Below are 54,289 nucleotides of genomic sequence, written 5' to 3' on the forward strand. Positions count from 1 at the left end.
ACTCTTTGCACCCCCATGGACTATAGCCTGCCAGGCTCTTCTGTCCATGGGATCTCCCAGGCAAGAATACTGAAGCTGGTAGAATTAGCTGCTGCTGCTGCTGCTATTTCCTTTTCCAAGACTTTGTTTAATTAGTGCTTAATTAGTGAAGAATCTAAACAGATTTGGGGCTTGGCTTAGTGAATTAAAGAGGTAAACAGGTTTGTTCACACAGGCTTCTTGACCTGAATTCCTCATCTCTGGTGAAAAGTGTGTCCTTCTACCTCCAGAAATAGGGAGAGCACCTTTCACATAAGAGGTTTATTTCCTGCTTTCAGGGAGACAGAGAGGAGGGTCAAAGTGTCCCTTTTGTGTCAGCTGACTCTTAAATAACTGTAATTCAAAGTAATATGCCATTGTGGCATATCTGGGGGCAGCCTGCCCTGGGCCCCAACAGTTTATACTATCCCTGGAAACCTGACAAAACTTAATTCACATTGATTACCACCCTTCTTTTCCTCTATTTCTCCCCCTTTCCTCCTCCTTTCCCTTTTCAATGTGTATCATGTTATACCTCCTTATCCAATAATGTTTACTCTTTAGAATTTTTAGTCCATTCATGTTGAAAAACTTTGTCATCCCACATCAGTTTACCAAGTGTATTAGTTTTCTAGGGCTGCCTTAACAAATTTCCACAAATTTAGTGGCTTAAAACAAGGGAAGAGTATCCTCTTACAGTGTAGGGTGCCAGAGGTCTGAAGTGGAGGTGTCAGCAGGGACACGCTCCCTCCAAAGGCCCTGGGGGACAGTGCATTGCCTGGCTCTTCTATCCTTCGGTGGCTCCGAGCGCCCCTTGTCTTGTGGCCACATCTTCCCGGTCTCTGCCTCCATGGTCACACTGCTTCTTCCTCCTCTCTCTGTTGGTCTCTCCTCTGTGCAGCTTTCATAAGGATGCTTGTTGACTGAGCACATATGCACATGTGGTGTGATAAAGTTAACTCACAAAACGGAGGGTGACCCCATGGTCCAGCCTACGTCACCTATTGAAACCTCAGTCACTTACTGGAAATACCCACAAGGAATCCCAACATTCACCAACCACAACCCTCCAACTCAGCTTTAGCTAGCTTACCTTACCCTAATTTCTCAGACTGTTTAGCTGCTGTGATATTATAATTTATAAGAAATATATATATTTGGTCATTCAGATGACCATAGTATATTTATCATATATATTTGGTCTTCATCCACAGTTCTGACTGTCAACTCCCCAAGCCCTTGGAATTTCCTGAGCAGTAAGAACAATACTGTTTTGTGATAATATTTGATCTCAGTTCCCGAAAACCCTTCAGAGCTATAAAGGTGAAATAGGTGTCTTGTTATTCATAATGAGCCCCTTTTCACCACATCTGGGTTATGTTCATGAGGTGATTTTTGGAAAGCAGCTAAGGATGGGGGCTGGATGCCAGGGAAACCAAACCGAGGAATAGAGGGGTGGAACTTTCAGTCCCACCTCCATTTCTGGGTATAGGAGAGAAGCTAGAGGTTGAATCACTCACCAATGGTCAATGAGTTAATTGATCACACCTAATAATGAAGCTTCCATAAAAACCCAAATGGAGGGGATTTGGAGAGCTTCCTGGTTAGGAAAGCCAGAATTTTTTTTTATGTTCCCACATACCTGGCCCCAGACTCCATGAGGACAGAAACCCTTTTGTTTGGAAACTTGCCCTATGTATCTCCTCATCTGGTTGTTGATTCAAGTCCTTTAATATCCTTCCTAATAAGTGAGTAATGTAGGGAGTAAATTTCCTGAGGTCTGTGAACTGTTCTAGAAAATTAATCAAACACAAGGAGGTCAGGGAAACCTCTGATTTATAGCCAGTCAGAAGGACAGGTAACAACCGGGGCTTGCAGTTGGCATCTGAAGTAGAGGGTGGTCTTATGGGACTGAGTTCTTTACCTGTAGAATCTAATGCTATTCCCAGGTAGATAGTGCCAGAATTGAGTTGAATTATTGGACACCTAGGTGTCTGAGAGTTGCTTACTGGTGCAAGGAAACCCCCTCCCTCACCTCCCCCGCCCCCGCGCATGTGCATACGTATGCGTGCACACACACACACACACACACACACACACACTTTGGGATTGGTTTTGGTGCAGAAGCTTAGTTGCTCCATGGCATATGGGATCTTAGTTCCATAACCAGGGATTGAACCCATGTCCCCTGCATTGCAAGGTGGATTCTTAACCACTGGACCACCAAGGAAATCCCCCTTTGTTTATAGATAACAAGCATTGAGTATTTACACAGGCCAGGCTCTCTATAAATATTTTAAGTACAGAGCCTGACATGATCCTTCCAGGGGCCCTGTAGAGATAAACATGATCTTCCCTTTTACTTATAAGGGCAGCAAAATTCCAAGACAGCTACTTTCAAGAAACATACTGGTGGAGCCAGAGAGGAGTTCAGTCTGCTTGACTTGGAAGTTTTTGCATGTAAATAATTCACTCTATAAGACAGCTACTTTTAAGAAACATACTGGTGGAGCCAGAGAGGAATTCAGTCTGCTTGACTTGGAAGTTTTTGCATGTAAATAATTCACTCTATAATGGTATCTGTCCAAATTTAAATACATACAGTAATTTCTACGATTTTGATAAATAATGTCAGAGACCTGCTAACTTGAACTGAAACTTTTTTTCTAGCATGTAAATCTTTATGGAAAATGGAAGAGTCTTCCATATACCTGAATTAAATTATTTGTTTGATTTAGACACTGTAAAAGTTGCTTCTTCAACTTTTGGGATTAAGGGTTTCAAAGGAAAATTTATTATTATCATCATCTCACAATCCTTTTTCCATTCTCTTTCTTTAGCAAGAGTTATGTAAAGACCTGATTAAAGTTTAATCTTTCTTAAAGATTTTGAAGGTTGTGCCCTTAAAAGTTTAGAAGGCCATTTCTGTGGAGAATTAAAACTTAGAAATTGAAAACTTGGTATTTTATTAATTGTGAATTAGTTATTAAATAATTTCTGAAAGGAGAAGAGGTATAATTTTTATAAGGCCATTGGTGTATTTAGTGCCAATCCTCAGGGGGTTGGTAGGGAAATTTTCTGCTACTCTCATGGTTTTAACTAGTGATTTTTAAAATCCCACCCATTAGGATCACAGGCCTTTGGTGTTTTTACATTATTGGCTACCTGACAGTTACCATTATTGAAAGACTCCTATGAGGCAGACACTGACCAAATCCCTTGCTTACATTATCTCATTTAATCCTTCCCACACTCAGAAGGAACTGTCGTGACCATCAGACAGGTGGAGAAATGAGATTCATCATACAGATCACATTTATTGAATATTTGCTGTGTTTTACCTTTCCACCTTGCATCTGTGACCTCACTTAATACTCATAATAATTCTGTGATTTAAGTGTAATTTTACATCTTACAGATGAGGAAACTGAGGCTCAAAGAGTTTACGTTACTTGCCCACAATCACAAAGCTAGTGAATCATGAAGCCCATATTCTTCAGGCCTTTGCTCTTCACCTCCTGCTATACCGACTCCCAGAAAGGGAGGGAAGGAGGAAGACAGCCAACGCCTAATGCAAAATGTGAATCTTCCACTCAGAGATGATGGGGTGAGATAAGTCATGAGCGCTATCTTCAAAATGTTCAGGCGCTGTCACAAGGAAAACAAATTTGATCTCTTCAGGGTGGCATAAGAGGGTCAAGCTGGTGCCCCTGGGTCCCCTCCTCTCTCTCTGAAAGGAAGAATTCTAACAGGAGTAGTTTCAACAAGAAAATGATTCCTTTTCCCTGGCACACGGTTCTCCAATTTTAACCTGCTCTCTGATCACCCAGGGAGGTTGTTTTTACAAAGCAGACTCTCAGGACCCTCTCCCAGGGACTCTCAGTGAGTGTGAAGCAGGGTTCTGAGTGCTGCATGTGTAAGTAAACGCTCCTGGGTGACCCTGATGCAGGTGGCCTAGGGCCACACGTGTGTGTGTGGCTAGTTGCTTAGTCATGTCCAACTCTTTGTGACCCCTTGGACTGTAGCCTGCCAGGCTCCTCTGTCCATGGGATTCTCCAGGTAACAATTCTGAAGGGGGTTGCCATGCCCTCTTCCCAGGGATCTTCCCAACCTGGGGTTTGAACCCAGGTTTCCCACAATGCAGGTGGGTTCTTTACCATCTTGAGTCACCAGGGAAGCCCAGGGTCACACAGAGAAACACCAAATAGACAGCAGCTGGCAACTGTATGGTTAATAGGGGATTCCTTCATTTCAGGGAAGGCTGGATTGGATGGTCCCTATGTTACATCCAGAGTCTCTGAAATCAGAAATGTAAAATAAACTCTTGAGCTGCTAGAAACATGATAGGATTGACTGGAAACTTCTGTGAGCTGACTGCTCCACATGCAAAAAAGAGCTGTATTGCCATCTGGTGGACTGCCTAGAAGTCTTCACGTTCGGATAACCTAAAACTGTTGGAGGGTTTTCTCATTTAATTCTGATACTATCCACTTTTTGTTTGTTTCAATTCAATTTTATTGGAGTATAGTTGTTTTACAATGTTGTGTTAGTTTCTACTGAACAGCAAAATGAATCAGATATATGTATATATATGCCCCTGCTCTTTTAGATGTCCTTTCCATATCGGTCACCACCGAGCATTGAGTAGAACTCCCTGTGCTATGCAGTAGGTTCTCATTAGTTGTCTGTTTTGTGTGTGGTATCAGTAGTGTATATATGTCAATCCAGTCTCCCGATTCATCCTACCCCCTCTTTCCCCTTGGGGTCCATATATTCGATCTCTACATCTGTGTCTCTATTTCTCCTTGGCAAATAAGATCATCTATAACATTTTTCTAGATTCCACATATATGCATATATACGATATTTATTTTTCTCTTTCTGAATTACTTCACTCAGATACCCTCCAATATACAGACCAGGAATATGACTCAGGAAGGCTGGGCAGCACACATAGCTTCGGGCCCATACCCAGAAGTTTCCCAGTCCACTGCTTCTTACTGGATTCACATCAGCACCACGAATGCCTCCAGTGGTTAAGACTCTGCACAGTTTCTATCCCTGGTTGGGAAACTAAGAACTTACATGCTGCATGATCCAAAAAAAAAAAAAAAAATCCATAAAAAGAGCACACGTGGGCATGTGGAAATGGCAACCCACTCCAGTATCCTTGCCTGGGAAATCCCATGGGCAGAAGAACCTGGTGGGCTACAGGCCATGGCGTCACAAAGAGCTGGACATGACTGAATGACTGAACACACCACACAGCATGGGGCACGCACACCCATTGGCCACCTCTGTAGCTGAGGCTACAAAGTGCCAGCCTCAGATGGGTGAACACAGCCTGATAGCCAACCTCCCTCCCTTATTTAGCTCCCCAGTGGCTCAGCGGATAAAGAATCTGCCTGCAATGCAGGAGACACAGGTTCAATCCTGGGTCAGGAAGACCCCTGGGAGAAGGAAATGGCAACCCACTCGAGTATTCTTGCCTAGAAAATCTCACAGAGGAGCCTGGCGGGCTACAGTCCACGGGACCACAAAAAGTCGGACACAACTTAGCAACTAAACCATCACCACCAAATCATGTATGAATCTCTGGCTAAAGTTTAATTTGGAAAATGGGAGTTTTCCACATTCAGTATAGTTTTTCGCTTTCCAGCCTCTGCCACCCAGGAAGGCATATTGAAATATAGGTACTGAGCAAACCAATCAGAATCTTATCATATATGTCTATCCCCCCTTGACCATTTTCTCCTAAACCTTCCACTTTTACTTCTATCCTACATTGTATTCCTGGAAAGAATTGTCTGTTCCCACTGTCTCCACTTCCTAACCTCCCATCCTTCCTTCACTTACAAAGTACAGTTGCATCCTTCTCACAGTCAGTTCATATCACATGGCCTTTCAGTCTCCTTGCTTTTCCTCCCCCCTTCCCCTTCCACTCCTGTTAGCCATCCTCCCAGTACTGCACTAGCACCTCACTCCTCCCCGCCTGTACTCTGCCAGGGTGTTCCTGTCCCCCTGTGTAGCACATCTACCATACACAGATAATTCCCCCCAAACATAATCCCAGCCATAAAAGTTTTCCTAGGTTTCCAGTAGCATCCTGAAAGGGTCCACCTGCATATCACAAGCACCTCACACTCAACATACTCAACCCAATACTAAACTGATCCTCTTCCAAAATCTGTTCCTCTCCCTGAATTCTTTGTGTAAACTGCACAACTACTCACCCACTAGCTAGACTCCTGGAAGTCAATTTGATTGCCCTCTTTCCCTTTCTGTTCCAACATTCAACCTGTCCCTAAGGCCATAAATTCTGTGGAATCCTCTCAGTGAGTTTAACAGGTGCTGTTTAAAAAGAAAGACTTCAGACATGCTCATTCTAGCACTTTACTGGAAATTAATTGTGTACATCAATGAAATCAGATCAAAGTAAAAGCATCATTTTCACACAATAATATCCTGATAACCTGTGCTGTCTTCTTACATAATTTAACCAATCTCCAGATGCTCCTGGTTTTGGCCAAAAAGCTTGAGTAGTCCAAAAATCTCTCTATACATATAAATATAAGCCATAGCATTAAAAATAAACATTGTTGTTTGAGTTAGTTTCAAATTCCTGGGAACATCTCTTAAAATATAAGTCTATACCTTGGAATGGTTGTAGTGTTGGTGGGAGGGAATGAAGGGAGTATGTGTTATGCAGGAGCTGGGGCAGAGGGGCTCACAGGGGATGGGGGCTGAGATGCTGAAAGCTGGCCAGTGAACTCAGCCACTCTGCATTTGCCAACACTGCTTGAGTGTCAAAGCTTTGGGACTCTAATGCAAAATGAAGTCCATCACCCCAGATCCGTTGTCATTGACAAAAAATGGTCGAGCCCCCTCCAGATTGCACAGGGGCAGAGCTTCTGGTGTCCTGGAAAGATCTACCCATCTCCCTCCCCCTGCCAAACTTAATTCCCTCCCAAATTAGAAAACTCGAGGGAATGGCATCTCAAAGAAAATAACATTGAGCCACATGCTGTTGGTCCCTTGGAATGAGGACAGGGTTCTTTTGCTTCATTTCACCTGAGGGTCACTGGCAAGGCTGCTCTGCCCCAGTGTCTCCCTCACCACCTTGAAGGCTCTCATCAGTAATAACGGTCTATGGTTCTTCAAAGCTTATTAACATCCAACAGTTAACACCTGTGAATCTGCTCACTAACAAGCTTTAACTCCACCAGGTCATGGGTTCTCACAACCCCATGAGGTAGGACGGCAGGGAGCATGATCCCCGTTTGGAAGATAAGGAACCTGGAACTCGTGGAATTAGGTCCCTGGACCGAACTCACACCGCTGGCCAGTGGCAGAATCAAAGCCAGAACTCAGGTCTCCTCACATGTCAAGCTCCAAAGTCCATGCTGCACAGCTCCCCCTGCTGCTTTTCTGGGAACGGGGAAGATGCTGGGGGCCAGGACGCTGTCCTCACCCCTCACCCGCCCCTCCTGGGAGGTTCTCAGACGGCCCCATTCAGGACAGGATGGGATCGCATGCGATAGATGATGACTGCGGTGGCCGGGCACAGCAACAAGGAGGTCATGATGACAATGGTGGCCAGGATGATGAGGACAATGACCCAGATGTCCAGGATGTGCTTGGGGAGCACAGCTTCCATGGGGATCTGGCTGGTGGCTTCCATGCTGCTTCACTCTGCAACAAACAGGAAAGAGCAAATCACCCTTCTGTGCCTTCTCCCTGCCTCCCTAGCTGGATAGAAACCTGCTCTAGGAGTCAGAAGATAGGTCACCTACCAGCTGCTGTGTACTTATTGATGTTGCCTGATTAATAATAGTAACAGCCTCATTTACTGTGGGCTTCCTATATGCTAGGCCCGAGGCTAAGCACTTTATGTGTATTAACTCATTCAGCCCTTACTTCAACCATCAACCCTCTGAGGTAGGGACTATTATCGTCGTGCTTTTTTATTTCTTGGCCTTTATCTTCGGTTATTTCCACTTTAGAGATGAAGACACTAAAGCCTTAAACGGTGTAGATGTAGTTAATTTGCCCAAGGAAGCAAAGCCAGATGGGTAGGACTCCAGAACCTCCACGTTGAACTATTAAACTGTCATCCCACCAGTCTGTTCCCTCATCTGTAAGGTGGGAAATTCATTGTTTTTGGTCCTGCACCCCTCTCCTCTTCTGGTAACAGAACCTCCTCTTTTCTGGAGGACCTACCTTTTCTGTGTGGTTTAGTTAAGGCACGCTCCTGAGTACAGGGAAAGACTGTGACCTAAACTTGGCCATTACAAACCTCCAAAGCCTCTATTCAGGGATAGGCAAATAACTCGGGCTAGGTCAACCAAGGTCTTCCTGGGACTTTTATGCACAAACTATTGAGAAAGATGATTGTTTCTGTTGGGATTGCTAAAATGAAAGGATGTGAGTCTGGAAAGAATGGGCATGGGGCTATCTCACCCACATGTGAGAGCATGTCCTAGACATGGAAAGAGAAGTGGAATCTTGACAACCTCAGGTGAGCACCCCAACCCAGCCAATCTGACACCATCTGCAACCCTGGACATCCCAGGTATATACGCAAATAATATTCTGGTTTTGCTGAAGCCAGTGTCAGTTTTGTGTCTCTCACTTGCAGCTAAAAGACATAAATCAGTTGTCTCCAGACTTTTTGATTCACAGCATCCTTTGTGTCAGTAATTTTCTCACAGCACTCCAGGCCAAAAGAAATACCTAGCAGTTCCATTTATTATGTAGTTAGGTTCAATTTATAAGCACTTATGTCCTAACAAATGCATGGTTGTTTGAAAAAAATAATACAAATTGAAAGAAAAAAGTCTGTATTTCATTCTTAGCCAGTTACTTCCTAACGACATGTGTGCAGCTGTGAGGCACTGCACAACTTCTTGAGCTTTGGAGTCAGATGGGACGGGGCCATGCTCACTTCCTCTTCCACGCTCATTTGTGTGCAGTGCTTGCCATATCATAGCAACTGCCAAAGACTCAGCATCCCAAAATGTAGCAGCACCAAGAGGAATGCAGTATGATTAATGTCAAACTGTAAACTGTCTTGAGCTAGTAGTTGGCACAATGTCTGAGAGGTGTGAAATGTCAATGTTCCTGTCAAAAATTTTAAAGACCCCACAGCCCCCAGACACACACCTTTCCAGTGAGTTCCCTTTGGCTCCCGAGGTAAGTATGCAACCGGGAAGCCACAGGTGTGATACATTCCCTGCCCAGAAGTCACAGGCTAGAATAATCTCCTATGGTTCCTTCTAGATCTAAAAGATCTATAATTCTGTGATTCAAGGTCCTGGGCAAAATTCCCAATTTCAGTCCTATTCCCTGCTTCTACTTGCATCAGTAACCTTTCCTTTTTAATGCTTTTTGGCTCCATGCCCACTGTGGTTGCGTTAAGTAAGTTTACTGATTACCATACCCAAGGTACAGCCTCCAAGACATGCATGCCAGGAAGTTTGTTTCTGCACCGTTTGCTATAGAAACCAACACAACAGAAGAAGCCATATATAGTAGCGTATATCCATATAATGGACTACTGTGCAACAATTTTCATTCATTTATTTAACAAATATATAGCGCTTGCTACACACCATGCATTGTTCCAAGTCACTAAATGCCATAAACCAGGCTAAGTGAAAACCACCTTAGGACAGTTCAGAAAAATGTCAATTCAAGGTCCCATTACAGATTAATTGAATTAGAATCCAGAGGGGCCTTGTTCCCCATGTTTCCCAGGTGATTTGAATGTGCATCTGGGTTTGGGAACCCCTGGACGAGATGATCTCTATGGCTTCTACAACTCTTCCTAGCTCCATGTTGTGGGAACTGATTCCTCTGTACTCTGTAGTCAGCCTGGACAGATGTGGGCAAGTTCTAGGATGGAGGAGAAGCCTCTGGCAAGGCTCTCCAGGCCACCGAATTATCAGCCAGGGGGATTACCAGGCCTTGGAGCAAGAGGCACAGGCCGGCCCTGCCTCAGCCTCAGAAACAAGGTCACTTTCTCCAAGGTCTAAGGTGCTGAAGCGTGAGTCACAGGAGAAGCACACTGTTGAAGACAGAGGGGGTGGGGGAAATCACCCGTTGTGGTCTCCGTATTACATCAATAGCTAGCTTGCCTTGGGCCAAAAGAACCCCACAAAAGCCCTTTCCGGTAAACCTATTAACATCAAACAGTCTCTGGAACTCCAAATGCCAGGAACACATAATCTCCCTGGCTGATTTTCATAAGGAAAACCTGTCATTTACAGGAACTTGAGCTCCAAGGCTGATCCACAACCAAAACCCACTGAAGCTAGCATCAGCCCTATTTCCTAGGTGGCAAAACTGAGGTCTTGAGATTTTCCCTTGACTTCAAGCCCACCGCCTTCCAGAATAATCAAAGACCTAAATCTGATCCGATCACTGACCCTAACTGAAACAAATCAGAAAAAGTAGATGAATAAAAGAAACTCTGTCTGTAATCTGTATTCTAGACTATACCACTATTGCTTTCTCACACATGAAATTGTTTAAAACCCAATCACAAAAACAGATAAAATTGGAGCTGCTCTAGATTGCTGGGGAGGGCCCAAAGAGAATGGGGTGGGGGTCCTATCCCATCAGCATATCTGAATAAATATCCTTAGAGCAGACATTAAACATTAGACATTAGGGTGCCCACCCCCTTCATATATACAATTCAAACTAAAAGCAATACTAAACCGTAACACCAAAATGTACATGTTGTGATGAAATTGAAGTCATATATTTCTTGTAACTGAAAAAATCTGAGAACATAATCTTTCCCAGCTATTTTTCTGGTGTCCCCTCTTAGCCCAGCCTGCTCACTTGGTACAGCAGAACTGGATAGCTGCTTCTTGACGCCTTGGACTGCTCAAAAGACAGACTAAAAGCCACAGGCTGTAATGTTCTCTGAGGACCCTCCTGGAGCCACTATTTCAGGGCTCTAAGGCTGGACATACACATGGCCAAGTGTCAGAGGGCACGGGAGCTCCATCTCCCTGTTTCAATCCTCTTAGTCCTCCCACGTGTTCTCTGATGACCTGTTTCCTCCCACGTAACAGAGATTCCAGTCACGTCCACCTCTCCCCACTGTGAAAGAAAAAAAAATTTCCCCCAAAATAGGAACTACACAAACCATATGTTCAGCACTATTAATGGCATGCCAGAAAATTTTACTTGAGTAAAAGCAGGACTCAGCTAAGCTGCTACTAGCTGACTTCTGTTTGACCTCTGGCATCTGGGTGATTGGCACCTTGTGAGGATGTAAAACTGTTTCTTGATACATCTAATGAGTAACTATAGATCAACAAGCTCATTGTTTGCTTTGCAGATATATTGTGATTTCTGACTAATAGGTCATGTCAGAGGATATGGCACAAACCATTCATGTCATAAATTTAACCTTATCATTGATTAAAAATACAATGTTTTTATGACCATGGGAGGCAAAACAACAGTCAGGCCTAAATTCTTGTTAATTCAAACTGGCATACTTTATCTGCTATTTATCTCATTAATGAAAGATGAACTTTAACATATATTCAATGTTTGTCTAAAAGACTATGTTAAAGTCATCCTGAACGGACAAAGAAGCTACTGCATTGTCAGTCATCGGTGCCTTCCAGGCCCTACACCACCTGCCCTATGACCTGGAGACACCCTGGCTCCACTTTAGACCACAAACTTGAGCAGTTTAGACAATTCAGTGGAAAAGTTAAGAAATCCAAAAGGACTATTTTATATCTACTAATAAGACTAAGTGTAAGAGTAAAAAATAGTAGTTTCTTCAAAGAAGGAAAACATTGTACCCTCTCCAAAGGTAGAATATTCATCCCATCCATCAAATAGTCTATTTGATCCAAACTAGGAAGGAAAGTACAGGTACCCTGCTGCCTGATTCTGAAACATCAAGTTTTACTTCTGGGACTATTTTCCTTAAGCAACTGAAAGTTTGTTTACAAGACAATAATAATCCTTCTAGTCAATACTATCATCTGGCAAATCTTCAAATGCCAACTACACATACATATATATACATTTATACATCTCGCCGGCTCCGGCGCAACTGACCACACAAAGAAGCGCGGCCGAGAGGAGCTACCCCACGTCCAATAGGCGGAGCTACTCCACGTTCAAGGTCAGGAGGGGCGGCCATGAGGAGATACCCCTCGTCCAAGGTAAGGTGCAGCAGCTGCACTTTGCTGGACCAGCTGTGAAGAGATAGCCCACGACCAAGGTAAGAGAAACCCAAATAAGACGGTAGGTATTGTGAGGGGGCATCAGAGGGCAAACACACTGAAATCATAATCACAGGAAACTAGTCGATCTGATCACATGGACCACAGCCGAATGTGGTCTACTGGAGAAGGGAATGGCAAACCACTTCAGTATACTTGCCTTGAGAACCCCATGAACAGTATCAAAAGGCAAAATGATAGGATACTGAATGAGGAATTCCCCAGGTTGGTAGGTGCCCAGTATGCTACTGGAGATCAGTGGAGAAATAACTCTAGAAGGAATGAAGGGATGGAGCCAAAGCAAAACCAATACCCAGTTGTGGATGTGACTGGTGATAGAAGCAAGGTCCGATGCTGTAAAGAGCAATATTGCATAGGAACCTGGAATGTTAGGTCCATGAATCAAGGCAAATTGGAAGTGGTCAAACAGGAGATGGCAAGAGTGAACATAGACATTCTAGGAATCAGTGAACTAAAATGGACTGGAATGGGTGAATTTAACTCGGATGACCATTATATCTACTACTGTGGGCAGGAATCCCTTAGAAGAAATGGAGTAGCCATCACGGTCAACGAAAGAGTCCAAAATGCAGTACTTGGATGCAATCTTAAAAATGACAATGATTTCTGTTCATTTCCAAGGCAAACCATTCAATATTACAGTAATCCAGGCCTATGCCCCAACCAGGAACGCTGAAGAAGCCGAAGTTGAACGGTTCTATGAAGACCTACAAGACCTTTTAGAACTAACACCCAAAAAAGATGTCCTTTTCATTATAGGGGACTGGAATGCAAAAGTAGGAAGTCAAGAAACACCTGGAGTAACAGGCAAATTTGGCCTTGGAGCATGGAATGAAGCAGGGCAAAGGCTAATAGAGTTTTGCCAAGAAAACACTGGTCATAGCAAACACCCTCTTCCAACAACACAAGAGAAGACTCTACACATGGACATCACCAGATGGTCAACACTGAAATCAGATTGATTATATTCTTTGCAGCCAAAGATGGAGAAACTCTATACAGTTAGCAAAAACAAGACCAGGAGCTGACTGTGGCTCAGATCATGAACTCCTTATTGCCAAATTCAGACTTAAATTGAAGAAAGTAGGGAAAACCACTAGACCGAAATTCAGGTATGACCTAAATCAAATCCCTTATGATTATACAGTGGAAGTGAGAAATAGATTTAAGGGACTAGATCTGATAGATAGAGTGCCTGATGAACTCTGGACAGCGGTTTGTGACATTGTACAGGAGACAGGGACCAAGATCATCCCCATGGAAAAGAAATGCAAAAAAGCAAAATGACTGTCTGAGGAGGCCTTACAAATAGCTGTGAAAAGAAAAGTGAAAAGCAAAGGAGAAAAGGAAAGATATAAGCATCTGAATGCAGAGTTCCAAAGAATAGCAAGGAGAGATAAGAAAGCCTTCCTCAGCGATCAATGCAAAGAAATAGAGGAAAACAACAGATTAGGAAAAACAAGAGATCTCTTCAAGAAAATTAGAGATTCCAAGGGAACATTTCATGCAAAGATGGGTTCGATAAAGGACAGAAATGGTATGGACCTAACAGAAGCAGAAGATATTAAGAAGAGGTGGCAAGAATACACAGAAGAACTGTACAAAAAAGATCTTCACGACCAAGATAATCACGATGGTGTGATCACTGACCTAGAGCCAGACATCTTGGAATGTGAAGTCAAGTGGGCCTTAGAAAGCATCACTACGAACAAAGTTAGTGGAGGTGATGGAATTCCAGTTGAGCTATTTCAAGCCTTGAAAGATGATGCTGTGAAAGTGCTGCACTCAATATGTCAGCAAATTTGGAAAACTCAGCAGTGGCCACAGGACTGGAAAAGGTCAGTCTTCATTCCAATCCCAAAGAAAGGCAATGCCAAAGAATGCTCAAACTACCGCACAATTGCACTCATCTCACATGCTAGTAAAGTCATGCTCAAAATTCTCCAAGCCAGGCTTCAGCAATATGTGAACCGTGAAATTCCAGATGTTCAAGCAGGTTTTAGAAAAGGCAGAGGCACCAGAGATCAAATTGCCAACATCCGCTGGATCATGGAGAAAGCAAGAGAGTTGAAAAACATCTATTTCTGCTTCATTGACTATGTCAAAGCCTTTGACTGTGTGGATCACAATAAACTGTGGAACATTCTGAAAGAGATGGGAATACCTACCTCTTGAGAAACCTGTATGCAAGTCAGGAAGCAACAGTTAGAACTGGACATGGAACAACAGACTGGTTCCAAATAGGAAAAAGAGTACGTCAAGGTTCTATGTTTTCACCTTGCTTATTTAACTTATATGCAGAGTACATCATGAGGAATGCTGGGCTGGAAGAAGCACAAGCTGGAATCAAGATTGCCAGGAGAAATATCAATCACCTCAGATATGCAGATGACACCACCCTTATGGCAGAAAGTGAAGAGGAACTAAAAAGCCTCTTGATGAAAGTGAAAGAGGAGAGTGAAAAGGTTGGCTTGAAGCTCAACATTCAGAAAACAAAGAGCATGGCATCTGGTCCCATCACTTCATGGGAAATAGATGGGGAAACAGTGGAAACAGTGTCAGACTTTATTTTTATCCAAAATCGCTGTGGATGCTGATTGCAGCCATGAAATTAAAAGACGCTTACTCCTTGGAAGGAAAGTTATGACCAACCTAGACAGTATATTAAAAAGCAGAGACATTACTTTGCCAACCAAGGTCCGTCTAGTCAAGGCTATGGTTTTTCCAGTGGTCATGTATGGATGTGAGAGTTGGACTGTGAAGAAAGCTGATCGCTGAAGAATTGATACTTTTGAACTGTGGTGTTGGAGAAGACTCTTGAGAGTCCCTTGGACTGCAAGGAGATCCAACCAGTCCATTCTAAAGGAGATCAATCCTGGGTGTTCATTGGAAGGACTGATGCTGAAGCTGAAACTCCAATACTTTGGCCACCTCATGCAACGAGTTGACTCACTGGAAAAGACTCTGATGCTGGGAAGGATTGGGGGCGGGAGGAGAAGGGGACAACAGAGAATGAGATGGCTGGATGGCATCACCGACTCAATGGACATGAGTTTGAATGAACTCCGGGAGTTGGTGATGGACAGGGAGGCCTGGCGTGCTGTGATTCATGGGGTCGCAAAGAGTCGGACACGACTGAGCGACTGAACTGAACTGAACTGATATATATAGATTTCATAAATTAAAATTTTCTACAAGTCAGAAGTATTAGAATAACTGCATTCAAAGTGTCTCATCTGTGCTATCTACATTTCAACTGTTGAGACTCCCTTCCCCCACAAGTAACTTTCACCTCTCTGATAGAGCAATGTAGTTTTTGGTTGAGCACTATCAGGACTAGTAACTCTGACCAGGGCCCATGGGCCCACCAGGCTCTTCTGTCCATGGGATTCTCCAGGCAAGAATACTGGAGTGGGTTGCCATTTTCTTCTCCAGGGGATCTTCCCAACCCAGGGATCGAACACGGATCTCCTGCATTGCAAGCAGATTCTTTACTGTCTGAGCCACCAGGGAAGCCCGCAAATCACAGTAATCACACACACAAAAATAGTAGTGGCATAAAAACGAACACACAGATCACTAGAACAGAATAGAGAGCCTAGAAATAATCCCACACGTATATAGTCAACAAATTTACTACAAAGGGGGCAAGAATATACAATAAGGAAAGGATAGTCTCTTTTGCAAATGGCATTGGGAAAATTAGACAGCCACATGCAAAATAATCAAGACTAGTATCTTACACCATATATAAAAATTAGTTCAAAGTAGATTACAGACCTGAAACCATAAAACTAGAAGAACGCATAGACAGTAAACTCCTTGACACTGGTCTTGGCAAGGATTCAAATGCAAAAGCAACAAAAGTGAAAATAAATTGGTGGGACTACATTAAACTAAAAAGCTTCTGCACAGCAAAGGACACTATCAGCAAAATAAAAATAAAAAGGCAGCCTATTAAATGGGAGAAGATATTTGCAAAGCATATATTTGATCAGGGGTCAATAATCAAAATATATAAAGAACTCATATAACTCAACAAAAAAATTGATTAAAAAATAGGCGGCATGGTAACCATAGTCAAGAATATCATATTGCATATTTGAAAAGTGATGAGAGTAAATCTTAAAAGTTCTCATCACAAAAAATATTTTGTAACTTTGTATGGTTACAGACGGTAACTAGAGTTATTGTGGTGATTATTTTATGGCATACACACATTGTGAATCATTTATGTTGTACACCTGAAATTGATATATTATTATATGCCAATTATACCTCAATTTAAAAAAAGAAAAAGATACAGAATCTGTAAAGATCAGGATTTTCATTTCTGGTAATGTCAAGCTAGATAATTTTGACCTGTTTTCTTACTGAGGACAACTAGAAAAATTAGACCCCAAAAAAATCTGCTCAAAGGCACGAAGAAATAGCAAAATAATGAAGAATTACCAGGCTAAGATCTGGGAGAAGACAAATCCAGGGAGGTAAGCCTGGTATTTGAAGCAGCATCTCCCTTAGTGAAGGACGGAGACTAACGGTATTTCTGACAGACTCAGGAGTATAAGACTGCCAAGACAGTAAAATCCTTGCATTTGGGGTTTGGACTTCAAAGATCACTCTTAGTGCTAAGAGTGAACAAGAAGTATACTAAACCCCAAGACTGCAACCCAGCTTTGAATCATCAGAGTCCTTGAAATTGAATTAAGCTTGCTCTAGATTGCTAGTACCTTGAGGTGTCTGGCAGAAGCAAACTTATATACACTGTAGAGGAGATAACAGCACAATTCAAACTTTTATTCAAATTTCTTATTCAAATATAATGTCCAATCATAACTAAAAATAAGTAGCAGTGAAAAAAGGCAAAATGACTAGAATGGAAACACCAGAAACAACAGACAACAGAAAAAGACTTACAGGGGCTCCAGATATTGGAGTTGTCAGACACACATATTTTAAGTAACTTTGATTAATATGTTTGAGGAGAAAATAAAACAAAATTGAGAATTTTGACAGAGAACTGAACATTATAAGAAAGAACACAACAGATTTTTTAAAAGAACCAGATAGAAATTCTAGAACTGAAGAATGCAATAATTGAAAATAAAAATTCAGTGAATGGGCATAACAGTAGATGAAACATAGCTGAAAAAAGAATTAGTGAGCTGGAGGATCAGAGGGGGAAATATATAATTATGCAGGGAATAAAAGGATGAAAAATAAACTGGGTGAGGTGTATAGAGAAAGCAGTGACACAATACAATCCATGTAATTGGAGTCCTAGAAAGAGAGAAGACAGAATGGGGAAGAAAAAACATTACAGTAAGAAATAGCAGAATTTTTCAAAGCTGATGAAAGATATGAATTCACAAACTCAAGAAGCCCTATAAAGTTCTAGTTAGATCAACTGAAATCCATAGTTAGGTGTATCATAGTAAATCTGCTGAAAATCAAAGACAAAGAGAAAAAAAGATTATATTCAAGTGAAAACCAATTAGACTGATAGCTAACATCTCATCAGAAACAATGGAATCTAGAAAACAATGATTTCTTTAAAGTGAACAAAAATAACTGAGAATTAAGGTGAAATAAAATTTCAGATAAAATATAAAATTTAAATATTCAATAATAATAAATAAGGAGAAGAAACAGAATCAAAGTGTTCATATTTTCTGGGAAAGGGCAAAATAACCAATAACACTGAACTTTGTGAAATTAAGGATGTATATTGTAATCTCTAGGGTAGCTATTTAAAAGTAGTAAGTGGGTACATAATTTCCAGAGAAAACAAAAGAAAGAGGGGGAAAAATAGAACGTGTGAGACAAATAGAAAGCTCATAAAGAATAGCAGATTGAAACCAAAACTAACAAAAACTATCAGAGTATATAAAAATATAAATACCTTTTACAAGTGACACATGAGTGTTCAGAAATATTGAAAGTAATTGGAAACAAAAGAAATACCATCTATCATGAATTCTGTAAGCTGGTAGAGCTGTTTTACCATGGAACAAAGTAGACATTTAAGTAAAAAGTATAACTAGAGATACCAAAAGATTCAATGATTTTAATTTTTATACACCGACTCTTGAGAGTCCCTTATACTGCAAGGAGATCCAACCAGTCCATTCTAAAGGAGATCAATCCTGGATGTTCATTGGAAGGACTGATGCTGAAGCTGAAACTGCAATACTCTGGCCACCTCATGCAACGAGCTGACTCACTGGAAAAGACTCTGATGCTGGGAAAGGTTGGGGGCGGGAGGAGAAGGGGACGACGGAGAATGAGATGGCTGGATGGCATCACCGACTCTGTGGATGTGAGTTTGAGTGTACTCCGGGAGTTGGTGGTGGACAGGGAGGCCTGGCGTGCTGTGATTCATGGGGTCGTGGAGAGTCAGACACGACTGAGCGACTGAACTGAACTGAACTGAACTGAATCTCAGAATTATAAGAAGAAATAGACAAATTTACAATTATGGTGGGGGAGTTCAATACATCTCTCTCAAATATTGATGAAACAAAATAATTTTAAGAATCACCTAAGGACAAAGATGGCTCCTTAACATTAATATTTTTTTTATAATATATGATTTCAAATAGAAAAACTAACTTAAAATAAGTTAAATTATTTCCTCAATAGCTCAGATGATAAAGAATCTGTCTACAATGTAGGAGACCTGGGTTTGAATCCTGGGTCAGGAAGACCCCTGGAGAAAGGAATGGCAACCAACTCCAATATTCTTGCTGGAGAATCCCATAGACAGAGGAGCCTGGCAGGCTACAGCCCATGGGGTTGCAAAGAATTGGACGTGACTAAGCAACGAACACAACAACAATGCATAGCAATGTATTCATGAACAGTATTGGAGGAAAATAACTATAGGATAGGAGGATAATTATATAAGAATAAAGGGAAGCATAATATATTATGTTCCAAAAGCAAGTTCAAAGCAGGGTAGTCTTGGTGTAGGAACAAGTAAGTTTTAGAACTGATTTCATATGCTAAGTCATTTGACCTGACTCAGGAAAGAATATGCTCCAGTGACAACTGCAAACAGGCTATTTTTGTAAAACAATGACAGGAAGCAGAATTCTAAGATGGCTTCCACAATCTGTTCCCTGAAGTTACCCTGTGATTAGGTTAGGTCACATGACAAGGGTGAGGGATTTTGCAGATGTAATTAAGGCTCCAGAACTGTTGGCTTTAAAGTAATCAGAAAGATTACCTTGGGTGGGTCTGACTTAATAAGGTAGAAGTCTAAAAGAAGGCTGAAACCTTCCATAGGTGAACGATACTTTTCTGCTGGACTTGAGGTGCAAGAAACAAATCTACCAACAACCTGAAAGAGCTTGTGGGCAGATTCTTCCCTACTGGGTCCCCCAGATGACAGGGCAGCCTGGCTGACATCTTGACTGCATCTCTGTAAGGACCCAGCTAAACTGTATTTGGACTCCTGACTCAAGGAAACTAAGATTATGTATGTATGTTTTAAGCCACTAAAGTGTGGTAATTTGTATATATGTACCATATCTTTGTACCATATCCATTGTATATATGTACCATATCTTTGGGTTTCCCTTGTGGCTCAGCTGGTAAAGAATCTGCCTGCAATGAGGGAGACCTGGGTTCAATCCCTGGGTTGGGAAGATCCCCTGGAGAAGGGAAAGGCTACCCACTCCAGTATTCTGGCCTGGAGAATTCCACGGACTGTATAGTAGTCCATGGGGTCACAAAGAGTCAGACATGACTGAGCTTACTTTCACACTTCACTCACCACATCTTTATCCACTCATCTGTCAATGGACATTTAGGTTGTTTCCATGTCTTAGCTATTGTGAATAGTGCTGCTATGAACATGGGGTGCATGTGTCATTTTGGATTAAAGATTTGTCCAGATATATGCCTACGAGTGAGACTGCTAAATCATATAGTAATTCTATTTTTCGTTTTCTGAGAAACCTCCATACTGTTTTCCACAGGCTTCTTGACTGTACCTTTTTACTGTGTAAACACCTAGGGGAAACTTTAGGCTCAGAGTCCTAAGCAACTTCCTCAAAGGTGAGACAATGAGACGGTTTTCCAGGAACACACAGACACACCCCCAAAAAGCAAAGCAGGGTCCTGTCAGAATCATTCACAGATATAATTCCACCCTTTGTATTTCATCTCTTTGACTTAAGGTCCAAATGCAAATCAACCCAGTGAAGAAGGTAAGGCTAAAGCTTGTAACTTATTTACTCCTCACCATGGGTAAGAACATTAGAGAAGAGAGGGAGACACCAGAATCCTACTTGTAATGAGAGATTTCACCAAACTGGAGGTGAAAGCCAACATGCATAGAAGTTGACAGCAGGTAGAGGAATGCACTTTGCCTGGATTCCAGTTTTTCCCCAGCACTGACTTTACCCAGCACAGTTCTCCTCACAGAATGCCTTCCCTCTCTACTCAGTGGTATAGGTACTGAATAAACATTTCTTAAATCAACAAATTCTCAAACTACTGTAATCTGGTAAGGTGATGGAAGCTCTTAGAAGTATAGAGAATACCTGGAAACAGCAGGAAAATATTTCTGAAACACTCAGACTGCAGAGTCGTGTTAAAAGGCCAGACTAGGAGGCCAGTTGGCTTGGATTTAAATGTGGCTGTTTTAAATCCAAGAGATTTACCACTTTCTAGCTGACCTGCCTTGAATAAGTTACTTAAACTTCCTAATGATTCCATTTACTCAGCTGAAAACAAAAATGGGAAAATAATAGTCTGCCTTATAGGGTTAAGGAGAATTCCATGAGAAAATTGCATATAGTACTTATTAGTGTTCTGACAAACAGTAAGCACTCTACAAATGTTTATCCTTTGATTAATAATCCCTGACCATAGGGACTCTCTGGCCTAAGCAAATATTCACCCGCTTTGGCGAGAGTTTGGTAACATCCCTAACTTGGACTGTACTTCACTTTATCAACAAAGATGATAGATGCTTGAAAGTAAAAGTGTTAGTTGCTCAGTCATGTCTGACTCTTTGCAGTCCCATGGACTGTAGCTTGCCAGGTTCCTCTGTTCATTGAATTTTCCAGGCAAGAATACTGGAGTGGGTTGCCATTCCCTTCTCCAGGGGATCTTCTTGATCCAGGAATCGAACCCGAATCTCCTGCCTTGCAGGCAGATTATTTACCATATGAGATGCTACAGAAGTTGATAGATGCTTAATCCATATTAATGATGTTTTTTTAACCAACCAGCAGCAGCATTGGTTAATCTGACCTATTTTTCCAGTCCAAGTATGAAACTAGTAGAATAGAAATTCAGTCTAATTCAATAAACATTCATGGCACTGTGATTAACACTGGGGAGTGGGTGTGGAGATAAATATGGTGTTTTTCCTTAAGAAGTTCACACTCTTCTGGAGGAAAAGACATTAATTACAATCACAAATTGCGATAAAAGACAGAGAAGTGGACTGAAGGTACAAACCATATGCCATCTCCAAACAGGAAAAAAAAACAGAAAGAGTACTTGATTTGAATCCTGTTTTTCACCCATAAAAGTGTGACTATGGGCTAGTTATTTAAAATCTCTAAACCTTGATCTTCTCATCTTCCAAATAAAGGCATTAGAAGCATTGCACTGCAACATCCTATTGTGAGGATATTAGGAGATAATATGTATAGAGCCCTGGAAAATAATAGATGCTCCAAAAAATATTAATTCTCATGCCTTTGTTTTTGTCTATGTAAAATAGGAGACTTCACCCAAAAGGGGGGTTTTTGATATGGACTTTGAAGATACGTAGGAGTTCAAAAGAAAGAAAAGAGGAGAAAGGCAGGATTAGTAGACAACCATCATCAGCAAAGCCCAGAGCTGATGAATTACTTGGTATATTGGGAGCATATGTAGTGCTAGTGGCTTTGGCAGGAAGCCACTTTAAAAGCTCCAGTCTCGTTTGTAAAAATGGGAATAATATTAACTAATAACAGTAACTTTTCATGGGGATGCCATGGAATTTGAAGAGCTAGTGCATACAAAGCACTTACTTGGACAGTGCCTGGTACACAGTAGTGTGTGTGCTTAGTCGCTCAGTCGTGTCTGACTCTGTGCAACCCCATGTACTGTAGCCCGCCAGGCTCCTCTGTCCATGGGGTTCTCTAGGCAAGAATACTGGAGTGGGTTGCCATGTCCTCTTCCAGGGGATCTTCCTGACCCAGGGATTGAACCCAGGTCTCCCCCATTGTAGGCAGATTCTTTACTGTCTGAGCCACCAGTAAGGGCTTCATAAATGTTAAACTGAGCTAGCGACCACAGCTCCTAAAGTCACACAAAGTTCAGTGGCCCCTACCACTTAGTTTAGGCACCATGACTGATCAAGAAACTGCAGTGGTAGTTTCATAAACAAACAGCCTTTGATGTCTTCCCATCTTTAACCTCCCACCGGAAATGCACACTCTCCACATCTGAACTGCAGCTAACAGTTAACTTTTGAGAGACTGCCAATGGCTCTCCAACCGGTTTTACCACCAAGGAGTTTTCCAAGGAAGAATGCAATAAAAGAAGTGACTTCCTGCTGCTTCAAGCTTAATCATGCCACAGTGGGAGAAAAGGCAGATAGAGGCAGGTGACTTCCTGAAGGCGTGGGCTTAGTCCATAGCTCTGACTGAGCACCAAGTGCTGCTGTTTCCTTTCCACTAGACACGGAGGCCACAGAGGAGGCAGCGAGAACCAGCTGAGTCACTGATGCTGGAGGAATCTCTTGGAGAATCTTGTAGAATGTAAACAACAAGGTAATGGTTCACAGGGCAGTAGACAAGGGGGTTTACCTGCATGGCCTAGTTCACAGCACCTCTTCCTGAGGCTCTACCCTCAGAAAGAGCTGGTGAGATTGTCAGAAAAGAATGAAGCATTTAGGCCAGACAGAGAGGGCAGCTCAAGTACCAAGAAGGGATCCCACTGGCCACCTAGTAGCTGGGCTACCTACTGACTTATATCCTGAGGGCTGACTTATATCCCATTTCAAGACCTTTTTGTTTGCTGTTCGCTCTTCCTAGAATGCAATAGACCATCTTAGATCTTCCCTTCAACGTGCAGTGTCTCAGTGACCACAACCTCAACTTTTAAACATTACGTCTTTGAAAAAGCCTTTCCAGACCCTCTCTATGAAATTACCACCTTCATCCACCAGCCATTCTCTGTCTCATACCTTGTTTTATTTTCTTCACATACTTTTCACAGCCTCAGATTAGCCAGTTTGCTTGTTTGTTTTTCTTGGCCATCTTTGCTGACTCAAATGCAAATACAAAGACAGAAGAAGCAAATACAAAGAAGAGAGAAGTCTCTTGTTCACTGCTCTTCCCTCAGCATCCATCACAGGCCCTATCTCACAGTAAGTGTCTGATGAATATAAGACTGACAGAGAAATGAATACGGACAGGCTGGGGAACATCAGATTTGACTTAACTCCTGGAACTTAGTGGGGGAGGTCCAGAAAGGAGGCTTATCCCTGTTCAAAGACCTTAAAGTCAGAATGTTATCTTTTAAATAAAATGACACCCTCTGATTTGCTCTCTGTACATTCCCAAAGGGTTATTGGGCCCCTTTCTTTTCCAGTTCACCCCGTATGTGCTAGACGAACAAGCACTGGACTTTCTAAATAATATCCCCGGGACTGCCCTCTTCCTGACTTGCTTGGAAGTTCAAATTCAAGTTTCAACTCCTTGTGCTCAGGGGCTGGGCCTTGATGTAGGTATAGGGGTTGGGGACTTGCTGCCCAGAATATGGAGTTTTCTCTCACTGTTCTCGAAAGAGGACAGGGAGGCTGATAAAAGGGGAGGGGATTCCTCGTGCCAAGTCCAGTGTGAAATGGCCATCCCAGCCTCATATTTACTCTTGGAAACAGTGTTATAGTTAGCCTCAAGCATTAACCAACTCAGCAAGGAGTCCATTTTACCAGGGACCTTTGTTCCAAAGAAAGGGGCCAGAGGAAGGAACGGGCAGGACACACAAGTATCAAAAATGTGAAACAAATCAAACCAGAGGACTTTCTCCAATGACCCCAGGTCTCTGGGGAGAACTCTGTTCTCATTTTACTCCAACTGGCTTCTATCGCCTTCAAAATTCTTAACAGTATAAAGACTTATTCCCTGCCTGAGTTTCTATCTGCTCTTCTGTGGCTGGAAAATGGAAAAACACCAAGATATTTCAAAGACATCAGAAATCAAGCCAGAGCTATTCAAGACTGCACGTACCATCTGACCCAGCCAATCACAGAGTCTTAGAAATCAGCAGGGAGCCAGCAGAGGAGAAACCCAGGCCCAAATCCACAGTATCCTGTTTAAGCCTCCACCCTCCATCATTGCTATTTGCCACTGACTAAGTGCCGGCTGCTGCTGGGCTGACAAAGGAGACTCTCCATGAGGTGGACTGTTGGGGGGCTAGGGGGAAGAGGGGTGTCACTGATAGAGCTGTGAGTGCACCACAGTGGTGGAAATCTCCTGCCAAGATGTGTGATCCAGAACAAGTCACCCTCCTAAAGTGGGCCTCGCTGCATATGGTAGGCAGAAAGACGACCCCACAGAGATGTCCACGTCCTGGTCCTTAAAACCTTGAATATGAACAAGGAAGCATAACTCAGAGGGAGGAGCCAAGAGAATAGGCAAAGGGACTTTACAGATATGATTAAAGTTAAGGACTTTGAGATGGGGAGATTAGCTTGATTATCTAGGTGAACCCAATCCACTCACATGCATCCTTAAAAGTGAAAAGGAAGGCAGAAGAGTGGGAGAAATATGATAGTAAAAGGATCTGACTCACTGTTGCTTATTTTGAAGATGGAGAAAGGGGGCTATGAGCCAAGGAATGCAGTGGCCTGAGAAGCAGGGAATGCCCCTCAGCTTGCAGCCAGCAAGAAAACAGTGACCATGGTCTTACAACCACAGAACTGAATTCTACCAACAACTCAAATAAGCAGGGGACCAAGTGCCCTCAAAGCTCCAGAGAGAAATGCAAGCTGATGATGCCTTGATTTACTCTAAGGAGACCCATACTAGACCTTTGATTGCTAGAACTGTATTACAATATATTTGAAGCCATTAAATTTGTGGTGATTTGTTACAGCATTAGAAAATGAATGCAGGGTGCAATCCTGAGTATTTTCCTCTTTCAAACTGAGCTTCAGTTTTCTGTAGGTCAATAGGAGAGGATGGACAAGGTGACCTCTAAAGGGCCAGCTCTCAAAGACTGACTCTGCTGCCCCTAGAGCCCTGCCCCAGTCAGGATGGCGTTGGGTTGAAAACCATTCAAGAAAATCTAGAAAAGAGTGAGGGAAAAAGATTAATCTTTAAACAGCCCCAAGATGTTCCCTAAGATGCCACCAGGGCACTCAAAGAGAAAAGTCTCCTGTTTTGCCCCCTTGTTACTTCTCTGACCAAGAAGAAGGAAGCGGGAAGTCTGGAAGGGCTAGAAAGATGCTTCACAGTCCCTCAGTAGAGGCCAGTTAACCAAGTTAAGAAGGATCTTCCCTCCCTATAGAGGTTTGTTGAAAAGTCCTGAGTGTCAGTGTCAGCCTGAGGCAGGGACTTAGGAGGAGAGATGTGTGTGCCAGACATGTCATCTTAATTGTAATTGTAATTGATCTGGGAGCCCAGTTGTCTTCTGTCTTTTTGTCTCCCTCCTCCATGTCTTTTTCCCTATCCTATCCTATGCAGTGGGTCATCAGCAATTCACATGCCCAATTAGCCCACCAAGATCCAAATCACCAAAATAACGAAGCTGTATGTGTACACAACTAAGCAGTTTGAAGTACACAATTTAGTCACTGGATCTGTGTTTCTGCTTTCTGATATGCCAACAAGTTATAATTCTGACCTGTTACCCTTCCTGGTTCGCTAACACTAGATGTACATCACTCTCACTTGAGGTTCACTGTCTATGAGCTGAACTGATACTAGCGGTCAAGAGGCTGCCAAATTCTCAATTAACGCCCCCAGGTCACCCTGTAAATAATTGACAGAGGCAAGATCTGAACCTAGATCCCCTCAATTGCAATGAGGTTCAGAGCATAGGCTCCAAAGTCAAACTGCCTGGGTTCAAACTGTAGTTCTGCCACTTACTTCCTGTGTGATATGTGTAAGTTACTCTCTCTGGGCCCCAGTTTCCTCATCTATAAAATGGATGCAATGATGATCCCTACCTCATAGGATTATGGTAAAGACTAAATGAGTTCATACATGTAAAATGCTTAGAATAATACCTGGCTAATAGCAAGCACTCAGTAAATGTCAGGTGGCTCAGTGGTAAAGAATCCACTGCCAATGCAGGAGATGCATGTTTGATCCCTGGATCAGGCAGATTCTCTGAGAAGGAAATGGTAACCCACTCCAGTATTCTTGCCTGGGAAATCCAGTGACAGAGGAGCCTGGCAGGCTACAGGCCATGGGGTCACAAAAGAGTTGAATACAACTTAGCAACTAAACAACAACAAATATGATTATTGCTACATTATTCAGCTTACCTGGCCAACCAGGCAGGGGTCAGCAGGGTGTGGTAATACTAGTGTTTACTCTTATAAACTGTGAGTGGGAGGACACGTGCCTGTCTTTGATAGCACTGCTAATAGCGACAGTATAAGACAGTCAAGATAAAGATCCTTTGTCCTTGGAAATATTTTCTGGGTTTCTATTAAAACACAGAAGAAGAAACAGAAGAAGTGCTTTCATGGAGAAGAAGTAGAAGCACTCTTCTTAAAAGAAGGGTCAGAATATGGCTGGGAAAGCATCTGAGGTTGTACCTACCTCTTATTGTCCCCTTAGTCTGACACCCCAGAGCCCAAGATGTGACCCAGCCATACTCAGCCCCCAGAACGTCCGAATGGTTTTCTGTCTCAAACACCTCACCACAGCCCAGTGATTCTCAGGCTAGGCCAGAAACGGGAAATCCCCAGACCTTTCTTTGCGGCAGAGCCCACAGTGCTGACGTTCTGAGTGGTCAAGTGTTTGGAAGATTTGATGGGGCATGACTTATAACCCCCGGGGCATGACTTATAACCCCCGTGGCATGATTCATAACCCCTAGACCTCTGGAAACTCGGGATCTCGGCTAGAGCAGAGAAGCATTTCTCCTTGGCTTTTCTTGGGTGTTACTACAGAAGTACATGATGTCCTGAAGCCCAGCTGGGCTGTCTTGGATGTGCTCAGAGGATTGCTGAGTGGCCTGAATAACCCCAAAACACATCCCATTTAACCACAGACATCCAAATTTTCCACCTCCACTTCCTTATTTTATGGGGATGGCGAAGTCAAGGTACAGATATGGAAACCCCTCAAGGTACTCAGTGTTTCCTGACTCCCAGGGAAACAGTTCTTCCCACCCCAACCCCTCACCCCCACCCCTACTCAGGCCTTCACAGTCCTGCGGGATTATGGGATTATTTACCCACCACAATGGGATCACAGATCCTAGCAGATGACCAGGGAATCTTTCATAATCGAATGACTGAGGGGCTCTCACCGCTGCAGCCTACAGCTTTGAGGGAATCTGTAGATAAATGGGTGACACAGGAGCCCCCCAGGTGCCTACAAGACTAGAACAAGTGAGTCAGGAAGAAACAAGTGGAACTGCATGAGTAAGAGCCCAGACTGGCCACTCAATCCAAAAAGTAACCTTAACAGTTGTACGAGGTTTTTAAGATTTATCTGTCTTTCACTCAGTAGGCAGTATTGGGCGTCCTGTGGCAGGTGCTGAGGATGAGACAGAGCCTACCCTCAAGGAATTTGTGGAGAGGGGTCAGCGGTGCGGGAGAACTGGCAGTCGGAACAACCCCGAAGTAAAGAGGCAGGAGGGAGCTTGGGAGGAAGACTTCTTTGTCTCCAAGATACTTTGAACTTTCCCTTTCTCATTGGATCGGAATGCAAAGGGTATTTTCTCCACTTCACAGACAGAGAACTGCTAGTAACAAACCACGGCTGGAACCCACCAGCCCTGACTCCCAACTCCGGGCGCCTTCCACGCAGGGCTCTGAGAAAAGTAAGACAGAAAGCCTGCTGCTCTGAGAGGGTGCAAAGATCCAGACTGCCAGCGCAGCGCCCACAGCGGGTGCGCTCAGGCCGGGGAGCCGAGCTCCGCCGCCGCGCCTGGAGAGCAAAGAAATAGCAGAACCCGCTCAAGGAAGGGGCGCGCTTCCCCCATCCCCCCGCGACCACCGGCAGGGGCGGGGAAACGCGGGCCAGACCGGCTTCCCGGAGGGCTGGAGCCCACCCATACGAGCTCCGGACTCCCGGGAGGCCCAAGATCGAGCGCCGAAGGTCGCTGGAACTTAAGGGCGGACAAAAGGAGAAAAGAAAAAGCAGAAGTGGTGAAGAGGGAGAAATGAGGGGGAAAAGGGAGATAAAAAGAAGGCAGTTGGGAGGGCACTTGGGTAGAGGCAGCACGAGAGCCGGAGCCCACGAACGGCACCCGATGACCCCACTCACCCGAGATCTGCGCAGCTGCTTTGAAAACCCGCGGCCACCGCCGCTGCTGGATCGTGCCAGGTCTGCGAAAAGTTCCTGGGGCAGAGGCAGCTGGAACGCTTCTCTAGATGTCCCGGGGACGGCGGGCTCCAGCAGCGGGATGCGACCCCCGGCCCTCGGCCTTCGGCCGTCAACGCGCGGGGTAGCTCGGAGCCGCGGGCAGGCGGGAGCGCGCAGGAGGGGCCGGCACGCGCAGCTCGGCGCGCGGCTCGCCGCGCTCGGGTGGTTGTGGAGTGCAAGGCCGCCAGGGACCGCCCTGGAACGCCAGGGCCCCGGCAGCTGCGGCCCCGCCCCCGCCTCCCCAGGAGGCTGCACAGGAAAGAAGAAACTGAGTCTTGGTTCCCGAGAGTGCAGCTTGTCACGCTCACGCCTTGTGACCTTAGCAATCACTTCTGTTGAGGATCTCCATTCCCTTGTATTGTAAAGCGAGAGAGAGTTGACCTAAAATGTGTCCTCCGTGATCCTTTTCAGCTGTAGTCTTGTACGTGGGAAACGTGGATTTTGGTTTGGAAGGAGGTTTGAATCAAGGAGCAGAACTCAAAGCTCTTCCTTTGCAATGTACCGAGCATAGGATCCTTAACAAGATGCTTCATCTTCCTGACAGCTAGCTGCTTTCTTGTAAAATGGGGGCAGTAACACTTGCCTCCTAGTCCTGTTGTAGGGACAGAGTTGGAAGGCCAGTATGAAGCTGGTTGGTTGTCTGCTGTAAGATGCCTCTGTGTCTCCTGTTTGTTTTGTGCTAACAGTGAAAGGGCCCAATCTAAGGTCCATTAGATCCCAGTGTCTGGGAGTCCTCCCAGGCCCTACCACTTCTCCGCCCCAGCTTCCACGGGACAATGCCAACTCTGCAATCTCCTACACGCCTCTGTGATCCACCCAGTGAGGGAGACTCCCAGTCCCATCTTGGCACCTACAATGTTTAAATTCAGTAGCCCAGCGTTCTTGGCTTCCCTGGTGGTACTAGGGGTGAAGAACCCACCTGCCAATGCAGGAGACATAAGAGATGTGAGTTCCATCCCTGGGTGGGGAAGATCCCTTGGAGAAGAGCATGGCAACCCACTCCAGTATTCTTGCCTGGAGGATCCCATGGACAGAGGAGCCTGGCAGGCACAGTCCATAGGGTTGCAAAGAGCAGAACACAACTGAAGTGACTTTAGCATGCACACCCACAGCACACAGTGTTATTCAGTCTTACTATTCTAAAAAACAGAGGTCAGATCTTGACCATAAGTGCAACCTTGAGGAGTCTTAGAGCCCAGATGTGTTTCAGCTTCTTCCTTTGGCCAATATATATGTACAGTAGGAACCATACTTGCCCAGGACTAAATTTTGTGTGGTGTAGGCACCGGACTTGACCCCTACTGTTTTCTCTGAGTCAGTGATAGGGTCAGCAGAAATGACTTTTAAATCATCCCTACCAGATGCCAGTTTTCTAGAGGGAGAACAATGAGGATGAAGGGGACTGACATGAAAAATGACTTGAAGAAAATTCTATCAATTGTTACCCAACAGCATGTTCTAATGAAAAGGGATCCTAAAGTACCCAGAGAATTCTGAATGGTTGAATACAAAACTTGTGACAGGGAAAAATTAAAAAGTTAAGGGAGGACAATCTCAACACAAAATGTTCTTTGGCTAGTGGAGGGAGACAGGGGGTTCCTTTGGGTGGACCGCTGGTAACTCCAAGTGCCCTATGTGAACACTGGCTTCCTTCTTAGGGACTGCAGAGGCCCCAGACAGCCAGTTACAGCCAGGCTTAGTCTGCCTTCCCATTTGGCGGTGTCTCAGTCTCTTTTTGGAAAAGGAAATGGCAACCCACTCCAGTATTCTTGCCTGGAGAATCCCAGGGACGGAGGAGCCTGGTGGGCTGACGTCTATGGGGTCACACAGAGTCGGACACGGCTGAAGCAACTTAGCAGCAGCAGCAGCAGCAGCAGCAGTCCCTCGTTAGTCACCATGTGCCCTGACACCCAAAAAACAAGCCAGAAGAGGAAGCTTGAGTATCCTATGGGAGATGTCCTACATTAGTTCTGGTGTCTCAGGTGGGCTGATTTTGCTAAAATGGTTTTGGAAGGGAAGAATAATGGATGCTGTCTTTGGGTAGTAGGAGGGGGAGAACAGCTAATTTCAGCAACAAGTTTTTGTTACAGCAAAAATCAGGAAACCACTCACATTTCACTTTCTCGATCCTCCATTATAAGTACTCCAAAGGGAAAACCATCAGGAGCTCAACTTATTGGGAGATCTTCCCCTCCCCCATAATAGAGGGAATTTGAATAAAAGAAACTGTAGTCTAATATCATTAACTTCTATCAAAACACTGTCTAAAGGCTCCTCCACTAGGATGCAAATCATTTCAGATACCTTCTCTGTAAATTACATCTGTGCAAGAATTTTCTTCTTCAATGTATTTCCTTTGGTATATTTTTCACTTGCACATGCACAAGTTTTGAGAAATAATGTGGTATATTGGATTAGGAATCAGGAAACCAAAATTCTAAGTGTGTCACTTAGTAGCTAAATAGCCATTATTGGCTCAGTTGCCTCGCTTGTAAAATAGTAAAATAAGACCTATTCATCTGGTCTTATACAATTATTGAGTCAAGTGGGCCTTAGGAAGTATTGCTAGAAACAAAGCTGATGGAATTCCAGCTGAGCTATTTCAAATCCTAAAAGATGGTGTTGTGAAAGTACTGCACTCAATATGCCAGCAAATTTGGAAAACTCAGCAGTGGCCACAGGACTGGAAAAGGTCAGTTTTCATTCCAATCCCAAAGAAAGGATTTAGAAAAGGCAGAGGAACCAGAGATCAAATTGCCAACATTGATTGGATCACAGAAAAAGCAAGAGAATTCCAGAAAAACATCTACTTCTACTTCATTGCCTACACTAAAGCCTTTGACTGTGTGGATCACAACAAACTGTGGGAAATTATTCAAGAGATGGGAATATCAGACCACCTTACCTGCCTCCTGAGAAATCTGTATGCAGGTCAAGAAGCAACAGTTAAAACCAGACATGGAACAACCGACTGGTTCCAAATGGGGAAAAGGAGTACATCAAGACTATATATTGTCACCCTGCTTATTTACTTCCATTCAGAGTACATCATACAAAATGCCGGGCTGGATGAAGCACAAGCTGGAATCAAGATTGCCGGGGGAGAACTATCAATAACCTCAGATATGCAGATGACACCACCCTTATGACAGAAAGTGAAGAGGAACTAAAGAGCCTCTTGATGAGAGCGAAAGAGGAGAGTGAAAAAGCTGGCTTACAACTCAGCATTCAGAAAACTAAGATCATGGTATCTGGTTTCATCACTTCATGGCAAATAGATGGGAAAACAATGGAAACAGTGTCAGATTTTATTTTCTTGGGCTCCAAAATCACTGCAGATGGTGACTGCAGCTGTGAAATTAAAAGACACTTGCTCCTTGGAAGAAAAGCTATGTATGACAAACCTAGACAGCATATTAAAAAGCAGGGACATTACTTTACTGACAAGGGTCCAAATAGTCAAAGCTATGGTTTTTCCAGTAGTCATGTATGGATGTGAGAGTTGGACTATAAAGAAAGCTGAGTGCCGAAGAATTGGTGCTTTAGAGTGGTGTTGGAGAAGACTCTTGAGGGTCCCTTGGACAGAAAGAGATCAAACCAATCAATCCTAAAGGAAATCAGTCCTGAATATTCACTGGAAGGACTGATGCTGAAGCTGAAACTCCAATACTTTGGCCACCTGATGCAAAGAATTGACTCACTGGAAAAGAGCCTGATGCTGGGAAAGACTGATGCAGGAGGACAAGGGGATGACAAGAGGATGAGATGGTTGGATGGCATCTCCAACTCGATAGACATGAGTTTGAGCAGGCTCCAGGAGTTGGTGATGGACAGAGAAGCCTGGCGTGCTGCAGTTCATGGGGTCACAAAGAGTTGGACGTGAATGAGTGACTGAACAACAGCAGTAAGTATATATCTTTAGTTTGCCACCTTAAGAAATGTAAAAGGGATGTGGGTGGCCAGAGGAGGTTTTGTAATGTTTGTTTTGCTAGTAGCTAAATGTTTGTGTATTTCAAACTGTATTCAGTTACTTGCCCACAGTTATCTCCATGAGGAAATAGAAGGCAGTTACATTGGTTAAACGTTGTAACTTATATGCTAAGAGAGTAGAACCTAATGTTCTCAGCACACAAAGGGAATGGTAACTATGTGAAGAGATGGAGGTGGTAGCTAATACTATGGTAGTAATAATTTTACAGTTGATAAATGTATCAAATCAACATGTTATACATCTTAAACTTATACAATGTTAAGTGCCAGTTTCTCAGTAGAGCTGGAAAAAAAGAGAAATGGGTGTGATCTTTTTTTAAAAAAATTGCAGCATAGTTGATTTACAATGTGTTAATTTCAGGTGTACAGCACAATGATTTATATATTATATATAAATATATAATCTTTTTCAGATTCTTTTCCATTTTAGGTTATTACAAGATACTGAATATAAATTCCCTGTGCTATACAACAGGACCTTGCTGTTCACCTGTTTTGTATATAGTACTCTGTTAACCCCAAACTCCTAGTTTACCCCTCCTCCCCCTTCCCCTTTGGTAACTGTTGGTTTGTTTTCTGTGTCTGTGAGTTTATTTCTGTTTTGTAATTAAGTTCATTTGTATCATTTTTTTAGATTCCACATATACGTGCTATCATGTGACATTCGTCTTTCTCTGAGTTATTTCACTTAGTGTGATAATCTCTAGGCCCATCCATGTTGCTTCAGATGGAATTATTTCATTCTTTCTTATGACTGAATAATATTCCGTTGTAGGGGGGCACATCTTTCTTTCTCCATTCATCTGTCAGTGGCCATTTAGGTTGCTTCCATGTCTTTGCTATTGTAAATACTGTGGCTATGAACATTGGGATACATGTATGTTTTCAAATTAGAGTTTTCATCTTTTCTGGACACATGCCTAGCAGTGAGGTTGCTGGATCAAATGTTAGCTCTATTTTTAGTTTTTAAAGGAACCTATGTATTGACTTCACCAATTTATATACCCTCCAACAGACCAGCATTTATTACTTACAGACTTTCTAATGATGGCCATTCTGACCAATGAGAGGTGATACCTTGTGGTAATTTTGATTTGTATTTCCCTAACAATTAGCAATGTTGAGCATCTTTTCATATGCCTTTTGGCCATCTATGTGTCTTCTTTGGAGAAATGTTTATTTAGGTCTTCTGCAATTTTTCATTGGGTTTTTTTTTTTTTTTTGATACTGAGTTGTATGAGCTATTTGTATATTTTGGAAATTAAGCCTTTCTCAATCACATCATTTGCAAATATCTTCTCCCATTCTGTAGGTTGTCTTTTCATTTTGTTTACAGTTTTGTTTGATGTACAAAAGCCTTTAAGTTGGATTAGGTCTCATCTGCTTATTTTTGCTTTTATTTCTTTTGTATTGGGAGACATTGTACATTGTATTGTACAATGTATTTTGTATTGGGAGACATTGGTACAATTTATGTCAGAGAGTATTTTGTCTTTATTTTCTTCTAGGAGTTTTATGGTATTGTGTCTTACATTTAAGTCTTTAAACCATTTTGAGTTTATTTTTGTGTATAATGTGAGGGAATGCTCTAACTTCATTGCTTTACACGTGGCTGTCCAGCTTTTCTAAAACCACTTGCTGAAGAGACTATCTTTTCTCCATTGTATTTTGATGCCTCTTTTGTTGAAGATTAATTGATCATAGGCGTGTGGCTTTATTTCTGGGCTATCTATTCTGTTAGGATCCCATTTTATTTAATATGATGAAAACAAGAAAAATCTTTTTGAGATACACAAAATAAGATACAAGCAAACATATGAACCTATCACTTTTCTAGAATAAAAGAATCTAGTTCTGATAATTTCAGTTCTCTTCAAATAAATGTATAAATTTTTTAAAGTTTTAATATATATGGGCCATTGAGACTATCTTAAGAATTGAAGTAGCAAAGAAATATGAATGTGTATGTAAGATTATGAGCATGGTTTTATTCATCAACATAAAAGAGCAATTTGTCTTGAAGTAAAATAAATGACTGACTGTGTCAGAATGTGAAAGATTAGTAAGAGACAAAATTTGAATGAGTACACTGTAGAAGTTTGAGGGAAAGAAAACTCTGTTTTCTATGGTTTATAATACCTACAAATAGTAAGTCTCAAAAGAAGCAATGAAATACGTTAAAACTTTTGACAAAATTGGTTCTGCTTTAATGGGCTTGTTACTCATAAGACTTGTTAAAAAGCTCTTTGATGCCAACTGTTACATTAATACAGGAGTAGAATTTTATTATTTTCTCTATGTTAAAATGACAAACTTGTCTTGGACTATTCAGTTTGTGGGCTTCCCTTCTGGCTCAGCTGGTAAAGAATCCACCTGCAATGTGGGAGACCTGGGTTCGATCCCTGGGTTGGGAAGATCCCTGGAGAAGGAAATGGCAACCCACTCCAGTATTCTTGCCTGGAGAATCCCCATGGACAGAGGAGCCTGGCAGGCTATAGTCCATGGGGTCGCAAGAGTTGGACACAACTTAGCGACTAAACCACCACCACCACCACCACCATTCAGTTTGTTCTCAACAAGAGATAGTAAAAGTTAATTTTAATTTCTGTGTAATCTGCCCAGATATCAAATATTACATATCTAACTAGAAGAAACTGTCTGTACTTTCTGCTGACTTTGTCGTGGCCTCGATTATTTTAAAACGAAACAATAGCAGAAGTTCCTCATTTTTTAAACAGTTGAAGTTCCTTATAATTATACCTACAGTTATGTTTATTTAGTACCAGTGTTCTCTGCTAGCTCAGCTGATTAAGAATCCACCTGCAATGCAGGAAACCCGGGTTCGATACCTAGATCAGGAAGATCCCCTGGAGGACAGCATAGCAATCAACTACAGTATTCTTGCCTGGAGAATCCCACGGAGCTTGGCAAGCTATAGTCTATGGGGTTGCAAGAGTCGGACATGACTGAGTATAACTAAGCAAGCAAGCATTGTCACTCTGGTTAATAGGTAGCCAAGCTACAACCATTCATTGTCCCCAGGGATCTATGCTTCTCTTTTAAGCTATTGATGGTCCTTTGAAAATTCTTTTCAATATTACTTTCCCAAGATCTGTTTTATAGCTTATAAAAATGTAAGTATTAATGTGTTTTTACATGTCAAACCATCTTTGTTGTTTTCTATTTTAGATGACTAAAATACCAAAGGCTTGGCCTCTTACCTTATAATCCATGGTTTGTCATTCACAGTCAGGAAGGATAAGAAAGTTACGGATAAGTTTGATATGCTCTGTTTTCTTAACTGGCTTAATACTGTTGTAGGATACACATTATATATTAAGCCCACAAAATGGGACAAGCTGTCCAATCAAAAAAGGAAGTTCTGTCTTCCCTATGTCCATTTTCTGAAGTAGATTTATCAGTATCCCCATGTCCACAGTATATTCTTACCTTTAAGGAAACGCTGACAAAGTCTGCAATTCAGTAGGACTTTAGAATAAAATCAGTATTGGTTGTTTTTTTCAAATAAATTAACAGAGCCATCAGTCTGATCAAGATCAAGAGTTTTTGGCTTTCCTTGCATGCTTACCTCAAGTCCTCTACTGCATGCTTAAGTCTTCAACCAAGGACAGTCCCAATGTCTTGGTGGGAAAGATTGCACCAGGCACCACTTCTCCATACTAGCTGGCATTGCAGCCACAAGTAGATACCTGTAGACTGAACTGCAGCACTGAGGCAGGATTGCTAGGACTCTTGCTAGTCCGCAAGTGAAAACTTCATGGAAGTACGCTTCTGGTCCAAGATTTGTGAGTCAATAATAAGTCATATAAGCCTAATAAGTTAATGCTGCTGCTGCTACTACGTCACATCAGTCGTGTCCGACTCTGTGCGACCCCAGAGATGGCAGCCCACTAGGCTCCCATGTCCTTGGGATTCTCCAGGCAAGAACACTGGAGTGGGTTGCCATTTCCTTCTCCCATGCATGAAAGTTAAAGTGAAGTCGCTCAGTCGTGTCCGACTCCTAGCGATCCCATGGGGGGAGCATAATTGTGGATTGTGGTCATTGGTTGTAGAATATTGTCTTTGGACTATTTTTAATGTTTTATATTTGCTGTGCCTGTGAGAATAGCCTTTTTTCTCTTTTGCTTTCTTCCTGATCTCTCTAACCCTCAATATGGCAAGCTATGCTTATACAAACTAAAAGGAAATATTTTAAAATGATATTTCATTCTCACTGACCCCTTGGAATTCAAACGTGAATACTTTTAGTGAGCACCTAGTAATTATTTGCAAAGAATAATGGCCAAGAATCAAAGAATCTGCCCTTAATCTCTATCAGGATGAAACCAAGCCTATTATACATAGTGAAGTAAGCCAGAAAGAAAAACACCAATACAGTATACTAACGCATATATATGGAATTTAGAAAGATGGAAATGATAACCCTGTATACAAGACAGCAAAAGAGACACAGATGTATAGAACAGTCTTTGGGACTCTGTGGGAGAGGGTGAGGGTGGGATGATTTGGGAGAATGGCATTGAAATATGTATATTATCATATGTGAAACGAATCGCCAGTTCAGGGTCAATGCATGATACAGGATGCTCGGTGCTGGTGTGCGGGGATGACCCAGAGGGAGGATAAGGAGAGGAGGGAGGTGGGAGGGGGGTTCAGAAAGGGGAACTCATATACACTCAGGGCGGATTCATGTCAATGTATGGCAAAACCAACCAATATAATATTGTAAAATAATTCAGTTCAGTTCAGTTCAGTCGCTCAGTTGTGTCCGACTCTCCGCGACCCCATGAATCACAGCACGCCAGGCCTCCCTGTCCATCACCAACTCCCGGAGTTCACTCAAACTCATGTCCACAGAGTCGGTGATGCCATCCAGCCATCTCATTCTCCGTCGTCCCTTTCTCCTCCCGCCCCCAACCTTTCCCAGCATCAGAGTCTTTTCCAGTGAGTCAACTTGTCGCATGAGGTGGCCAAAGTATTGCAGTTTCAGCTTTAGCATCAGTCCCTCCAATGAACACCCAGGATTGATCTCCTTTATAATGGACTGGTTGGATCTCCTTGCAGTATAAGGGACTCTCAAGAGTCTTCTCAGCCTCCAATAAAAAAAAAAGAAACCGAACAAATCTATTACACAAACAAAGCCATTCAAATAGTTTTACTTTTGAGAAAATATGATCATGTAACCATTAAGGACCAGGAATTGTACTTCCTTGTGGAAGCAAGACCATGACTCCTCCCAGGAGACTGGTCTGACAAACCTATTTTATGGCTTGCAGAGCCCAGCATTATGCTAGTAAGATAGTAAGAATTTCACTTGCTGGCAGGTCAGGAAGCTTAGCAAATGTTGGGGGCCTTGAGAAAAGATGAAGTCACTTACTTTTAGGGGCTGCAAGTTAAGTCTGATTGAGTTTAATTTCTTAGCTTTGGGTTTCTCAGACTGGAATAGATGAGCAAAGAAGAGCAATTTTTAAACATCATTAAATTATAGAAAATACTGCTTGATACAAAAGAAAACAGTAAAGGAGGAATAAAAGAACAAAAATGCATATGAGATATTTAAAAAATGAAATGGCAGGTGTACATCCAACTATACAAAAAGATCCACTTTTATAATGAGTTAATCCATCAGAAAATTATAAACATATATGCACCTAGCAACAAGACCACAGATACACAAAAACATGACCAAATGGGACTTATCCCAGAAATACAAGGTTGTTTCAAATCCAAAAATCGATGTACTATGCCACATCAAGAGAGTAAAGGACAAAAATAACATGATCATCTCAATCAATACACATCTGATTCAGTTTCTATCAAAAGCCCAAGTGTATTTTTCACAGAAACGGACAAGCTTGTAAATTGAATTCATATGAAAATGCAAGGGACCTTAAGTACCCAAAACAATCTTTAAAAATAAGAACAAAGTTGGAGTATTCCCATTTTTCAATTTCAAAACTTACAAGGCTACAGTAATCAAAACAGTCCAGTATTAGAATAATGATAGGCATAAAGATCAATGAAATAAAAGTGAAGAGTCAGAAATAAACCTTTACATTTACAGTCAACTGATTATAACGGTGCCAAAACAATTAAGTGGGGAAAGAACAGTCTCTTCAACAAAAGTGCTGAGACAACAGGATATCCTCAAGCCAAAGAGTAAAACTGGATTCCCACCTCACACCACATACAAAAATTTACTCAAAATGATCAAAGACATAAATGAAAGAGTTAAAACTGTGAAACTTGAAAAGGAAAACAATAATTTTTCATGACCTTACAATGGAATATTACTCAGCAATTAAAAAAAATGAAGTACTAGTGCAGACTTCAAGACGAACCTTGAAAATATCATGCTAAATGGAAGATGCCATCCACAAGGGACCACATATTATGTGATTCCATTCACATAAAACATCAAAAACAAGTAAGTCAATAGAGGTGGAAATATTAATGGTTTCCTAGGGCTCAGAGTAGTGAGGGGGTTGGGGAGCAACATCTACAGAAGGTGAGATTTCTTTCTGGGATAATGAAAATCTTCTAGAATTGATTGTTATGATAGTTGCATAACTTTGTGAACATATTAAAAGCCAACGAACTGCACACTTTAAGTGAATGAAGTGTGTGATATGTGAATTATATCTCAGTCAAGTAAAAAAATGTGTTTCGAATGATAGTGGGTAATGAACATTCAATCCTAGCTTCTTGTGAAATCTCAAGCAAAAGTCAGTCCTCCAGCTGTGGTAGTTGTTCAGCACCACGTGTTCTAGATTTGCTGACCACCATATAGCACGGAGTCTTCTATGTAAATGAGTCAGGTCAAATATCCCCAACGTATAATGAAACCAGCTAGTTTTGTGATCATAAACAATTTTTAAAGTTTGTAGTCATAGAGGTGAACTGAAGAAGTTACCCAGAACTCAGGAATAAATCAAAAGGATGACCAGATGTCTTGTCGACACCATACAAGAGCATGGCCTAACAAGCTGCCTAAAGATCATCTGACTCTCTAGAAATACATGTTTGTTTGATTTACTATTTACTGTTAATTAGGGTCCAGAGATTTTATAATTGTATAAAGTTAGATGCTAACTTGTAGAATGTTTGATAAGGTATAGTTTGCTTGTTTAGTTAGTTGGTTGGTTGGTTTGTCCAGTAGAGATGCAAATTACTCCTGTCTGATAGAAGGTGAGAGTGAAGTCGCTCAGTCGTGTCCGACTCTTTGTGACCTCATGGACTATAGCCTACCAGGCTCCTAAGTCCATGGGATTTTCCAGGCAAGAATACTGGAGTGGGTTGCCATTTCCTTCTCTAAAATAACCCCAAAAGTTGTGTTTTTATTGCCATATGGGGCATTAAACAATTTTGCATCTAACAGCAATATTTTGTCAGCATTCTTTGTCATCTTATATTTCCTTAGTTTAAACATCTAAACAAAACTTTGATACATGCTCACTATATATATGAATACTTTTAGCATTTTCAAAATTATACTTGGACAAACTATTTGGAGAGGAATAGGACTAGGAATAGATCCTAGTTCTAGCACTTACTATGTGACTTGGGCAGAGCATTTACTGTCTATGAGTCTCAATTTTCTCTTCCACACTGTGAATGCCGATGCTTACCTCCAAGTGTTTTAATGATGAAATAGAATAAACTCATGAATGTGAAAGAGCTTATGACTGGTAACACTGCTTATTGGGATACATCTGTTGTTCAGTCATGTCCAATTCGTTGCAAACTCCTGGACTGCAGAACATCAGGCTTGCCTGTCCTTCACTATCTCACAGAATTAGTGTGAGATACTAACTCTCACACTAACTCTGTGCTCTCATGCTGCTGCCCTCTTCTTCTTTTGCCTTCAATCCTTTCCAGTATCAGGGTCTTTTCCAATGAGTTGGCTTTTCACATTAGGTGGCCAAAGTATTGGTATTTAAGCTTCAGCATCAGTCTTTCCAATGAGTATTCAGGGTTGACTGCCTTTAGGATTGACTGGTTTGATCTCCTTGCAGCCCAAGGGATTCTCAAGAGTCTTCTCCAACACCAGTTAGAAAGCATCAATTCTTTGGTGCTCAGCCTTCCTCATAGTCCAACTCTCACATCTGTACATAACTACTAGAAAAACCATAGCTTTGACTATTTGGACCTTTGTCATCAGCCAAGTGGTGTCTTTGCTTTTTAATATGCTGTCTAGGTTTGTCATAGCTTTTCTTCTAAGGAGCAAGTGTCTTTTAAGTTCATGGCTGCAGTCACTGTCCGCAATGATTTTGGAACTGAAGAAAATAAAATCTGTCACTGCTTTCACTTTTTCTCCTTCTATTTTCCACGAAGTGATGGGATTGGATGCCATGATCTTAGCTGTTTTTTAGTTTTAAGCCAGCTTTTTCACTCCCCTCTTTGACCATCATCGATGAGCTCTTTAGTTCCTCTTCACTTTCATATCTGAGGTTATTGATATTTCTGTCGGCAATCTTGAGTTCAGCTGTGATTCATGCAGTTCAGCCTTTTGCATGATGTACTCTGCATATAGGTTAAATAAACAGGGTGACAATATACAGCTTTGTCACACTCCTTTCACTATGTATACATAGTGAATATAAATTATATATTCATCTATAGGTTTTTTCCTGAGCCCAAAAGTAGATGTTTTATTGGCCTTTAGAACACTAACCCATTTTGCATCTAATTTTATCAGTCTTATTTTAGCATTCTTTGTCATCCTATTGGTTGCCTGATACTATTTACAGTCCTTCCCTTCCTGAATTTTCAATAAACTAGGAGACTGAATATATAAAATTAAAGGGAAAATTAACAATCATCTAATCCAATTCCTTCCTGTTACAGATGGTGAAACTAAACTGAGGCTCAGGGAGGGTAAGTGACTTCCCAAGGACACCAGCTGTCAATTGTCAAAGCTGGACATGAACCCAGGACTATCCTGATTGCACTGTGTCATTCTGGTACTCTGCACTATGATTTTGGTCAGAGTATGAGTTTAAGGCAAGGTAAGTGAAGTCGCTTAGTCGTGTCCGACACTTTGCGACCCCATGGACTATAGCCTACCAGGCTCCTTCATCCATGGGATTTTCCAGGCAAGAGTACTGGAGTAGATTGCCATTTCCTTCTCCAGGGGATCTTGCCAATCCAGGGATCAAACCTGGGTCTCCCGCACTGCAGGCAGACACTTTACGTTCTGAGACATGAGTTTATCAAGGCCCTAAGTTCAGAACTGTCTTTGCAATATTTTTCTTTCTATCACTAGCACTTGGTTCAGAATAATGTTCTCTCTGTTGAGTGAATGAATGAAGGATGCTGACAGGTCTGAAGTTCTGCCTAAAGGCAAAGTCCTATGCTTGAAAACATATATTAGTCAGGGTTATCCAAAGAAACAGAACCAACTGTGTGTGATAAGGAGAGATGGGAGGAAACAGGTTGATTTATTTTAAGGAATTGGCTCATGTGATTGTGGAGGCTGAAAACTTCAAAATCTTTAGGGTAGAATAGCAGGCTGGAGCGGAGAAGGCAATGGCAAGCCACTCCAGTACTCTTGCCTGGAAAATCCCATGGATGGAGGAGCCCGGTAGGCTGCAGTCCGTGGGGTCGCTAAGGGTCGGGCACGACTGAGCGACTTCACTTTCACTTTTCACTTTCACACATTGGAGAAGGAAATGGCAACCCACTCCAGTGTTCTTGCCTGGAGAATCCCAGGGATGGGGGAGCCTGGTGGGCTTCCATCTATGGGGTCACACAGAGTCGGACACGACTGAAGTGACTTAGCAGCAGCAGCAGCAGCAGGCTGGAGGCCCAGAGGAAGTGTTGTTGGCAGAATTCCCACCTCTTCAGAGGTGGACAGTCTTTTTCTTAAGGCCTTCAACTGATAGTAGGAGGCCCACTCACATTATGGAGGATAATCTGCTTTACTAAAGTCTACTTATTAAACTAGCAATCTCATCTGAAAAATACCTTCATAGCAACACCAAGAAGTGTTTGACCAAGTATCCAGGTACTATTGCCCAGCTGATGCACAAAATTAGGCATCACATTTATATTTCCTTCTAGCCTTCCACAGTCTGAAGGAAACCTTAACTAGGTAATTATGTATGTACTTTACCAACAAAGATCTATCTAGTCAAAGCTATGGTTTTTCCAGTAGTCATGTATGGATGTGACAGTTGGACTATAAAGAAAGCTGAGTGCCAAAGAATTGATGCTTTTGAACTGTGGTGTTGGAGAAGACTCCTGAGAGTCCCTTGGACTGCAAGGAGATCAAACCAGTCCATCCTAAAGTAAATCAGTCCTGAATACTCATTGGAAGGACTGATGCTGAAGCTGAAACTCCAATACTGTGGCCACCTGATGTGAAGAACCGACTCATTGGAAAAGACCCTGATGCTGGGAAAGACTGAAGGTGGGAGAAGAAGGAGATGACAGAGGAGGAGATGGTTGGATGGCACCACTGATTCGATGGATAGGAGTTTGAGTAAACTCCAGGAGTTGGTGATGAACAGGGAAGCCTGGTGTGCTGCAGTCCATGGGGTGGTGAAGAGTTGGACATGACTGAGTGACTGAACTGAACTGAACTGAGAATATAAAATTCCTCTTGGCTTCTAAAGCAGTCCAAAAATTACAGGATTGCAAGAAACCAGGATGCAGAGATGGGGGTTCTTGGAGGTCATGTGGACTCTGAGCAAAGCTCTAAGGTACACTGGGACAGAGAGAGCCATCTTGAAGGCCAGCCTAGACCCAGAATGTCAGCCAAGGAAAGGCAGTTCTTAGTTCACTCTAAAGAAGAATTCTTTTTGAGCTGTCTGAAAATGGAACAGAATGAGCTTTCTGGGGTGTCATGAGCTCCCTACATTGGAGGTACACAAATAGAGGATTCCGCTGGAATGGTGGAAGGTCGGGGAGTCAGAGGGAAGTGAGTGCCCCATGGACACAAAGTAATGGGCATAAAACTGCCACTAAATCACACTATATTCTGGTTTCTTCTGCTGGCTCTAACTAGCTTGCAAAGTGATCTTCAGTGAGTCCCTACCCATCTCCAGGTCTTTTGACCCCAAAATGGGGGGAAAAAAAGAGATAAATTAGGTATTCTTTTAAGACACTTACACTTCCAAAATCCCTTTAAAGCTAAGACTCACAGATCATAAGATGACCACAGTTTTGAGTTAAAAGCATATGCATGTGGGGTGATCCATCTCATTCCACATATGTTTGTGGCCTGGCTTAGACATAAACTCTCTCTTTACAGGCCCCCAGACAGCTCAGTTCTTTCCAGAGAGTTCAGGCACTGGGCACCAGGATTCCTCTGATCACTGTGCTCCTCCGTTTCCCTTCCCCCTGGAAAAATTCTCAAGGTCTTTGTGCTTAACAGATCCTTGGGCAAAATGCTTTCTTACTCTAGGGAAGCCCCACTTGCTTGCTAACTCTGAAAAGAAATATGCTTTTAGTCTGAAAACTAGATACAGGCATTTTTTAATTGACAACTTTTTTTTTTAACTGCAACTGAAAGAACTTTCTGAACTAATGATTAGGCAAGAAGGTAAAATGAAATCACTCTCTCCAAATATGTGGAATTTGAGATAAAACAGGCTTCTGAGAGTACAGGAATAAAGAAAAGGAAATGAAAGTTTCTGTTTTATAGATTTCAAGTGGAGCGGCGGTCATGTGGTCTCATTAATGTGGTTATTATTTGAATCAATTCTCATGGCTTAATTCCAGAATGTCCAATTATCACATAGTCATGTAGCTGAGAGAGAAGAGAATGCCTATTACTGGAAGATATCTCAGTCCAGTTGAACTAATTTTTGAAGTAAACTATGAGCTCAAGAAAATGCTTATTTACTTAAAAAATATTTCTTTAAAAGCACATACCATGTAGCTAGGATTTTACATGCATCATACCACTTATTCCTTGCAACAATTCTGCTGTGAAAATGTCAGTACCCTCAATGTTATTAACTTAACCTCCCAAAGAGGGTAAGTTCACTTATCTAAGAGAACCCAGCCACTAAGTGGCAGAACTGATTCGAAATGCCCTGCACCTGGCTGACTTTTACTGAGTTGAGTCCTCTCTGTGCCTCTGTTTTCTGCCCCATGTACTGGAGTAATTCCTGCCATGGTTAATGCACAGACCACTAGATGCATGACAGTGACAAAGGAAGTAATTGTGAGACTCAAAAGGAAAAGTAATTTTGAAAGCAAACAGTGCTACTAAATGTTACAGAATATTGGTAAATATTGTTGTTGTTCAATCACTCAGTCGTGTCTGACTCTTTGAGACCCATGGATTGCAGCATGTCAGGCTTCCCTGTCCTTCACCATCTCCCAGAGTTTGCTCAAACTCATGTCCATGGAGTCAGTGATGCCATCCAACCATCTCATCCTCTGTCGTCTCCTTCTCCTCCTGCCTTCAATCTTTCCCAGAAACAGGGTCTTTTCCAATGAGTCAGTTCTTTGCAGCAGGTGGCCAAAGCATTGGAGTTGCAGCTTCAGCATCAGTCCTTCCAGGGACTATTCAGGGTTGATTTCCTTTAGGATTGACTGGTTTGATCTCCTTCCTCTCCAAGGGACTCTCAAGAGTCTTCTCCAATACCACAGTTTGAAAGCAGCAATTCTTCAGTGCTCAGTCATTTTTACAGTCTGGCTCTCACATCTGTACATGACTATTGGAAAGACCATAGCTTTGACTACATGGATTTTTGTCAGCAAAGTGATTACCTAGTTACTTTAGATAAGCATGTAAGTTTTTTATTTGTCCCTCCAGATTCGCCCTTCACACACTTCTCCACTCTGTGCTGTACATGGGGAGGTGCGTCTCTACTGCATCCAGCCCATATCACTGGGCCCTGTAGCAGACCCTGTTGATGCCCTGCCCAAAACCTTCAGACTTCACCCTCTTCCGTTCTCTGCAGACTTCCAGCTGCTACTGTATCTGCATCTTTGTGTCTAAGGGCTTTTCCCAGAACCACACAAGGCCAATCTGCTGGCCTGGCATTCCATACATACCGAGGAATTAACAGTCATCCCCAGGAACAGCTCTCAACCAAAGACTTTGGAGGTATAAACACCCCCACTCCCTCACCCTTTGGTGGAGTTCTGTAACAGCAGAAATGATGAAACCCTTATGAGGGGTGCATTTATGTTGTTTCCCTGAGTTGTTCTGTGGGACTCAGTTCCAGGCACCCACTCTGATAGTTGGTTTAGTATAACACAGTCTTCCTGGCTACTTTCTCTTCCCTGCGTCACTTCCTCCCTTCTCTACTAGTTTTCCCTGAACCTCTCAAATTAATGATTTTACTTATGCCTTTATTGCATAGTCTTCTAAGGGAAGCCAAACTGACATAAGTTTCCTTGATGTCTTCCTGCTAGATTTAGCTGAGAGAGAAGCACCAGCAGGAACTGAGGAGTTTTGCATTCTACCCTCCCAGCTGGCATGTCAATGCCTCGCTGGGTCCTGGACCGACAGGTCCAACTCCTGTCAGGGGGCCTTCTTCACAGAGTTCTCTCTGTCTCGAGGTGCCAACTAGTGCTCCCTTACCTTATTCCATCAGGCATCAGGCCGAAAACAGCTGCCTACCTCCACTAGCCCTGGGGTACTACAGTATTCCTTATCTTCTGCCCTACTCACACTTTTGCAAGTAGTTGCTTTATTCAACTTTTCTCAAATTCCAAGTTAAGTCCACAGTCTGTTCCAACTGGTACCATGTGTAGTCTAGCAGGTTTGATGACGTCTGAGTTTGACCTCAGGAGTGTTCATGATGAGGATACATGTGAAGACACAAGGTGATGAGACAAGAAGGGTGGAGGGGACAGAGATGGAACGACAAGGGGCAGTGCAAGAAAGACTAACTGTTGTAGTGGGAAAGGAAGCTGGTTATGTTATCTATTCCTGTGTAACAAAGTATCTGAAAATTCAGCAGCTTATCAGAAGAAAAAGAAGGCACTAACTTGGAAACAGATCTGTACCCCTGTGTTCATTGCAGCATGATTTGCTGCTGCTGCTGCTGCTGCTAAGTCACTTCAGTCGTGTCCGACTCTGTGTGACCCCATAGACGGAAGCCCACCAGGCTCCCCCATCCCTGGGATTCTCCAGGCAAGAACACTGGAGTGGGTTGCCATTTCCTTCTTCAATGTGTGAAAGTGAAAAGTGAAAGTGAAGTCGCTCAGTCGTGTCCGACCCTTAACGACCCCATGGACTGCAGCCTACCAGGCTCCTCCATCCATGGGATTTTCCAGGCAAGAGTACTGGAGTGGCTTGCCATTGCCTTCTCCGGCAGCATGATTTACCATAGCCCAAACAAGTATCCACCCATGAAGGGAAGGATGAAAACAGTGTGATAGACATGTATGTATGTCCTTCATGGCAACGTGAAGAGTTGTCACAAGTCCGTTGGCACATTCAGTTGTAAAGAAAACAATTTCTGGACTCTTAAATTCCTACCCTAGACAGCATATAAAAAGCAGAAACATTACTTTACCAACAAAGGTCCAAATAATCAAAGCTATGGTTTTTCCATTAGTCATGTATGGATGTGAGAGTTGGACCATAAAGAAAGCTGACTACCAAAGAATTGATGCTTTCGAACTGTGGTGTTGAAGAAGACTCTTGAGAGTCCCTTGGACTGCAAGAAGATCAAACCAGTCAATCCTAAAGGAAATCAGTCATGAATATTCATTGGAAAGACTGATGCTAAAGCTGAAGCTCCAATACTTTGGCCACATGATGCAAAGAACTGACTCACTGGAAAAGACCCTGATGCTAGGAAAGATTAAAGGCAGGAGGAGAGGGGATGACAGAGAATGAGATGGTTGGATGGCATCACTGACTCCATGGACATGAGTTAGAGCAAGCTCTGGGAGTCGGTGATGGACAGGGAAGCCTGCCATGCTGCAGTCCATGGGATCGCAAAGAGTCAGACATGACTGAGTGACTGAATTGAACTAACCGACTTCTTTAAATGATGTACCTGAGTTTCTGACAGGTAGGTTATCCTTCCCCATCTCCTCTTTCTCAACAGCCCTTCTCTCATTTTATAGAAGAAACACAATCCTCTTTCCCCTTTTCCCCCCATGTGGCTGACCTAGGTGCATTGCCCCAGGGGGCAGAAGCCTCTGAGCACTAAACCACAGGGCCAGCCAAAACAAGGGTGTTGATATGGAAAAATGAATGACTCTAATCTCTGCCTTACAAGACCTTTTGCAACACAAGTGGTTGCTAATTCTTTGCTTTCAACAAAATTGCTGAAGTGACTAATGGAATTGTCAGTTAATGAATCATGAAAAATTAATTTTTGGGGACCATGATGGAATTTTTGGTACATAACTCAAAGAATTGTGTGACAGTGCTGTGAGAAAAACTTTTCATTTCTTCCTACCTATTCATGTGAACAAAACTTCTTAGCATTTACATTTTTTAAAAGTGAAAAGTCAAAATAAAATTGATACTGAACCCCATCCCACCCCCCCAAAATTTAGCAGCTTAAAACAACCATTTGTTATCTCACCGTTTCTGAGTGTCAGAAGTCCAGGAGCTGCTGAGATAGGTGGTTCTAACTCAGAGTCTCTCAAGAGATTGCAGTCAGGCTATCAGCTGGATTTGCAATCATCTCAATACTTGACTATAACAGGAGAATCCACTTCCAAGCTCACACACTAGCTGTTGGCAGGCCTTGGTCCTCACTGGCTCTTGGCAGAGGCTTCAGTTCCTTACCACACAAGCCTCTCCATAAGGCTGCTCACAAAACAGCAGCTTGCTTATCCCAAACAAGTAATCTAAGAGAGCACTGTACACAGCAAGAGGGCACCCTGGATAGAAACCACAGACTTTCATAATGTAATCTCACAAGTGTCACTGCCACTTCTGTTGTATGCTATTGGTCGCACAGACCAAACCCAGTACAATGAGGAAGGGGAATACACAAGGGGATAATACCACTGAAGGACAAGCTGCAGGCTGGCTTCTACAGGTAGTCAAAAGTAACAAAATATCCCATTGAACGTCCCTTGGAGGGCAGAAAGATTCTCTGACGCGAAGCAACAGCTCAAAATCTAAAAGAGTTTCCCAGAAATGAGCTGTAAGAGTCACTCAAGAGGCACAGATGAGAGGGTGGGAAAGCCTGGAGATCTCAATCATCCAAACTTAATAAAGGAAAGCAGCTCAGTGTTCATTGAATAAGCTGGAGATCCATGTAACTTCAGACAAACTCTTCCTCCCTCTGGAACTATTTTCTCACTTGCAAATGAAGAGACTGGGCTAAACTCTGTGGCCTCAGAACAAATACTTAGGTAGCAATTTATCATGTTCTGTCATGTTCGCTTTAACTTTCAACACAATTTACCTGCACGATGAAGGTCAAAACTTGTTTGGAAGAGCTCTTGGCACCATTGCAAATGGGTTGGGTGCTCCCACACCAGCTTCCCATTCTCAGCCTGAGCTGGAACTCTGAAGATCTGATTCATGAGTTGGTAATGGGCTGGCTCCTTCTCTGGGCCTCTTGTGAAATATGCTTTCCTGTGTGGCAATCATCATGTTTTGTGACTTGGAACACAGTTAACTAGAAACCAAACAAACTAGCTTCATCCGCTTCCTTTAAACATAAAACTGTCTAATCCTTTCTGTGATGCTTTTTTGTTTTGATCTCCGGCACAAGAAACAGAGAGTCTTGATAATTTCTCCAAGCAGCTGAATTTGGCCAAACCATGAAATGGATTTTCCCCCAGCCCAACAAGGACATCTCTGATGAGACTCCAAACTGCCCTTCATATGCCAGTCTCTATACACGTCTTTCCAGAGTTTGGCATCAGGAAATCCTGTGAGGTCTACTTCAAAATATAGTCAGAATCCCTGGTCCATGACACTGTTGCCTGGGTCACTACAGTAATCTCTAGACGGAACTCCCGCTTCTATCCTTGTTCTTCTGAAGTCCATTCCCAAAACAGCATCCAGTGACTCTTGTTAAATGTAGGTTAGGTCATATCACTGACCTGTTTGAAATCCTGTAATGGCTCCCTACATCTTTCAAAGCAAAATCCAACGTCATTAAAATGCCTTCAAGATCCTACATGAGCTGCATCCCTATACCTCTCCCCCTTGCTCACTCCTTCTCAGCCCCGCTGCCTCCCTGCTGTTCCTCAGTTAGGCCTTAGAAAATTTTCTCAGACTCTGCTTGGAAATCTCTTTCCCCAGATGGCCACCTGGTCCACTCCCTACCTCCTTCAAATCTTTGCTCCTATCTTACCATCTCACGAGCCCAACGCTGACCACCCTATTTAAAATTGTGACCAGCCGCCTTCTCCTCTTTCTTCCTTTACCTTCTTAAAGAAGTTCAGTTCAGTTCAGTTCAGTCGCTCAGTAGTGTCCGACTCTTTGCGACCCCATGAATCACAGCACGCCAGGCCTCCCTGTCCATCACCAACTCCCAGAGTTCACTCAAACTCATGTCCATCGAGTCGGTGATGCCATCCAGCCATCTCATTTTCTGTCATCCCCGTCTCCTCCCACCCCCAATTCTTCCTAGCATCAGACCCTTTTCCAGTGAGTCAATTCGACACATGAGGGGGCCAAAGTATTGGAGTTTCAGCTTTAGCATCAGTCCTTCCAATGAACACCCAGGACTGATCTCCTTTAGAATGGACTGGTTGGATCTCTTTGCAGTACAAGGGACTCTCAAGAGTCTTCTCTAGTACCACAGTTCAAAAGCATGAATTCTTCAGCGATCCGCTTTCTTCACAGTCCAACTCTCACATCCATACATGACCATGGGAAAAACCATAGCCTTGACTAGAAGGACCTTTGTTGGCAAAGTAATGTCTCTGCTTTTTAATATGCTATCTAGGTTGGTCATAACTTTCCTTCCAAGGAGTAAGTGTCTTTTAATTTCCTGGCTGCAATCAGCATCCACAGTGATTTTGGAGCCCAAAAAAACAAAGTCTGACACTGTTTCCACTGTTTTTCCATCTATTTCCCATGAAGTGATGGGACCAGATGCCATGATCTTTGTTTTCTGAATGTTGAGCTTCAAGCCAACCTTTTCACTCTCTTCTTTCACTTTCATCAAGAGGCTTTTGAGTTCCTCTTCACTTTCTGCCATAAGGGTGGTGTCATCTGCATATCTGAGGTTATTGATATTTCTCCCAGCAATCTTGATTCCAGCTTGTGCTTCTTCCAGCCCAGCGTTCCTCATGATGTACTCTGCATATAAGTTAAATAAGCAGGGTGACAATATACAACCTTGACGTACTCCTTTTCCTATTTGGAACCAGTCTGTTGTTCCATGTCCAGTTCTAACTGTTGCTTCCTGACCTGCATACAGGTTTCTCAAGAGGCAGGTCAGGTGGTCTGGTATTCCCATCTCTTTCAGAATGTTACTTAAGGGCAAAAGAAGAAAGCCACTGGAAGTTGAAAGTACTCTTGGGAGTGTAGTTCCAGGGATCAAAAATGTAATCTAAGATGATGAAAGCAAATTTCTTGAGTGACAAAGGAAATTGAGACTCCATGCTGTTGAAAAAAAAATTAGATTCTATATTACAACTTGTTGACCTGTTGAGAAGAATAAATGTCTACACATGTCAAAAAAAAAAGAAGTTACTTAAAGACCAAAAAAAAATTTTTTTTTAATTTAGGGGTTTCAGATAGTTGAAGATATTATTACTGAGTTAGGCTGGAATCTAATTTTCAGTTCTCTTTTATTCAATTCAAGCAATACACTGGCCATCTCCTAGAAGAAAGCTTTAGGGTTAGAAGGTGAACTGCAGAGAGACAGAAGTCCAGCTAAGTCTAGAAAGGCAATAAAGTTGGAACAGGGATCTGCATTTGAGCCCAAGCTTCATGTCTAATGTCCTTTGGGAATTTGGGGTGGATCTCTTCCCTTCTCTGGGCTTCAGCTCTCCAGCTTGAAAATAAGGGGAGAGAATTAATTAATCTCTAAGGTCACTTTTGGCTCTATAGTTCCATGACTTTGTCCTTATCTCACTGAGAGCTATGACTTCTTATGTCAGTTGTGAGTTCTCAGGGGTGAGTGGACAAACAAGCAGGAGTAAGGGATCAGTGGCACAGAGAGTGCATGGCCATGAACTATCTCTCATGAGCCAGCACCCAAGGGGCCTGAGGTCTGCCTTCAGCACCAGCAGAAACTGGGTAACAGCTGCAGTGTTTAACCTGAAGTCACCTCTGCAAACTGCAGCCAAAAGAGGATGCCCATCTCATCTCCCTGCATCCTCAGCAGAGCACAGAGGAAGTGTTCCATGCTGCCACTGAGTAGCATTTGGAAATTTGGAAAACTCAGCAGTGGCCGCAGGACTGGAAAAGGTCAATTTTCATTCCAATCCCAAAGAGAGGCAATGCCAAAGAATGTTCAAACTACTGCACAATTGCACTCATCTCACACGCTAGCAAAGTAATGTTCAACATTCTCTAAGCTAGGCTTCAACAGTATGTGAATCGAGAAATTCCAGATGTTCAAGCTAGATTTAGAAAAGGCAGAGGAACCAGAGATCAAATTGCCAACATCTGTTGGATCATAGAAAAAGCAAGAGAGTTCCAGAAAAACACCTACTTCTGTTTCATTGCATACGCTAAAGCCTTTGACTGTGTGGATCACAGTAAACTGTGGAACATTTTTAAAGAGACAGGAATACAAGACCACCTTACCTGTCTCCTGAGAAATCTGTATGCAGGTCAAGAAGCAACAGTCAGAACCAGACATAGAACAATGGACTAATTCCAAATTGGGAAAGGGGTACATCAAGGCTGTATATTGTCACCCTGCTTATTTAACTTATATGCAGAGTACATCATGTGAAATGCTGGGCTGGATGAAGCACAAGCTGGAATCAAGATTGCAGGGAGAAATATCAATAACCTCAGATATGCACATGACACCACGCTTATTGCAGAAAGTGAAGAGGAACTGAAGAGCCTCTTGATGAGAATGAAAGAGGAGAGTGAAAAAGTTGGCTTAAAACTCAGCATTCAAAAAATGAAGACCATGGCATCTAGTCCCATCACTTCATGGGGACTAGCAAATAGATGGGGAAACATGGCAAATAGATGGGGAAACATGGCAAATAGATGGGGAAACATGGCAAATAGATGGGGAAACAATAGAAACAGTGAGAGACTTTATTTTCTTGGGCTCCAAAATCACTGCAGATGGTGACTGCAGCCATGAAATTAAAAGATGCTTGCTCCTTGGAAGAAAAGCTATGACAAACCTAGACAGCATACTAAAAAGCAGGAACATTACTTTACCGACAAAGGTTCAAATAGTCCAAGCGATGGTTTTTTCAGCAGTCATGTATGGATGTGAGAGTTGGACTACAAAGAAAGCTTAGCACTGAAGAATTGATGCTTTTGTGTGGTGCTGGAGAAGACTCTTGAGGGTCCCTTGGACTGCAAAGAGATCAAACCAGTCCATCCTAAAGGAAACAGTCCTGAATATTCACTGGAAGGGCTGATGCTGAAGCTGAAACTCCAATACTTTGGTCACCTGATGTCTCCTTGGAAACAACCCTGATGCTGGGACAGACTGAAGGCAGGAGGAGAAGGGGATGACAGAGGACGATGGTAGGATGGCATCACCAACTCGATGGACATGAGTTTGAGTAAGCTCCAGGAGTTGGTGATGGACAGGGAAGCCTGGTGTGCTGCAGTCCATGGGGTCACAAAGAGTCGGACATGACTGAGTGACTGAACTGAACTGAAACAGTTACTCTACCAAGCAGAGGAAGTTGGGAGAAAGGGACAAGCCTTGGTTAGGCTTGAGGTATGCTTGGGAAATTCCTGTTGAAGCCAAGCAGAGAGGATTTCTAGAGATGTGAAACTCATGTGTCCCAAATGGGAATGATGCAATCCCAGCAAACTTCCAGGGCAAAAATGAATAGGCTATCCATTAATGTTCCACTTTCCCTTGCATTTGCTTTCTTCTCTTTTTAGAACAGCAACTGGTTTCCTACTCTACTGTAAATATGAATGAACTGACATAGTGTGCCAGGAACTGCATTTGTGGAATCAGAAAACAGAATACTACTCTACCAGGAGTGAGAAAACCTGGGGCATGTTCCTTTGACCCTCGGGACTTCATTTTCTACATTTGAAAACTACAAGGATTGAACTAGGATCTTTCTAGTATATGATAATTCTCAGTTACCCAGTCTACTACCCCAGGAGGCTATAGCACGTATCAGCAAACTCCAACCTGTGGCTGTTGTCTGTTTTGGTAAAAACCTGCCAGCACCACTGACGCAGGCTGGCCCTGTAAGCCTCAGAAATCAAGCCAGGTATCCTCCTGTGACTCACTTTCCATTTCTGTTCCCAGTGCCTGCCTCCCATGCCAGTGCCTGGGCCTTGCTGCTGCTCAGGCCCCAGGCTGGTCACTACCCTATGCATTAGGGATTCTGCTATTGGTGACTACTACT

The 54,289-nt window shown here is 42.7% G+C and overlaps 1 protein-coding gene and 1 long non-coding RNA gene across 3 annotated transcripts; one reads left to right on the plus strand and one right to left on the minus strand.

The window, feature by feature from the left end:
- Window positions 1-6,397: 6,397 nt before the first annotated feature.
- Window positions 6,398-48,657, minus strand: SMIM3 (small integral membrane protein 3). Of its 2 annotated transcripts, none has more exons than XM_088838555.1 (2): window positions 48,379-48,657; window positions 6,398-7,710 (listed from the first exon to the last, which is right to left on the minus strand). In XM_088838555.1, exon 2 carries the CDS (start codon window positions 7,697-7,699, stop codon window positions 7,517-7,519), a length of 183 nt encoding a protein of 60 aa, XP_088694681.1. In that variant the 5' UTR covers window positions 7,700-7,710; window positions 48,379-48,657; the 3' UTR covers window positions 6,398-7,516. The 2 variants fall into 2 exon arrangements, with proteins under 2 accessions (XP_088694681.1, XP_088694680.1); XM_088838554.1 differs by lacking the exon at window positions 48,379-48,657 and adding an exon at window positions 28,760-29,021.
- On the plus strand, window positions 22,512-25,827 carry LOC129558399 (uncharacterized). The gene is made up of 3 exons (XR_008686421.2): window positions 22,512-23,077; window positions 23,526-23,676; window positions 25,121-25,827. It is a non-coding gene; the product is annotated as an uncharacterized LOC129558399 (long non-coding RNA).
- Window positions 48,658-54,289: the final 5,632 nt, after the last annotated feature.

Source organism: Moschus berezovskii, chromosome 8, assembly GCF_049115385.1.
Source record: "Moschus berezovskii isolate FMDL1 chromosome 8, NW_MosBer_1.0, whole genome shotgun sequence".
Lineage (NCBI taxonomy): Eukaryota > Metazoa > Chordata > Mammalia > Artiodactyla > Moschidae > Moschus > Moschus berezovskii.

Bases quoted from the DNA above. Each gene is read 5' to 3' on its own strand.
- SMIM3 (XM_088838555.1), bottom strand. From the start codon at position 7,699: ATGGAAGCCACCAGCCAGATCCCCATGGAAGCTGTGCTCCCCAAGCAC.